Raw genomic sequence first — 72,089 nt, forward strand, 5'->3', positions numbered from 1 at the left:
CAGTCTTCCAGTTCCTGTATCAAGCAACTGCCCTTCTGCACACTGAAAGCAGGGGGTTCCTTGCTTGGCATGGCCGCCATTCACAGAAGGTGGAGATTGTGACATCAATACACTGCCTCTGCAGCTCATCCAATCAGAGAATGCCTTTAATTCTTTGATACAAGGTGGAGAGGTGTTTCAGTGATGCCACGGTCTCTGGCTTGCCCAGTCAGAGGGCAGCTTGTATTTATATAAAAAAAATACAAGGCATTCTGCGAATGGTGGCACAGGTCCCAGAAGATCACAACAATCACTGTAGTAGATTCAGCACAGTGATTCTTCGCTTCCACAGTGGTCCCACAGATATGGAATATGTATACTTACATAGGTTCAAGCTGGACCAATGTAATTATGCAATAAAACCATAAATGAAGTTCAGCTTTAATACAACAAGCCCTAGCATTCCCTGGTTGATGATGTCATTTGGGGTGGGATCACCAGTGATGTCACTGAGTGACTCCCCCCCCCCACTTAGTTTATTTAGCGGTGGGTAGGCAGCAGAGCTGTGAGTCAGAGGGGGCCAAGCATCGGGTGAAGACCAGGTTTTTTTTATCCTGTGGGTCAGCAGCTGGCATTTATCAAGATTGATGCTGGATTGACTGTAGGGGACTTTTTTTTGGGTGGGAGAGCTTTCTTAATAAAGGACTTGCCAAAGACTGCCTCTGTTTTTATTTACTTTGCCCATTTGTTTGGTGAATGAGTAGGGGCACTATGTACCTCTACTCATTCATATAGGGGGCCAGATCTGGTGGCCCCTTTTAAAGGGGGCTTGCAGATTCTGCTAAGTCACCCCCACAACCACCCAGACAGGGTTGTGAGGAAGAGGCTATTGTCATCATCAATATGGGGACAAGGTGCTTGGGGGGTGGGAGTCCCCCCTAAAGTACCCCCCCATGTTGAGGGCATGTGGTTTGTCCCCCCATTTCCTGAACTGCCAGCATGCATGCTTGGCTAAGGATCTGCTATGGATTTTGGGGGGACCCCAATGCCATTTTCCTTTAAATTTTGGCATGGGGTCCCCCTCAAAATCCATACCATTCCCAAAGGGCCTGGCATGGATTGAGTGGGGGACCCCCATGCAGTTTTTTTTATTATTTATTTATTGTAAAGTGGTAAATACTGCTTAGTGAATTGAGCCCAATGTTATATGGTCATGTAACCTAGGGTTATATAACACAATTTTATATGGTCATGGGACCTAAGACAATGTTATATGCTCACGGGACCTAAGGTTATAACACAATTTTCACTTATTTAAACAGAATCTGTTTTCCTCCATTCTTCTCACAGATACAAACAGCTACAAAATAATAATAAAAGAGTGAAATATATTAGAATTTGTAATGAATATCTGACCATGTCCATGTAGATGAAAGAAGGGAAGATTAGTATGGTAACTGGATGGCTGGCCCACCCTGATGCTGAATTAGCGCATTCCTGGGCGGTGGGTGTTGAGCGAAAGCTCTGCTGCCAAATCACTTTATATTAGTCTCTTTTCACTAGTCACCCATTAAACTTCGGATTGCAGCCAAACTAAGCGCTAATTCGGCTACACAGAAGAGGACACAGAACACAAGGTCCTGAATACTCGTAACTCATCCCATCACTGCACACGGCTCCAGCAATAAACGGCTTATTAAATCGTTACACGCAATAATGCTGAGTTACATTCTAAATAATTGTCTCTGTGATTAAAGAAAAATGAGCAAGTAAAGTGAGCAGTTAAAGTGCAAATACAGAGAACTTTACAGAAAAACTATTGTAGGGACAATTTAAAAAGAGTTGAAATCAACATGTTCAGCTATTATTAAAGCTGTCAGAAAATACCTCTTATTTTCTGCATATTTTGCTCAGAGGTGAAAATAATGAAAGCGTATCTAAACCCCAAAACAAAAATGTATTATATGTAATGTAATACACTATATTGCACTACTTTCACCATTTTTGGTCCAGAAACTCTTAGTAAAAGTCTACACCACGCTACATTATTTTCCCCTTGCAGTGGATTGTAGGATGCTAGGGAATGAGGAAGATAGGGATAGAGTTCTAAATTGGAGCTTACTTACAGCATTGTGTGCTGACTAAGCCCCTATCCAGCCTGAACATCATCACTGTGTATTGCAAGCCATGTTACTGCTACAATAAAGTTGATTTTAAAAAATGTATTTCAACCTGTATATTGAAGAAACAGAAAGATCATGTGTTGGGTCTGAAAGCACGCATGGCCAGTGAGCATAACCCAGTTAACCATCTACTAATTTTGGTGGACTCAAGAGAGATCCACTAGTGAAGGTGAAAGAAAAGGAGGGATCTGGGACCAGTACAGGGGCAGTCATGGAGAGGAAAGGAATGGAGGAATTTGGGTTCATTAAAAGGACAGTTGTTGAGAAAAGAGAGACAGTAGAAGGAATCTAGTGAAGGTGAAATCTAGGGAGGATTTGGGTGCAATAGAGGAACAGTTATGGAGGAGAGAGGGATGGAGGCATTTGGGTTCAGTAGAAGAACTACTGAAGAGGTGAGAGGAATGGAGGGATTTAGGTCCAATAGTGGAACAGTTGTGGAAGAGTAAGGGACAGAGGGAATTATGTCTAATAGGGGGACAGTTTTAGATGAGAGGAGAATTAAGGGATATAGGTCCGATAGAGTTACAATTGTGGAAGTGAGAAAGATGGTGGGATTTGGATTCAATAGAGGGACAGTTTGTGAGGTGGGGACAGAGGGATTTGAGCTCAATAGAGTGACAGTTGTGGAAGAAAGAATAATGGGGGATGTGGACACAGTAGAGCAACAGTTGAAAAGGTGATTGGGGTGGAGGGATTTGAGTCCATTCAAGGGACAGTTTTGGAGTACAGAAGGATGGTGGGATTAAAGTCCATTTGAGAGACAGTTGTGGTGTTAAGACTAATGAAGTGATTTGGGTCCAATAGAGTGACAATTTTGTAGGTGAGAGGGACAAAAGGTTTGGGGTCTAATAGAAGGACAGTATGGAGGAGAGCAGGATGAAGAGATTTGAGTCTAATAGAATGACGGACGTGCAGGAGAAAGTAAAGGAGGGATTTGGGTCCATTAGAGTGAATGTTGTTGAGATCAGAGGGTTAGAGGGATTTGGGTCCAATAGAGGGATTATTGTGGAGGTGAGAGAGACTGAGGAATTTGGGTTCAATAAAGTGACATTTGTGAAGGAGAGAAGGATGGAGGGATTTTGATCCAATAGAGTGACATTTGTGGAGGTAAGAAGGACAGAGATGTTTGAATCCAAAATATAAACATTGGGCACATTTGGATGTTCTTCAATGATGTCTGGTGAGTTTAATGTATTAATGTGAAAGGTACAAAAGCAACACACAATTGTCTCTATCGTAACTTTAGTCCCTTTATCACATCTGGCATTGAGCCACAGAACTGGGAGAGGTGGGAAAATCTGAAGCATTCATGATGGAGACCTGCCTATGACAAATCTCTCTTTCATTGCTTTGTCTGTTGTAACAGTACTACAGAAGAAGTGAAAGGCTGGAAATCCTGTAAAGTGAGTCCCTGGTGGACACATTACACCATGTATATTGCTGTAAATAAGATGTTGCTAGGGTGGAGCTCACGTGAAATAGCTCTCCACATTATATGCAAAATTTACAGCGTTCTGCTATATTATGAATCAAAGTATTCCCATGCCAAAAGCACCATGAAGCACTGTAAACAGAAGTAACTTATGTTAAGATAGTAAACACACTGTTACTATAGTTCCCTTACCCTTTAAAGAGAATTCTCATTATCTGCAGAAATGTGCAAGAAGATAGAACTACAAATGTCAGACCATGAACTAAAACAGCAACACTGTACAGCTTGAGTTTTTTTTTTTAGTAGGACCAGTGAAATATGATCACTTATGACTTATCACTTACAAATATGTTAGGTTTTCCTAATGGGTAACACCTATTGGAGGTCTGAAAACTGTTGTGCTCTCTCTTCCACAACTATCCCTCTTTTGTACCTACATTCCTCCTTCCCTCTCTGCTCCGCAACTGTACTTCTATTGGACCCAAATCCCTCAGTCCCTCTCTCCCCCACAGCTGTCCCTCTATTGGACCCAAATTCCTCCATCCCTCTCACCTCAAAAACTGTCCCTCAGTTGGACCTAAATCCCTCTGTCTCTCTCTCTTCCACAACTGTCCCTCTTTTGGACCCAAATCCCTCCTTCCATCTCTTCTGTACAACTGTCCCTCTATTAGACCCTCTGTCCCTCTCACCTTTGAAACTCTACAAGTCCAAAATCCCTCAGTCTCCCTCTCCTCCTCAACTGTCCCTGTATTAGACTCAAATCCCTCCAACCTTCTAACCTCCAAAACTGGCCCTCAATTGGACCCAATCATGCCATCCCTCTCACCTCTAAAACTATCCTTTAATTGGACCTAAAACCCTTTTTCCCTTTCTTCTCCACAACTGGACCTCTATTATACCCAACTCCCTCAGTCCCTCTAAGCTCCCCATTTCCCCCTCAGTTGGACCTAAATCCCTCCATTCCTCTCTCCTCCACAGCTGTCCCTTACTGGAACCAATCCCTGAATCTCTCTCACATCCAAACTGGCCTTTTATTGGACCCAAATCCCTCTGTTGCACTCTCCTCCACAGCTGTCCCTCTATTGGACCCAAATCCCTCTGTCCTTCTCACCTGCACAAAGAGAACCCCTTTACTTTGTAGATGTGTAAGTGGACAGGTTTGGGAGGACTCATGTGGTGTCTATGGTCCATCCTCCAGTACTGTATTGTTGATGGTAGTGGATCTGCGGATCTGCTTCTAGAAGAGTGCAGACATACAATACAGTATATCACAATAGACTAGCGCATGTTATGCATATGGCTGTGTTCCCAGGCCATGGTGGCCTATAGTCAGCATTAAGCTGCTATCAGTGATAGAATTGGGTTAGTGCATTATATTTTGGTGCACTCAGGAGCCACCACCCCCCTACCTGCAAACCACACAGATTGCTCTACTTAAACTTCTGATCAGAACTCTAACACCCCCCTACATCGCACAATTCAGTGCAGGTGCTTCCGTGGCCAAATGAGTGAAACATCTTTATAAATTGTAAGCTCTCACAAACAGGGTCACCTAACCCTCTTGTAATGAATAGTATTGTAACTGTACTGCCTCCCTTTTCTTTGTAAAGTGCTGTGAAAACTGTTGATGCTTTAGAAATCCTATATAATAATAATAATTATAATAATAAGAAGAAGAAATTGTCAAGCTACGCATAGTTTTTACCTCTGTCCAAATATGGGGTAAATAGGAAGCATTTTCTGGACTGTGTTATAAAAAGGTGAAGATGTGATTTTACTTTAGGTTTATAAGTAGTTGTGGACAGAATAGGGTAAAGTGTGCCTGACACCCAAGTAAATTTAGCCAAGGGACAGGAGAACCATCTTATGGCATCATGTACAGGTGCTTAGAACCAGGACCAGGATTACGTCCCTGTCCTCTCCACCTTCTAAAAACAAGTCAGCAAAGACAGCGCCAATCCTGACAGGTTTCCTTGGACTTTGGAAAGAGTTAGCCTTCAGTAGAATTGCTTTGGAAAATGTTAGTATGGAGAATAAGGTCTGAGAATCCTCAGTGGCATCAGTGTAAAGTGTAAAGAATCATCGTGTACCCGGAGCCTTCTGACCACCCTGAAGTCAGCAAGAAGGTTTGGCATGGGGTCATTTCATGCTGCATTATATGGCCCTGAGGGGACCGAGAGCATATTTAATGTGCTTTGGATAAAGGTTAAACAAGGACAGGCGCATTCTGCCTCCCTTCCATGCTGCAGGCACCCAGGGAGCAGAACTGACACCTTCACAGGGAAGGTCCCAAGCTTTCAAAACATTTCCAGAGCCGTATTTATTTACATAGGCTCTGCTTAACTGCCGCACTCCCAGCACAGCCAGCGGGATATGGGGCTCAGGGCTGGAGGAGACTGTATACGGTGGAAGGGTTAACGCTCAGCCTTTCAGAACACGAGCTGTAGCCCAGCAAAACTCACAGCAAGAAAGCACATGTGCTGGAACGGACTGAGGCCTCGCAGTCCCTGGTGGGCTCATAATGTGTGAGGTCACACGACCAGTGAGGGTGTTGGCCCGTTCTGCTGCTGAGCTGCCAGAACCAGCACAGATTGGAGGTGCTGATATCACCGTTGGTTAGTTAACCGTTCATTGCTTGCTGTGACACAGAAAGGGCTGTCCTGGATGCAGCAGAACTAAGGACAGGTGTGATGCCAGAGTTCAGTTATTCTTGAGGATGGAGCAAAATAGATTTTTTTTTCTATCACTGAAATTTAAGTACAAATCATGACATTACAGCATAATTTGCCATTTTGGCAAAATGCTGTGGAGTCAGTAGGGAAGACGAAGAAAATTAGGTAGTTTTAAAGGGTTCAGTGGGCTTCAAGTGACTTCAGAGCAGGGGCGGACCATTGGGAAACTCGGGCACTGCCCGAGGGCCCGGGGTTAGTAGGGGGCCCCATGAGATGCCAATGATACCTTTTTCATAGGCTTTTTTGAGTTTGGGCAAGGACACAGAGGCCCCATGATCCCCTATTGCCCGGGGGCCCCATGAGTTGTCCGTCTGCCCCTGCTCCAGAGGGTTACAGAACTTACTTTAAAAAAAAAAAAACTTTTGTCTTTAAGTTTTTTCAGTTCATCTAAAAAGAAATACAAAGCCATTAATTCCCATGTCAGTGTCAGAGCTGACATTAGGATCACAAGGCTTTGGAGACAAAGTCATGTCACTCAGCCACAGGCTAAAGCCTAGTATACACCGAACTTTTGATTTTCTGTGAAAGTGCATATTATGACATAGTCGGAATGGTATTGACTTGTAAGAAAATTGTCAGCCAACAAAGGCAAACATAGCTACATACTAGCCTAATACAAGAGGAAGTATAGGGTTGTTCTATGCTTCTGATCATGTGCATTGTTTCTATTTGATTTCCGTACGTACATTAAACGAAAAGCAGACGTTTAAGATAATCGGCTGATCGTTCCTTGTATGGCAATTTTCAGATGATTTTCTTACTATGTGTACAAACCATTAGTTTATAAACACAGGTTCATATCTAAACAATGCCAAGTTGTAGTTTTTTTAACTAATTTCCCCTAACAGTGCTAGGTGACAATATTAGAGGCCATTTTGGAGAAAGGGATGTCTGTAAAACCTGCCAGTTGTCCCACAGATTGGGCATCAAATCCTGGGATGTAAAAGGGGCGTCTGGCACACATTCCAGCCAACCAAATGTCCATCCAGAAACAAAGGATTGAGCCGGAATGGCATAGTACTTGCAAGCAATTAGGTAAAAATGTTCTTTACTTTGTTGCACTTTGAAATAAAAATATCCAACAGCATCCAGACCACAGTGACTGACACTGCTCCCTCTACAGGGCCCCCTACTGGGGTAACATTCTAATACCAGCCAGAAAACCAGAACTCTTTGGATGCAGAGCTTCATCTCAATGAATCTCTTGGAAGTATGCGCAGACTGACCTGTGTACCATCTTTATACTGCCGGCGACTGACCCCAGTGCACAAATATAGTGCCTTTATTATTCTGTTATTTGCCTCATTTGTACCTGTAAAATCACAAATATGGAACCACCTCAGTGGCATATCATCCATAGGTGCAGGGTGTTCACTGCACACAAGCCCAGAGTGGGAAGGGGCCCACTGTGCTGTGAACACCCTGCACCCATGGATGTGATGTATCAAGAGCAAAGTCGGGGATGATCGGTGCAGTGGTAGGGACAGTTACAAGCAGCAACCTCCTTGTATGGCTTTCAATGAAGCGGCTGGAGGTTGATTCTCCTCCTCGCCCTCCTGTGGCTTTCAGCTGCTTCATTAAAAGCCATACAAGGAGATAGCTGATCCTCCCCTGCCATCCATTAGGTTTCTCTTTGTGGGCCCCCCTGTCTACTCCTCAGAGCCCAGCCCCTCCCCTCCATCCTCCACACCAATAGGAGAGAGAGAGGCTGGGCTGGATCTGCTCTGTCTCCTCCTGTCCCCGCCCACACTCCAGTCCGTGCCGTGCTGAAGGATGTGTGTGGGCTGGAAATTGTATACAGAGCAGCCAACAGCTCTCTAATGCTTCTGACTGAGCCAGTAAGCCAGGTACCAGCCATGTAAGTCCAACCTTCCTCCCCTCCTTCCTTCTCTTCCTTCCTTCCCTCCCTCCTTCTTTCCTCCCCTCCATTCCTCCCCTTCCTTCCTTCCTCCATTCCCTTCCTTCCTTCCTCCCCTCACTTCAACCCCTCCCTTCCTTCCCTCCTTCCTCCCCTCCCTTCCCTTCCTTCCTCCCCTCCTTCCTTCCTTCCTTTCTTTCCTTCCTCCCCTCCCTTCCTCAATTTCCTTCCTTCCTCCCTCCATTCCCTTCCTTTTTCGACTTCCTTCCTTCCTCCCCTCTTTCCTTCCTTCCTCCCCACCCTTCCTTCCTTCCTCTCTCCATTCCCTTCCTTTTTCCCCTCTTTTCTTCCTTCCTCCTCACTCTTCCTTCCTTCCCTCCTTTCTTCCTCTTCTCTCTTCCTTCATTCCTTCCTCCCTCCCTTTCTTCCTTCCTCCACCCATTCCCTCCCTCCCTTTTCTTCCTACCTTCCTTGCTTCTCTTCCTTCCTTCCCCCATCCCCTTTCTTCCTTCCTTCCTCCATCCCCTTCCGTCCTTCCTCCCCTTCCTCCATCCATTCCTTTCCATCCTTCCTTTCTTCCTTCCTCCATCTATCAATTCCTTTCCTTCCTCCATTCACTCCCTCCCTTTCCATTTTTCTCCTTCCCTTTTCTTCCTTTCTTTCCTTCCTTTCCTTATTTCGTCCTTTCTTCCTTCCTCATTCCATTCCTTCCTCCCTTTCTTTCTTTCTTTCTTTCTTTCTTTCTTTCTTTCTTTCTTTCTTTCTTCCTCTTTTTCTTTTTTTCTTCCTTCCTCCATCCATTCCCCTCCCTCCCTCCCTCCCTCCCTCCCTCCCTCCCTCCCTCCTTCCTTCCTTCCTTCCTTCCTTCCTTCCTTCCTTCCTTCCTTCCTTCCTTCCTTCCTTCCTTCCTTCCTCCATTCCCTCCCTTTTCTTCCTTCCTTTTATAGCCAAAGTTTAGTTTTTGTGGCATCAGCCTATGGTAGTAGTTGGTCCCATGTGGGGACATCTGATGTAAGGGGAACTGTGATAGGGATGCGTGATATAAGGGGGTACAGATTCTGTTTATTCATCCCAATCTAATGACAGCCCACTCCTCTCCTTATACATACTACCTACTGTCATACACTCCACAATGTACATTCCCTATTTAACATTACCACATTCTGTACTATGTAAGTCATCTCAGTCACCATTTAACCACACCCCTTTTAAAACCACGCCCATTTAATGCTCCATTTAAACCACATCCACTTTTTGCCACGGCATGCTTCACGCGCTGCATTTGTCTTTATCACTACCTAGGGACCACTTTTGATCTTGCACACAGACCCCCTGATTTCATGATACACCCCTGAACCTCCTTATAGTTAAAATAAAAATTGTTCCAGCAAAAAGTTAACATGCTATCATCCACTGTTACTGGTCTCCCACCTGTACATGCTATTTCATGTACAATACTATACAGAGGAATTTCTCTTCATCCTTCATTTAAAGCGGAAATATCTAATGAGCATGATGTTTTCTCTCACACACAAGCAAGGAATCAGTATTGCTGCTTTGTGACTGACATTTACGGTTTTAGAAGAACTCATTCTAAGGCCTGATGATAGCAGGATTCAACATTTCTCTGTTTTGCATTGTATATATGCAGTGCCATATTGCAAGATGAGTTCACCTCTGTCTGCGTTTTCAATGTACAGTCTATAAAAAAGAAGTTCCAATTTAAACTTCCACAAGTAATAAAGACCATCTTTCTTGTACAAGGACTGACTTTCTGCCTTTACTAGTCAATAGGAATGTAAAGGCAACGTGAACCAGCTTGATGCAGCTTAGAAAGAGATCAAGTGCAGGTCAAAAGCACATGTGAAACATTTCAAACTGATTTCCAAAGCAAGCTGAATGCATTTAAAAGAATAGTATATTTAGCCATCTACAAATGCCCTGATATTGACCAGACTGAGTCTGTGATAGGGACAAACCTAGCCACTTTGCACAATACATTTCAAAGCCATGCCTACTTTCTTCCTACCTGCTTAGCTATATGGAGCTATGAAAAAAAAAAAATATATATATATATATATACACATACACACACACTTTTTGGGGGGGGGGGATCAAATTGGTAAACAGGCTTCTGTGAGACAGTTCAATATACCTAAAATCCGCTTTATTCAGTGCCAAACAGAAAAAAGTTGCAGGCTTGTCAAATTCACTTTTCAAATTCAAATTTAGGTACCAGTAAGCCTTCCTATCAGCACAACATCGGCTTACAGGAATAACTGTTCTAGCCACAGCATATACAGTAAAGACAGTTCCACTTACAGGCCAGCTCACCCAGCAGGTCCACGTCCTGATGGGGAAGTATCTGAGCTCTTGACGTTAACCCTCTCTTAATCCTGCCCCAGGCTGACTCTCTACATATCCCATACCTTTCCCCATTCCAGGCAAAGGGTCTGGACACCACGCACAAAATGGCAATAGACCTGAGAAAGGGCATCCGCATTCTGATGTACTGTTTCTGGTTTATGTACCACTACAAATTTGAGATCCTGAAGCTCAAGTACACAACAGGCTGCTCATCTCCCCAAACCACCTGGGACAAGACTGCACCCAGACCCAACTTTGAAGCATCAGTTTGTACCAGATTCTGCAAATCTGGGGCTACTAATACTGGTTCCTTGCACAAAGCTTGCTTCAAATGGCAGAACATGGCCATGAAATCCCATTCCATGAAACTCTCTATGCACTGTTGTTGTGCTAATCTGAAGGCCACACCATGTTTTGCTATTGCCTCAGCAGACAATTGGTGACTTCTGCGCACTGTGCGCTTCAGCATGCGCTGACCCCGCTCTGTCATTTTACGTGGCCTACCACTTTGTGGCTGAGTTGCTGTTGTTCCCAGTTGCTTCCACTTTGTTATAATACCACTAGCAGATGATTGTGGAATATTTAGTCCTCATGCACACTAGATGTTTTTACAGTGGCTGTTTTAGACGTTTTTTTCTACTGTACATCTAGTAAACCTCCAGCATGTTATCCTATGTTTCCATGCAATCAACGTTTTTTGGCTGGAAAAAAAACCCAGGACTAGCGGGTTTCTAGAGTAGTCTTTCAGCTGTAAACATGCTCTAACACTGAAAAACATAGCAAAATGTGGTAAAACGCCACAAACCTGCATTTTTGGCCTTTTTTGACCAAAAAATATATATATATTTTTTTTTAAAAACACCACCAAAAAAAAGCAAATGTGTAAAAACGCAGGAAAAACACACTAAAACTCCGCTAAACGCTAATGCAAAAATACTACAAACAAAGCTGAAAAACTCATGTTTTTAACATGACTTTACACAGCTAGCGTTACCAGCGTTATCAAAACACCCCGTGTGCATGGAGTCTTAGTAGCAAGAAAATTTCACGGATGGCAACCTATCACAGGTGGCAACCTATCACAGTACCACCCTTGAATTCATTGAGCTCCTGAGAGTGACCCATTCTTTCACAAATGTTTGTAGAAGCAGTCTGCATGCCTAGGTGCTTGATTTTATACACGTGTGGCCATGGAGGTGATTGGAACACCTGAATCCAATGATTTGGAGGGGTGTCCAAATACTTTTGGCAATATAGTGTATATACAGTCATGGCCAAAAACATTGGCACCCCTGCATTTGTGTCAGATAATGCGCCGGGTGCCCACACAGCAAGCAGCAGATATCGGGGCACCCAAGCATGCGCACTCCCCAGCCTGTGCTTCATGTGTCCATTCACACATGGAACCGTGGCTCGGCCCTGCCCCCTCTCTTTTTGGCTCACTGGCTGTGATTGACAGCAGTGGGAGCCAATGACTGCTGTCTCAGCCAATGAGGAGAGAGAGTCCCGGGTTAGCCGAGACTCCAGTGCACATTTCTGGATTGAGAGGGGGCTTAGGTGAGTATTGGGGGGCTGGGGAGGATGCTGCACAGAGAAGGTTTTTTACCTTCATGCATAGAATGCATGACGGTAAACACACTTGAGCCTTTACAACCACTTTAATGATCCTGTGTCCACTGTGCGTAACATTGTCAAGAAGTTTGCAGCCCATGGCACTGTAGCTAATCTCCCTGGATGTGGATGAAAGAAATAAACTTGATCAGAGATTGCAACAAAGGATTGTTCGAATGGTGGATAAAGAATTTTTATCAAATTCCAGACAAATTCAAGCTGACGTTCAGGTACAACTTCTTTGGATATACCCAGTTTTTTTATTTGGACTGGGTTGTATTTATTTTGTCTAATCTTGTAATACGCTTTTTGAAAAGGATTTACATAATTTACTTAATATATTTGTGTGATCACTTTTTTATACACATTTGTTTGTGTCAGATCATGAATTTCACTGTTTGTAGATTATTTATTTATAATTTTTGCTATTGAGTATATTTATTCACACTATGCAATATTGACTTCATTTATTTATTTTACAGCTGCTTTTTCTGTTTATTTATACCTTCAACTAGTATCATAGTCGCACAGCGGCTGCTTAGTTTGATTATTATTTATAACCTAGCGCGGATATAATTTAATATGGGTATCCCAGCCAGGTATCAGGTATTTCTCACACCAATTTGCACCCAGAGACAATGATCAGTCTGTTGGCTTGGTTTTGTTATTTTATTAGAGGAAATCAACTTGGATGGGGAAATAGGGATTATGGGATGCCCAGTTTGGCTTGAAACAATGGAAGGGGGATGCTTCCCACCTATGTACAAAAGCAGAGCCTGGACTGTTCTTTTCCTGAAAGCCGTCAGTCTTTGTGGATCAGCAGCAGCTGCCCTTTATGGGTAAGGAACTAGCAGCCCCTCAAAAATCTCTTTGCTCCTTGTAGCTACATGCAGAGACGTCTCTTCTCCCCTATGGAGCTGCCCCCAGCCTGCAAGCACTACCAGCGCTCCTGGCTTCTTGGAAGATCTCCAGGAACAAGGATTAAGAATTGAACCCAGTGCTGTTCTTAGAAAGCTTGCTACGTGTGGCAGTCCTTCCCAGAGTGTGCTGCTGTACTCAATCCATCCTCTTTGCTCCCTGCTGCTCCAGGCCTTGATCTCTTTCACACCTGAATGCATCCTCCTGAGCCAGTCCAACCCCAGCCTGGAGGCCTGCCCCCCCCAGACCTTGAGTACCCCTTCTAGGCATCGACAGTCTCCTCAGCACTCCATGTTCCACCCGAATCTTCTGTCAGCCTGACTCTCCCATATTTACAGACCAATCCACCGCTCTATCAAGGCCTCCAAACCTGGGGTTGGCTGGACCCCCCATGAATATGCAGATTAGACCTCCACCCCTTCCTGCTTACTGACTTCTGGAAGGTTCTATGATCCTCCAGAGTCAGGAAGAGGCAATAGAGCCACAACTTGTTGAGTCATCCAGCTGACCTGCAATAACCCAACCTTAATCACATGACTCACACAAATACCATGAGTTACACACAATGATTTTGCTTATATTACACTACACTATTCTAGTAGCACAATAGAGGGTGCTACATATATACTGTATATATATTCTACATATATATACTATCTTTGACATGACAACACAACTCAAAACTCCATGTGGTGTCAGCCCTGACTATTTCATTTTCTCCATAACCCTTCCTCATTTCCATAACCTCTCCTCGATAACCCCACCTTATCTCCATAACCCTTCTTTATCTCCATAAACCCTCCTCATTGTTTTAACACTTCTTTATCTCCATAACCCGATCTCATCTCCATAATCCTTCCTCACCTCCATAACCCTTTCCCTCCTATGCAATCGTTCCTCACCTCCACAACCCTTCCTCATCTCCATAACTCCTCCTCATCTTCATAACCCTTTTCAATCTCCATAACCTTCCTCATCAGCATAACCCTTTCCCGTCCCCATAATCCTTCCTCATCTCCATAACCCCTTCTCATCCTTAGTACCCTTACTCATCCCCAAAATATGTCCTCATCACCATAACCCCTCCTGCTCTCCACCATACCTTCTTCTTATCTCCTCTCCCCTCCTCAATTCCATAACTCCTCATCATTGCCATAATCCATCCTTGTGCACAGGAAGTTGTCACCTCACAAGGTTTCTGATCAAATCAACATGTATTTTGTTTGTACTTTTTGAGCAAATAAAAAATCTTTCCAAAAGTATATTCAGCAGAAGCAGTAGAAGCAAAGAAAGGAATTTCAATGTTAGGTTTTACATACCCTTTAAGTTTTTCTGCAGGTCACAAAGAAAGCAAAGTGTGCTGAACATGGTAGTATATGATCCTTGAAGAACTGAAGCCCCCCTTTTTAAACATATAACTTTGTAAAAAAAATCAGACTGAAATGTGAGGAGTTTGTAGAGTTTGTAGACATCCCAATGCAGATGTGCAGCTCAGACTGTCCTCAGCACAGATGTGGACACCCTCCAGGGTCTTAATCCCCTACACAATGGTAAATAAAAGGGAATTGGACAAGTCCATTTTCCTGACGTCTTACAGCGGGAATGACAGAAGTGAAGTAGATCAGTGAATCAAATGAATGCTGTTGTCATCATTTATCGCAGATCTTTAATTGGATACAAATGATGGGGGAGATTCCTGAGGGTCCTAAGCACAGAACACATGCCATGGAAGGACCATTTATTGTGTTTCAGTATCGGATTACTGTGATACTTCTTACTAGGAGATTTCTGGCACAATCTCCATGCAATCTGGAAAAACACATCAAATATTACATGTACACTCCCAGTCTAATGTCAAATCCTTCCTTTATACTGACTCAGGAGTAGAGATGAGTAACACTGTGAGTTTTTATTTTCCTGAAAATTTAGCAAAAATCTGGAGGTTTTGATGAACTTTTGTTATTTTGGCAAAGTGCATTGAAGTCAATGGAGAAGATGAAGGTGGTTTGTGGTGCTTTTTCAGGAGTACAATGGGTTTTAAATTGTACCTGGAGGTTACAAAGGCCCTTTTCACCAATCCCGAACGTGTTCTTGAGCAAAACAACACTCCCTCACTACCCACATTATTTTAAGGGTTTTTTTTACACTAAGAAGAAAACAGACTGTGAAAAGTAATAGCATCTAAAATGACAGTATATAAATAATGATAACATATGTCCAAATCAGAAAAAACACAAATAAATAGAAATATATTAAACTATCTTAAATGTGTCCCCAAAAATACACCCTCTAAATAAAGAAAATAAAAATAATAGACCATTTTTAAAACAAATTTCACCAAGCAGATTTGTAAATGAAATTGAATGTTTATGATGTAGCAATTTTTTTTCTGACAGCAAAAATGGTAATGTTTCGGCAAATCAATATAGACAAAATCACATTGCTCATCCCTACTCAGGAGACAGAAGGACCTGCTGTTTGTTTTTTTTTCATGGAATCCAGCCTCCCCACCTGGCTACCTCACTATCTAAAGGCTGGTCTTCTCATTTTCTGGATGGCCCACAAATTTCTATGGTGGAAACTTGAAGCTTTGTTAGGAAAAGTAAGATAAATGCTCTCTGTAGCTGCTGCCCTGTGGTGCTGAACTGGTTAACCGCTGCATCAGCAAGAGGAGGGAGCTGCTGAGCAGGAAGAGCTCAATAGACTGAGTCAGGCAGCACTGCACTGTGGGAACTGTAGTCCAGAGAAGAGAGACTCTACTATAATCAAGAGATTCTGAACTGCATTTCCCAGAGGGAGATTACCAGGAAGAAGGGAAAGAGCTGCATTTTCTCAGGCTGTACAGGACACAGCTTTCTCTTGCCATGAGGAAGACCGGAGAGTGTACATCTCTGTTCAGTTTGCACCACCACCTCTGCATAATGGTGGCCTGAGCAGTATCCAGAGTGCTAAGTTTGGGAATGTCGACAGCCAGAGTCACCTGGGTACATAGCAGAGAGTGGACTGATCACTGTGTGTGACTGTATGGTGAGCTGCGATATTGTTGAGACTGGTGAACTTCCACTGTGGGGATTTACAGCTGCTAGAGAGAATGAACTATTTAGGAACTGACCATACAGCCATATAGTAGCATTATGGGCTTGACTGGGACTATTCTCATTAGCACCAATGGTACATCTGGGCCCCAACACTGGCCAGCTGAAGAGTTAGGACTAAAGACTGCCTATTTCTACCTGCTACACAGAGACTTATACCTTTTGCTTAGGCTAAGAGGTACATCTCAGGGGATACTGCACCATATCCTAGCCATTCTCCTAGAGCACTAGTCATAGTATTATTATTTACATTGCAGTTTATGCTTGTTTGCACTGTTTATTGCTGACTTTGCTGATTTATGTGTTGATTTCAGTCAAGTGGTACAGAACTCTATTCTAACTTTCTTTGGCATAGTGATTATACTGCCTAGCAGACTGTGTCTGGATTTACCTTCTGTACACTCATTTATGCTCAAACCACCATTCATTCTAACCCGTACCAGTACATTGAATTCATGTACCATAAACTATTGTGTCTATTTCCTGGTACTAACTCACAGCCAAGTTAACTGTATTTATACTTGCATTCGTATAAGTGCTTGCAGGGACTTTAATTCCACCAGGTGTGTCAGAGGGGCTGAGATTGTTCTTGGAGTCGAGGCACAGAAAAGAGAGCACAAATTATCAAGTGGCTCCTATGGGTGGTTCCAGCTTGATCCCCACTGCAACCCCTTCCCAAGCCCTGAAGCCCCACTCACCCTCTGGGGCCACTGCAGCCAAACATAAAATATCTGTGCATCTGAGGTTCTATAGAAAAGCATCTTTTGACAAGATATTTCAATATCACCTAAAAGAAGAGTGAGAATATTATTGAATCTGGTTGCAAAGAATTGCATAAACCCAATGTAAAATTAGCAGAGGGGAGGATTTTTCCTTCACTTCCTGTCCCAGTGACACCCTAACCCTAAACTAATGTCTATGTAGCTTTTGTTTATTTGGCTCAAGCAAGTTTCATGGCTTAGTCATAATTTTGGCAGAAGTTTGCTTTCCATTACATATGTATCTGTTTGGCTCAATCTTGGTTTTACTTATTAGTCATAGTACTGATAGTGTGTTTTTGTGTCACAAAGACATAGCCCCCACTCACACCTAGTTATTTTATGGGTGTTTCCAGAAGAGCTTCAACAGTAGAAAAACAAATGTCCATGTTATTATTTTGTAGCCACAATATGGTATCTATGCTGTCCTGCTAACGGTCAGCCAACAGCTAGCTAACCAAACTGACAGAAGCAGCGTTGTGTTTCATTCCAAAACTGAATTTACTTCTGTGAATAGTTCTATAAAATCGCAATACAATCACATAAACTGAAGTTACAATATGCTTGAACACGTCTCTTTACAAATGCTTACAATGATCACATTTCTTACAAACACTACCTACAAATCACACTGAATACATTAAAATGTGATCTAGCTATGTATGTGACTTTAAAAACACAATGAATGACCGTACAGGCATTTGTGTAACAAAGGGAGAAAGAAGGTCTTCACTAGCGTTCTTCTGGAAGTTAACTGGAAGTGAAGTGGTAGATGGGAAATCTTTATATTTAATAAACATGGGACACTTCCTGTTCTTTATTGGTAAGAATACAAAGGTCAATTGCAGTGAATGCCCAATAGATGGTTCCCTATTCAACACAATGATGTGATACAGAACATTATCGCCCAACAAGCAGCACAAATACAGGACTTTCTTTGGGGCATGATCACATGGTTTTGACCCTGATTGATTTCAATAGAAGCACCTAAAATTACCTAAAATATGTGCTCTGTTGCCATGGTTTTGCACCTGTTGGTAGTGTCCAGCCTGTTAAGCCAGTTCCCAGAGCTACAGGGGTCTCTCACTCAGCAGCTTTGCATCAAAGGTGTGCCAAAGCACCACAACATCCCACTGGTTTCCAGTACAATCACTCATAGGTTCTCTTTGCTGGACATAGGCCTAGATGGGGGTACTTCGCTCAGAGGCCTAATTTACTACTGTACAGTGGTCCAAGTGCAATTAACATATGGTCAAGCCAACAGCTGGGGCCAGTGGGAAACAGGCATTTAAACATTTTAGCTGGTCCCTTGGGGAACCTACCTGGTCTCCGCTTCACTGACCCATAGAATTGATCACCACCACTCCCATCTCCAGACCAGCTGCTCACAAGATTCTACAGGTATAGACCTGGCCTGAGCATCAGTGGGTCATTGTTGTCCTTTACTGCTGTGCCTGACTACCATCAGCTTTTAAAGTGATACTAAAGCTAAAAACATTTTCTACTTGAATGTATTCCTTGTGTGAAGGGGAAGAACAGATCCAACAGTATGCACAGCTCCATCTCTTCTCCCCTCTCTACCTCTTCACACAGCACTTCAGCAGCACTACTGTCAATCAAATGCAGTGCGGAGGAAGTGGGTTCAGGGCTAAGTCCTGCTGTGTTAGTCTATGGAGCGTGGCTCTATAGACACACAGCTCAGAAGCGTGCAGACACTGTGTGCCTCTATAGCAAGCAGCTTGCTATGGGGACACACAATGAAAAGGAGGAGCCAAGATCGCTAGCTGGGGACCCGAGAAGAGGATTGGGACCGCTCTGTGCAATAGCACTGCACAGAGCAGGTGAGTATAACGTGTTTGCTATTTTAATTAAACATATTTATTGACTTTAGTAATACTTTAAGTAATTGCGCCTAATCTTTCTGCAATTATTCACCCTCAGTATTACATGGAGGCTTTTCTTTCAACTCTTTTACTATGCAGAATTCTTCATAACATAATAAAACATAGTACATAACGTCAGAGCAACATTCAGGGCACATATTAAAGTCCTGTAGCAAATCTATGGTAGTGTTAGTCCCAAATAAATGGATGGGGTTCATAACTATAAAAGAAGAACTCACATTTCACTCTTGTCAAAAGGTGGTGACAGAGAGGGGAACTGCTGGGTGTGTATGTACACCAATCCAGGAAAAAAAGTCCACAGCACTCAGGGCATATCACTCTTCTTTATTTAGTCATCAATGCCAAAGACGAAAAACATTAAAAGCACATCCAGCCAACAAGCATTTCTAATTTAAAGTGCATGCTTTCTCAAGATACTTGGATCCAAACTTTTTTGTTTTTTCCCTCATCATGTGTGCTCCTCCAAAGAGGTCCAACCCTTCTTGGTTCTCAAACCCCGCTCTCTCCTCTACATCCCAAGACTCCCTTCTGATTACTTCTCCCCCATTTCTGTATGCCATCCTCTAGCTCTACACCAATGCGTAAAAAGAAACGGCAGCATCCCCCACTCATCCATCTCCCTGTCCTAATCACTAGCTTTCTATTATGATAAGTACTTATAAAGCACCATCAATTTACGCAGCACTTTACATATATATTGTACATTCACATCAGTCCCTAACCTTCAAGGACTGTACAATCTAAGGTCCCTAACTCACATTATTTTGTATCAATACTAGGGCCAATTTAGACAGGATTCAATTAACCTGCCAGCATGTCTTTTAGAGCTTGGAAGGAAACTGGAGTATCTGGAGGAAACCCACACAGGCACAGGGAGAACATGCAAATTCCAGGCAGGTGGTGCTGTGGTTGGGATTTACAGTGAGGAACAGAAGTATTTGAACACCCTGCGATTTTGCAAGTTCTCCCACTTAGAAATCATGGAGGGGTCTGAAATTAACATTGTAGGTGCATTCCCACTCTGAGAGACAGAATTAAAAAAGAAATTCAGGAAATCCCATTGTATGATTTTTAAATAATTTATTTGTCTTGCACTGCTGAATATAAGTATTAGAGCAGAGACTGAGAGCAAGGCCTTCTCATCCTACATCAGTGCCTGACCTCACAAATGCACTTCTGGAAGAATGGTCAAACATTCCCATAGACACACTCCTAAACCTTGTGGACAGCCTTCCCAGAAGAGTTGAAGCTGTTATAGCTGCATAGGGTGGGATACTCAATATTGAACCCTACGAACTAAGACTGGGGGGCCATTAAAGTTCATGTGCGTGCAAAGGCAGGCCGACCAATACTTTTTGCAATATAGTGTGTGTGTGTGTGTGTGTGTGTGTGTGTGTATATATATATATATATATATATATATATATCAGACCCTGACACACCATCTGTCACTGAGACAGAAGGAAATCTTCTTGATGGAGCCATAGGCAGAAATAAAAACCTGACAGAGATTTTTAACCAAAAAGAACAGAAACATTTTGGCTAGAGTTTGCCTTTAAAGTTACGGTCATGTCATCAGTCATATTACGTATGCTTGTTAAATTTTCCTGCTGAGTGGATTAATCCAGTGTGGGAAAATTCGGGTTTTCAGATATCTGTCTACAGACTGCAGCTCTTCTCCCAGATTGTCAGCAATGCAGAAATAAATGGATTTCACTCTAAATCCCTGTCTGTCTTTCCCCATAATCCAGAAAATCGTGTCCGAGGACCGGAGCAAACACTGTGTTATTTAACAGCTGCAATCATATTCTGAATTCTTCTTATCATTCATACTCCTAGACCATGGCAAAAGGTATTTTGATTTCATAATATATTTACATAATCATTTAATCGTGCCTAGTAGATGGCATTGGAGTGTCATGTGTCTGAGTGCAACTTAAAGCTGAACTCTAGCCTCTCCTTCAGTCCTGCATGGTTACACAACTGAAATTGATTACTTTGATTACACTGCATGCTGTGAGCTCCTCACAATGTGCATTAGAAGCTGCAACAATTCAGATAAAGCCCGCCTCATTTCTGGGCTAGAGGATGTCTGAGAGTCATCTAGTGCTTTTTTCCCCAGCTGGACTGTCCCTGGCCCACTTTTTTCTTTCATAGGATTTATTTTGCTGAAGAACACCCATCTCTCCAGACTGATATCTGCCCATGAAGGCATTTTATATTTTTATAACCCCAAGAGGCAGCCCACTGAGTAAAGGCAATTATTTTATTAAACAGTACCAGGGACTGTAGTTACCAGCAATGTTGTGTGTCTTGTGTGCTGGTGGCTGCCGCTTTCAGTAGAAATCCTCCGTCCTCCATTATCTCCGCAGAGCTGCAGTGGGTAATATCAGCAACCCCCATGCTCCATTTATAACCCCCCCCCCACTATAGGTTCTCACAATGCAAAGCATTTCATGATTGGATGATTGAGATTGGATGACAGAAAGGTCCGCATCCTTCAATTACAGAATGCTTTGCATCTGGGGAGCCTATAGTACAGGTATTATGATAAGAGCAGGGGGCAGAAAAGGCAGCCATAGATGGCACTTTTGACTTGTGCTTGTCAAAAGAATTTTCTGATTGGATGAGGTGAAGGAGTGGGTGGTGAAGCCACAATCTCCATCTCTTCCTCCTCAAAGAACACTTTGCATTTATTGAGAAAATAGAAAGTGTTTTCTGAATGGTGCCCATGCCAAATGGACAATCTCCTGTGTTCAGCTAGCACATGAAAGAACTGTTTTTGTAGCAAAAAAGACTTTACTAGGGCACACATGAAGTAGATGGTAACCACAAAATGTAAGAAAAAGAGTATAAAATTCCAAATTTATTTTACAAAATGTAAAAAGGACGTAGCAGTGACCACATCCATCTGTTATAAAAAAAATATACATATTATATATGTGATACAATCAGTTCCTGTTTTTGTATGACTGGTCCACATATGATTCTAGATGTGTTTCAAAAACACTATTTCATCTTCACCTGTGTACTGTGTGACCAGAAGCAAGTCGTTGAGGGCTGGATCTGCTTAGAGACTGAGCCTAGTGGGGATCCAAGGTGAGAGACTGAGCCACCAGGACCTGACCTCAGAGGACAGCAGACCGCTAAGTAATCTGGACTGGATTCCTGTGTACCAGTAGGGGTGAGCTAAACTATCTGTACTTATCTCAACACACACACAGTTTATAAATAGAGACTGCTCCCTTGTTTATCAGCCCACTAGCCACCTGTTGCACACTTGTAAAGGGACAGCTAAACATGCACCACCCAGAGAAGGGCCCCAATGAAAGCAGGCCAACACTGACAATTAGGTTCAAGGTATTTTACGATCACCTCCAGGAGTACCCCTTTGGCAGGAATGCATACATCCTTCTGCTACTGGAGCTGTATGTCTAGTGTGGACACGAGGACCTTTATTTTCAAGGATTTGTGTATGCCAATACTTTTAACCCTGTTTTTGCAACAGTTATAGTTTGGTTTAACATTGTTACAGTTACATTGACTGCCAGCTTATAAGTCAGTGCTCATTTTTCTAGTATAGTATTTTTAAACCTGTTTGATTATCTGTTTTTTGATTTATGTATTGTTTAACTGCATTGCTTTAATGCATCCATTTAATCTACCACCAGTTGCTTGGCCTAATTCCTGTGCAGTGTTATACAGTAGTAGCATACTAATACCTAAGTTACACAGGTGTGAGCAACCTATATCCTACAACCAGGTGTGTCAGTGAGGACCAGGCATTTTAAGTGTTGTGGTAGAACAGAGAACCCATCCTATCAAGTGACTCCTGTGGGGGTAAGTGCTACACTGGAATTCAGGTTTAAGGGTGGACACATCCAAGTTCCTACAAAAAGTCCACAGAATGTGCACAGCGCAGGGAGAAAAATCATTAAAAAAAAACTATGTAATCCCGTTTTACTTACAGCACTTACATAACTGAGTATTCTTTTATAAGAGGTTAGTCCAACTTAAAAGTAAACCCATATAAGGGAAAATAAAGATGAGAATGTTGCGAAACAGGCTATAAGGTGTCTGATCTGTGTTCCAACACTGCTATAGCTGCCAGGAATATGGAATTCTCAGATAGTTCAACATAAAGGATTACATGTCAGTGAAAATTATATACATGAAAAGAGAGCGTGAGATAAAGGGAGAGAAAATTTCATTTTTCATTTCCTCTTGTATTTTTTTTCTCCTTTGAATGAGGTTCCTCGTCGTCTCTCCAAAATAAAAATGAACGAGAGGCCAAGTCATCCAACAACAACGTTTAGTCTAACATAGAAGAATACAAATGTTCTTGGATGACAAACTTGTTAGCTGGATACAGAAGACGCACTGCACACACATTTATGGGTTACAAGTAATTACTGTCCTTCTTGCCAATTAATTAAACTGCAACAGATTGCCTGGTGTGGAGCCGCTGAGTTTGATCCATTCGGCTAAGTTCCATCTTTTCTAATGTTCTTCTGGGAGCAGAGCTACCTAGAGTGTCCCCACTGATTCACTTTTATGATAACACCTGAAAAGGAAGAGGATATTTTGTCAAATGTAAGGTATTATAATGATAGTCCCACACAGCACTGGCCTTGGGTAAAAATCTCCACTAATTTTGGGGGCAACCTACCACTCGTGCTGTTAAGGGTCCATTAATACTAGAGCATGTGGCTAGAAGTATAGTATGATGAAGTTCAAGCGTTTCAGGTAAAAAGGTGCTGGTAATCCTACAGCATATACAGACATTGTAGATCAACCTTTTTCAAACTTTTTACCCTAAAGCAGTAATTTTCAAGTGTTCCTCTGGGGTAAAATCAGTCCACTGGGGAGAATGCCTCTTATACTGGTGGCTAGATGAAAGCCCCTCTGCCACCCTTACAGACAGCTTTATGGTTATTGGTGAACTTCCACTGGCTCTGACAAGTAGTTTTGGCCATGGAACTAGGAAGGCACCATCAGGTGGAAGGTCAATCAACCACATCTGGGGGAATCCTAGGGCTCCACAGGACCCTGCTTAAGAATGGCTATTGTAGACAATTGTGCTTTGCCCACCTTGTGTTAACAGTGTGAGCGCTTTTCTATTCAAGCATGACTGTGCCTCTGGGTGCAAAGCCAGATCCATAAAGACATGTTTTGACCAGTTTGGTGTGGAGAAACTTGAGTGACCTACTGACCACCCAGATCCCAACCCTACTGAAAACCTTTGGGTTGAATTGGAATGCCAATTATGAGCCAACATCATTACCTAACCTCACAAATAGGAACCATTTCCACCACTGCACTGACTGCAGGTTATATAATTGTAGCCAGGCGCTGAACAACAGAAACATGGAGAAGGAGACATTGTCCTCTTTACAGTAACAGTGAAGTGGTGAGTGGGAGACCAGATATGATTATTGCACCATATCCCTTAAAATTGCAAATATTCAATAGAAAAGATGGGACTTTCAGGGTGCAAGAACATGAATACCAAACATATTAAAAAGTTATATCATTTTTATTTCTTATTTTTGTAAAAAACACAAGAAAGAAAGAAATACAGAAACATAAAACAAATTCAGTTCTAAGAGTAAAGCTGAGATTAAAACTTGGTTATGTAATTGCCCAAAATTGCATGAACATGAATACCAAACATATTAAAAAGTTATATAATTTTTATTTCGTATTTTTCATATAAAACACAAGAAAGAAAAAAATACAGAAACATAAAAACAATTTCAGTTCTAAGAGTAACACTGAGATTCAAACTTGGTTATGTAATTGTAGTTACTCCCTACATGTTTCGCCCTCACGGGCTTCTTCAGGGGAGATTTTTTTGAAGAAATTTCTACCGCTGAGGCAGTCTAAAGGTATATCAAAGGAAAATTGTACAATTACCAAACAACTTAAATATCTCCAATACAAAGTATTTAATTATATATATATATATATATATATATATATATATACAGTGGGGATCGAAAGTTTGGGCACCCCAGCTAAAAATTTGTATTAATGTGCATAAAGAAGCCAAAGAAAGATGGAAAAATCTCCAAAAGGCATCAAATTACAGATTAGACATTCTTATAATATGTCAACAAAAGTTAGATTTTATTTCCATCATTTACACTTTCAAAATAACAGAAAACAAAAAAATGGCGTCTGCAAAAGTTTGGGCACCCTGCAGAGTTAATATCTTGTACTGTCCCCTTTGGCAAGTATCACAGCTTGTAAACGCTTTTTGTAGCCAGCCAAGAGTCTTTCAATTCTTGTTTGAGGTATCTTTGCCCATTCTTCCTTACAAAAGTCTTCCAGTTCTTTGAGATTTCTGGGCTGTCTGTCACGCACTGCTCTTTTAAGGTCTATCCATAGATTTTCAATTATGTTGAGGTCAGGAGATTGTGAAGGCCATGGCAAAACCTTCAGTTTACGCCTCTTGATGTAATCCCCCGTGGATTTCGAGGTGTGTTTAGGATCATTATCCATTTGTAGAAGCCATCCTCTCTTTAACTTCAGCTTTTTCACAGATGGCATCAAGTCACCATCCAAACTTTGCTGAAATTTTATTGAATCCATTTTTCCTTCTACTCGTGAGATGTTCCCTGTGCCACTGGCTGCAACACAACCCCAAAGCATGATTGATCCAACCCCATGCTGAACAGTTGGACAGAGGTTCTTTTCATTAAATTCTGTGCCCCTTCTTCTCCAAACGTACCTTTGCTCATTCCGGCCAAAAAGTTCAATTTTAACCTCATCGGTCCACAGAACTTGTTTCCAAAATGCATCAGGCTTGTCTATATGTTCATTTGCAAAGTTCAAACGATGATTTTTGTGGTGAGGACGTAGAAGAGGTTTTCTTCTGATGACTCTACCATGAAGACCATATTTGTACAAGTATCTCTTTATAGTGGAATAGTGTACCACAACTCCAGTGTCTGCCAGATCTTTCTGGAGGGATCGTGCAGTCAAACGTGGGTTTTGAAATGTTTTTCTCACAATCCTGCGAGCTGTTCTGTCTGATATTTTTCTTGGTCTTCCAGATCTTGCTTTAACTTCCACTGTTCCTGATGACTGCCATTTCTTAATTACATTCCGAACAGAGGATATTGACATCTGAAAATGCTTTGCTATCTTCTTATAGCCTTCTCCAGCTTTGTGAGCGTCAACTATTTTCAGTTTCAGTTTTCTAGACAACTGCTTAGAAGAATCCATGGTGCTGATTGTTGGGGCAAGGTCAGATGAGTCTGGGCATTTAAAACATTTGAGATTGACATAACCTGGTCTTCCCAGACGATGATTGAGAACAATCCATGACACTGGCAGGTCTCAGCTTTGCAAAGGGGGCAGTGCATGCTATAAATTTTGCAGGGTGCCCAAACTTTTGCAGACGCCATTTTTTTGTTTTCTGTTATTTTGAAAGTGTAAATGATGGAAATAAAATCTAACTTTTGTTGACATATTATAAGACTGTCTAATCTGTAATTTGATGCCTTTTGGAGATTTTTCCATCTTTCCTTGGCTTCTTTATGCACATTAATACAAATTTTTAGCTGGGGTGCCCAAACCTTCGATCCCCACTGTATATATATGGGACTCAATGGCTCACCTGATGTGAAAGCTCATGGAGCTAGGAAAAAATGACCTAAAAAAGATCTTAATTGGCAACACGTCCAAAGCAGTTGTAGAGGATACAATGGGCATCAAATATCATCTAGGCATAATAGGATTGACAAAAAAAGAAATTAATTAAATTTAACGGAAGATATGAAGAAGAGATCATAATTCATTAGGTTAAGGTTAACTTTGGGCAATTTTGCTTTAGAAGGATATATAGGTATAACCTAACATCAGAAAATAATTTAAAAAAAGAAAACAAAGTGTTAATTAACATCTTTTGATTTCTTTTTTTAAATTAAATTAGTTTCTGTTATTTGTCTATCCTATTATGTCTAGATGGATGTTTGAAGTCCATTGTTTTCTCTCCTATGGTTGTGGACGTATAGGTCAATTAGATCTTTGTTAGGTTATACCTATATATCCTTGTAAAGCATTTAACAGGTAAAATTGCCCAAAGTTAATCTTAACCTAATGAATTATGATCTCTTCTTATATCTTCTTTAATTAATTTCTTTTTTGTTTATCCTATTATGCCAAGATGATATTTGATGCCCATTGTATCCTCTACAACTGTTTTGGACATGTAGGCCAATTAAGATCTTTGTTAGGTCATTTTTACCTAGCTCCATGAGCTTTCACATCCAGGGTGAGCCATTGAGTCCCATATATATATATACAGTTGTGTTCAAAATAATAGCAGTCAGACATCACTAACCTGATCAATCACTGTTTTTGGTAGAAATTATATTTCTACATGGCAAATAATTTACTAGCAGGTGTAGTAGAGGAATAGAAATCCAACAGACCCAACAGTCATGACGTGCATGCTGCTGATTCTGTGTAAATGAATCACTAATTGAAAGGGGCATGTTCAAAATAATAGCAGCGTGGAGTTCTATTAGTGAGGTCATTCATTCTTTGAAAAACAGATGGCAATTATTGCCCTTATTTAAGGAAGGAAGGCAGCAAATGTTGTACATGCTGGTTACAGTGCATTTCTCTCTGAAATTCTGAGGAAAATGGGTCGTTCCAGACATTGTTCAGAAGAACAGCGTACCTTGATTAAAAAGTTGATTGGAGAGGGGAAAACATATAAAGAAGTGCAGAAAATGATAGGCTGCTCAGATAAAATGATCGCAAATGCTTTAAAATGGCAACCAAAACCTGAAAGACGTGGAAGAAAGTGAAAGACTACCATTCGAATGGATAGAAGAATAGCCAAAATGGCAAGGACTCAGCCAACAATCAGCTCCAGGAAGATCAAAGAAGGTCTAAAGTTACCTGTGAGTACTGTTACAATTAGAAGACGCCTATGTGAAGCCAAGCTATCTGTAAGAAGCCCCTGCAAAGTCCCACTGTTGAAAAAAAGACGTGCTGAAGAGGTTACAATTTGCCAAAGAGCACATTGACTGGCCTAAAGAGAAATGGCGCAACATTTTGTGGACTGATGAAAGTAAGATTGTTCCTTTTGGGTCTAGTGGCCGGAGACAGCTTGTCAGACGACCCCCAAACACTGAATTCAAGCGACAGTACTCTGTGAAGACAGTGAAGCATGGTGGTGCAAGCATCATGATATGGGGATGTTTCTCATACTAAGGTGTTGGGCCTATTTATCGCATACCAGGGATCATGGATCAGTTTGAATACATCAAAATACTTGAAGAGGTCATGCTGCCTTATGCTGAAGAGGAAATGCTCTTGAAATGGGTGTTCCAAAAAGACAACGACCCCAAACACACCAGTAAACGTGCAACATCTTGGTTCCAGACCAACAAGATTGACGTTATGGAGTGGCCAGCCCAATCCCCGGATCTTAATCCAATAGAAAACTTGTGGGGTGACATACAAAATGCAGTTTCTGAGGCAAAACCAAGAAATAGAGAAGAACTGTGGAATGTAGTCCAATCATCCTGGGCTGGAATACCTGTTCACAGGTGCCAGAAGTTGGTTGACTCCATGCAACACAGATGTACAGCAGTTCTCAGAAACAGTGGTTACACAACTAAATATTCATTAAGTGATTCAAAGGAAAGCAAAATCTTCAAACATTTTTCAGTTTATATAGTGAATGTTTGAGTTTGTAAAGAAGAATACAAACACTGCTATTTTTTTGAACAGTCTAATATTCACTTTTCTTCGATTTTTTTAGAGGAAAAACACAAATTTTATATATTTTTCTTCATGTTTTGATTTGGAATAGAATGTGTAGTGTTCCCAATGCATTTGTGTGTATGGCAATAAAAGCTATTAGAAGGATTTTGAGCTTTATTCACTTTTTTCAACACACTGCTATTATTTTGAACACAACTGTATATATATATATATATATATATATTCGATTAAATACTCTGTATTGGATATATTAAAGTTACTTGGTAATTGTACAATTTTCCTTTGATATACCTTTAGACTGCCTCGGTTGTAGAAATTTCTTCAAAAAAATCTCCCCTGAAGAATCCCGTGAGGGCGAAACATGTAGGGAGTAACTACAATTACATAACCAAGTTTGAATCTTAGTTTTACTCTTAGAACTGAAATTGTTTTTATGTTTCTGTATTTTTTTCTTTCTTCTTGTGTTTTTTACAAAAATACAAAATAAAAATTATATAACTTTTTAATATGTTTGGTATTCATGTTCATGCACCCTGAAAGTCCCATCTTTTCTATTGGATATTGTCCTCTTTAGTCAGTTTTGCCTTCACTTTCAACTGCTATGCTGTACGTTGTCAGCAGGGGGAGGAATATAGCCAAGAAAGCTATTTCTATGCAGAACACTGAGGATCATAGGAATTGAAGTTTGGGACATCAACCATATAATTGGGTTGTAAGAACACAGAATAGTACTTATGGACCCTTACACTACATTTCTCAAAGGACAGAGGAAGAGGGAAAGTGGTGGAATAGTTTTTACCAGACTGCATTGGAAAAAGTTTCTTCCTCTTGGGAGTCCATGTTAGCACATCAGCCTGTGTGTACACATCTCTGCGGGAGACCAGACTGGTGGGGACTGGAGCTCAAAGCCAGAGAGTGGTAAAACATTGAAAGTGCTGCATGGACCGTGGCAATCACATCAATCTCACCCTTGACACAGGAAGACCAGAATGTTCTCTCACTCTCCATTCCTTCACTTCTGATCAACTGAGCCATCTGCGCAGAGCTAAGGGTCCTCTTTCCTACATCAGGAGTCTACAGCCACACTGGAGGGACTGGCTCACTGCTCACTATTCACACACTGATGTCTAAGACAAAATTATTGGAAGCAGCATACTTTGTACATAGTACCAACATGGCATGCTGGTGCACCAAGACTGTTGTTAAGTGTACTGACTCTGCTTATGGGCCCCAACAATAGCCGGCAGAAGAACACAGTAAAGGACTGTCCCCTTTAAAGCCATTCTTTAAGCTCCTATCTACTACTCATATAAAAGGGTACCTCTGTCCAGTTAGCCTAGGCCAAGCATAGTCATGCTTAATGTACTTTGGCAGTATAGTCACTTGAATGCAGTAAATTTAGCAACATTACTCTCCTTTGCTGCACTAACTGTGATCTTGATACTGTGTATGCTGATCCTAGTGCATAGATCCTATACCTATTGCTGTCTACTGATCATACCGTATGCTATTGCGAATCCACTTTCTTGCCATTATCGTTACCAATCATATTATGACAGTATATTGAGACTTGCCTTTACTAATTCGTTCCCTGTCTGTTTCCTGACACAGCATCATTATTGTATACCCAATATTGCCTCCAGTGATTTCTGTTGTATAGCAAGCTTTGATCACTTAATCTAGTGTGCCAGATAAGCTGAAATCAATGGGGAGGTTGAAGAACCCATCCTATCCAGCAGCTCCGTGGGGGGGGGAGTGCTAGATAAGGTATGTAGAGGTTTGAAGTAGTATCACTACTTTTCTATAGATAAAAAGGGTCAACTGTATAAATCATTAGTTGCAGAGACAGGGGCGGACTGACAACTCATGGGGCCCCCGGGCAACAGGGGATAATGGGGCCCCTGTGTCCTTGCCCAAACTCAAAAAAGCCTATGAAAAAGATACCAGGGGCATCTCATGGGGCCCCCTACTGACCCCGGGACCTCAGGCAGTGCCCGAGTTTCCAAATGGTCAGTCCGCCCCTGTGCAGAGAATTTCTGAAAATGCAGAGAAGTCTGCTTGAATACTTGGAATTACGGGGGCTCCCTTGTTAGTTTTTTTGCCACCTATTTCCCATTGGGGGAATTTCCCTTCACTTCCTGTTCCATAGGCAAAACAGGAAATGAGCGGAAATCCCTCCATAGTGAGAAAATGCCTGATTGTCACCAGAACTAGTGTCCCCATTGTAAGATTTCACCTTTATTCCAGTTCTAGTACCAATCAAAATTTGTGATTTTCTTTCACTTTTACTTTTGGTGATAACACCAGGACAAATAGAGAGGTTGAATCTCCCTACTGGGAACATAGACAACAATAAGAACCTGACAGGTGTTCTAATCACTCTCTACTCTATCTAAAACTGTAGGGCAAATCCTGGTCTCGCTGTTTTGACCCACGTTCTATTCCTATTGTATGCAAAAAATCTCTATAGAGTGCTACTATGTGTGTCACCTATTAACAATAAAAATAGATACAAAAAGTCTAACATATCCTTAAAGTGTCAAAAAATCCACAAAAGTGTGTTGTGCAACAAAACCTTCAGGCTGTTTAGCCTTTTAACCATGCACCAGTGATCTTCCACCAACAATCCAGAGAACTCACCAACTATATCTGACCACCCACTACAGGTAAGTTACACAGCACTTGTTTTGCAGGGATTGCCACCGTTCACTTCCCACCAGGACCAGCGACTTCTCCTCTCCTCTTACCTGTGTCTTAAGTTGCATCAAACGATATAACATGGGAAAGACAAAGGAAGACCGCCATAGTGTAAAACCTTAAAAGCTTTATTCCAACGTGAAAACTCCTTCACATTCCCCACTCACATTATAAAGTGCTATGCCTTGCACTAAGGTAAACTCGCTTGTTTGCAACATCAGTAATGCCAAGGTACCTGCTCCATAAACTCCTATTGTGAGTGGTCCCTTCCTGCTTCCTCTCAGGTGTACAATGGCGTCACTTCTGGGTGTACTGTGTGGAATGATATCATCCCACACAGTACACCCAGAAGTGATGCCATTGTACACATGTGGGAGAAGGCAGGAAGGGACTGCTTGCAATAGGAATGTATGGATCAGGTACCCCGGCATTACTGATGTTGCAAACAAGAGAGTCTACCTTACCTACCTAAACTTACATAATTCTACTAGCAACCTAACTAGGAGGGCACTACAAAACAAAAAAAAGTTTTGCCATTAGCTATACTTTATGCCAAGGGCAAGAGGAATCATTGGGCCAATGAAATTCTCTTTACCCCTATAAAGCCAATTATTTATATTTATGATCTAATCTGTTTGATCTCTTGAACATGTCAGGCTGTGTATGGCCACCCTAATGGAAGGCTGAGCAATCCTAACCATTGATGGCCACATTCATTCCAGGGTTCTTGTAGAAGGCACTACAACAGATTTAATGTACTCAACCATAAACCACAAAGCAGAACTCCAGGCAAACAGAAAAATATACAGTTGAAGTGTATACTGTACAAGAAAACTATTTTATCTTTAAAAAGAATTGTAAATGTGTCCAGTCCTATGACCAAGCACCCTGCCAGACAGCAGAGCCAGGTGGGTGAAATCACTTTTCCCCACTGCTAAATAGCAATGCAACTTGGTCATTGACTCAACACCAGCCTGTTGATTGGATACTGAAGGACCAAAACCACAGTGATGGTGTCATTACTTTCTTACTCTGTTCACTTCACTGGCAGCAAAACACCCAGTGTTAGACTGACAACACAATGTAATGTAATGTGTAAACCCCTGAAACGCATGGACTGTTCATTGCTGTTGTATTATTAACAAACTCTACTATAAAAAATTTGGAATCTTAGATCTTTAGTCTTGGCACACTCATCACACCTTTTACATGTGCATCTTAAACTTTAGATCCCCTAAAAAATGGGCACCCTGTATTTGTTGACAGCGACTTCATCAGAGTTACTGTTCTCAATATGAAATCAGCTGACTTTCTTCAACCGTGACCAAATGATAAGAAGAATCCAGTGCCCTTGATATTCATGTTCTGGACTTAATCAGTTAAACTTGATAGGAATTTCAACCCTTCTTTCTCCATCCAAAATGGTAACTTTTCATTTAAAAAAAAAAAAGTTTGTAACATTAAGTAATTTTTCTTCTCTCCATTATTACAAATGCAGAGGAAAGACACAAAGATACTACATATTTTATGTATTCCAGGAGTGATGGCCCCTCATATTGATGTATGAGTCACGAAGGGGTTAATGGATCCCCTTATCCATGCTCCAGAGGAAACGCCCCGGGGCGTCAATTTCCCAGGCACGCATCATCTACTGTAACAAATGCAAACCAACATAGATTGTGAGCCATCTCCTATCTGCAGCTCGTCCAGGTTCATGTCTGAGGAATCCCTTTCCTTTGCCAAGTGAAAAATCGATTTTAGCTTGTCATGCCAACGAGAGGTTCAACATGTTCACTGCTGTTCCTGGTGACCCTGGGGTGTGAATACTGCCTGGAACCAGAGAAAGCAGGCTGAAACCATGGAGTAACTGCTCCGATCACAAGTGTGAGCTCTGCAGCCAAGATCAGACATTGTTATCTCCTTCTACCAGCAGTATATAATGTTATCAATACAGCACATAGCTGAAAACATACATTGTCAAAGCTCTGCTTACCTACAGTATACACACTACACACTAAAAGCTGACTATACAGTCTAACCTAAAGTCATATTAAACCCAAAAAGAAGCTTTAGTTAAATTACAGCTTGACAATTGTTCAATGTGAAAGCTGCATTCGTTTACCTTTTCGGGATTTCTTTCCTCTATTTCCATCTGGTGATCTGGCCAGTACGTCTGTTGTTTTTCAATAGAACAAGCTCTATTGCAAACATATCAGTTTACAGGGATGAGACAAATCATTAACCAAAAGAAGTGAGGAACCCCCTTTCATTCTCTCCTTCCTACAGATACCAGATGACATATACCCCCAGATGTACTCTATTGTTGCTTTGAACAGTTTGCATGTAGGCAGGTGCCTATGCTTTATTATGTCAACATGTAGGGCATCAATATATTTTTTGAAATGGCTTCCCCTGCATGTGTGTCACTTCCCGGGTGTATATACAGGGGAACTGACCTCTGGTGAGGAGTCCAGTGTGGGAGCTGCAGAGTGAGGACCAATGTATCATGTGATCTGCTTTTTTAATTATATACCCCTCCAATGGGATCCATTTCTTAGGGCATCCATTTGTATGCGCTTAGTTGTATGGACTTCTGTAACCTAAAGGTATGGGCAGCACCACTAGGGACAGCCAATCTATGCACAACTAAATGTATGCACCGCCATTTGAAAGTTGTGTACAGCCATTTATGTGAGAATTATGTCAAATTATATAACTGCTCAGTAAATGGAGTCTTCATCCCAAGGAAAAGTTGTTTTTGGTATTTACTTGGGAAGAGGAGATCAATAATTTAATCATGTGTAGTCATGGCATATCACAAAGAACTGGGAATGAAACTACTAACCCCCTGGGCTATGGAGAGGAGTAAGTTGTTTAGTTACCAGGGTAACCTAGTCAACCCTTTACAAAGATGTGGGTGTATACTATAGAGTACCAGAAGCAAAGCAGCCAACTTGTAGTGGAAGCAGTGATGGTGGCCGGTGATGAGGGTCCTGTGAGGGGACACTTCGCACTTCACATTCCCCACTAAGGCTAGGTTCACCTCTGTGCAGGTGGTGCCACTGTGGACAAAAAAAACATACCACCCGCATAGAGGAATGCGGACCCGCAGGCGCACTGGAAATCACAGCCGTACTGGGAACTGAGATTCCCATGCAGGCTGAGTTTTTCAAAGAAGTGCAGGGACTTCTTTGCAGCATGGCCCGGCGCACGGGAGTTAATTCAAATTAATAAGATCTCGTGCCCGCACAAAATGCGGCCCGTAGGAACAGATGTGAACCTAGCCTAAGTAGCAGGGTCTCCATATTGGAGTCCACTGTGGTGCAGGACCCACATAGAGAACAAGCCTGGATTCATGGTGGGAAGGCCTTGTGAGGTGAAATGGCTGTGGCAAAATGTAATTAAAAGTAGAAGGGTGACGTTGTGTGCAGGGGCGGACTGACCATTTGGAAACTTGGGCACTGCCTTGAGGGCCGGGGTCAGTAGGAGGCCCCATGAGATGCCCCTGGTACCTTTTTCATAGGCTTTTTTGAGTTTGGGCAAGGACACAGGGGCCCCATGATCCCCTATTGCCCGGGGGCCCCCATGAGTTGTCAGTCCACCCCTGGTTGTTTGATGAGCTGGTGGAATCAAGTTGCTCAGCAATTCTTTCTTAAAATGCTTCAAAGTCATATGTTGGGACAGGTAGGGACAGACCCTACACCCCAGATTTCTCTACACCCCAGAAATAAAAACCTGACAGGGGTTATTATAACCTGTTCAATGCTCCATTAAACTAAAAGAAAAGTTTTGGTTATAGATACACTAATCAGGGAGTCAGACTCTTTCCAAAGGAACCCATTTACCTGGACACCATCTAACACCATATGAAACACAATTTTTCACTTTGGGTGGGATTTTTGTTTTGAAAGATACAGCGAATAATTGCGTTTGATCAGCCAGAAATTTTCCCACCTCTAACTACAGAGAAAAAATTCCTGACCTGAAGAATGATCTGATTGATGGAGGACTCCCAGCTGAACCCAATAACACAACCCCCCATTGCGACATATGATAATGCATTCCTGAGAGGCATGTTTGCTGACAGAAGCAAAAATGATTCTGTCATTTACAAGCTGTCCAGACTGAGGTGTGAAAAATGTTAAATGCTGCTAAAATGCTGCAAACCATAAAAATGCGACAAACATCCAAGTACGGCCTCAATACCAAAACAAGAAGGCAGGCGAATACTGTTTGTGGAATCGGGAATGAAACGGGTTCACATAAATTCAGTGTTGGTATTTTGTATATTTAGTAATCCAGTTTGGCTGTTTTCACAGGGATCTGTTTTTCTTCCATTTTTTTTGCATTAAAAAAAGTGGGGAAAAAATGCATGACCATCAAAGCGATTCTAAAGGGTAATTTTTTTTGTAAAATAACTAACATGTCTATACTGACCTGCTGTGTGTAGTGGTTTTGCACAGAACAGCCTGGATCCTCCTCTTCTCGGGTCCCCCGCAGGGTCTCCTGGCCCCTCCCTCCTGTCGGTGCCCCCACAGCAAGCCGCTTGCTATGGAGGCACACGCTGCTCCGTGTGTCCATTCACACATGGAGCCACAACTCTCTCCTCATTGGCTGACTGGCTGTGATTGACCTAAAGTCCAAGAAAAGAAAAAGCAAGAAAAGTATTGGAAAAAAAAGAAAGAGAGGAGTGAAGTGGAAGCGGACAAGGAGTGGGCTGGAGCCGGGCCAGGGATGATTCCACGCCCACGTGGCAATCCCCCCAATGACAGCTGGACACTTGGTATAATGACTACAACGGGTTGTTTTGATTACCCCCCCAAGTAATTGGAAATCCAGGGGTTTAATTTTCTTTTTAAATTTCTTAACTTTGTCACGCAGAACAGCAGCTAGTTTTTCATTGACCAAATACCATGAAACTTTTAGTTTGACCTGCACAATAGTTGGGACCCCCAATTTCCAGTTTATAGCCAAGGTTTGCTTAGCTGCCATAAGAATAAAAAATATCAGATTGAATTGGTTGGCATCGGGTTTAGGATTAAAACAGAAGTGAGGGAATTAAAATAAATACTCACCTAGATGGCTGCAGCATCCATGTTGGGAGTTCTGTTTGCTAAAACCGTCAGTTGATGCACCCTCATCCAGAATCTTTTGATCCGCGGGCAGTCCCACCACACATGTATCAAAGTTCCAGCTAAACTTCTGGTTCCGGCACCACATTTGAGGGACACAGGATCAGCGGCTCCAGTCCCTTCGGCATAAAATACCGGACCCCCGCACCTGGGACACCTGCTCCGGGCACCATGATTGCCCCCCCTCCCTAAACCCCGGCGAAACGCTGCATTCCTGCTCCGCTCCACGTCCCGATACAAGCAGCTCTCTCTCCTCTGCAACCAAGATGGCCGACGGAATGGAGACAGGCATAGCTGATTCACAGCCACAGACAGTCTCTGCATCTCAGGAACTACAAATTCCAGCAGATCTATATGAAAGAATTGCTCAGTCTGTGGCATCTTTACTTTCACCTACTATTACCTCAGCTGTGGACCGAGCAGTATCAACGGGAATAGAACAACTTAGAAAAGAATTAGGTGAGCATGCAAAACGTTTATGAGAAAATGAACAGCGGTTCTCTGATTTGGAGGATGAAGTTCATTCTGTACAGGTGGGTGCGCACCAAGTTGCACATACGCAGCAAACCATCTTAGAAAAGTTAGATGGCTTAGAAAACCGCTCACACAGAAACAATCTGCGCATCATAGGACTCCATGAATCATTTAGCTCTGGATCCCTCATGGATCTCTGCTGTACACGTGTCCCCGCAGCCCTGGGCCTTGCCCCGCCATGCACTGTGGAGAGAGCACACCGCCTAGGAGCACCGTCAAATGATAGACGCACTCCACGGTCTGTAATTGTCAAATTTGTCAACTACACGGTCAGGGTGGCTATTTTCAACTCATTTCGAAACTCCCGCTCATTACAAATCGAAGGCCATAAATTGTTAATATTCGCAGATTATTCTCAAGAGGTATCCCACAAACATAAAGCCTTTCAACCTGTCTGCTCCTCCTTACACCAAAAGGCATTAAATTCACTCTGGCTTATCCCGCCACGCTATGCCTCACCACCCAATCAGGAGAACCTAAAGCCTTCATGCACCCAGAGGAAGCTTCTCACTTTTTGCGCACTCACCCAGAGATCAACACAGTCCACGCAAAGATCCACCAAAAAGGCAACATGTAAACCAACCTTCAGGGAAGCTCCGACCTCCATAACTATGCTCCCCCTCATCTACCTACCATTCAATCACTCCTCAAAGGGTCATCAAGCTTTAACCTCCATAATGTCTCTATATGATGTAGCAGAACTTCTTGAGTTTTGAATACATATCCTTACCTCAAGCAGATTGTATTCATAGTTTAATCTGTTTATAGTGTTATCACAAGTTAAATGGTCCTCCTGACATGTCACAGCCTCTCTCGGTCCTCTATATTTCTAGTTTAAGAAAGCTTGCACAAAAAGAGGCCGTGAGTCTATTCCACTAGGCAGAAACCAGACGGTGGAGACGATCAACAATACTGAAATGATCACATCCCCAGTGCGGGTTTCATTGCTAGAATCCCCGGTTACGCTGTTCGTAGTAAGGAGAACCATGTGGAAAAATGTGCAGTCCAACAAAACGCAATGGTTTTTCCTCTATGCGTGTTTTCAATTAGGCCCATGTTGGGCCCTAATTGAGCCTTTCCTACTCCTTCCTTCCTCTCCTATTCTTTCCTCTCTCTGAAGAACCCAGGCTGCCACATGAGCACCAGCAGCTCCTGGCGAAACCTATAACTTGGATCTGAGTAAGGTTGGAATCAGTACAAGTAGATACAAGTCATGTTTATGTAAAAATCTTAGACATAATGATAAGATGGTACGTATAATATCCTGGAATGTCAAAGTCCTAAGATCCCCCCACAAACGCATGGTGATATTACGCCACCTGAGGCAGCTAAAGGCAAACATAGCATTACTTCAAGAAACCAATTTAACCCAAGCTGATTGTTCCCCTATGAAAAAATTATGGGTTGGGCAGGTACATGGCTCCCCACGGTCAAAGGCAAAGCAGGAGTTCTCATACTCTTTCATAAACGACTATCCCCAGAGATCATCTCCACTGATGCAGATGACAAAGGACATTTGATTACCACACATATTAGATTGGGCTCCAGAGATTTAATCCTTTCTAACATATACACCCCTAATTCACCTACTAAACAGTTCTTTCAAACTACGCCCTCACGGATATCTAAATATTTACACCTTCCTCTCATCATGGGAGGAGACTTTAACTCTTATATGAATTGACAGGAAGACATATCGAAAGGCAGCGGCTCTTTGCCGATGTCTCTCTTACGCTCGCCCCCCGCGGCCATGCTACTTGCTAACTTTAGATATCTGGCGTCTAACTTGTATATGTTGTGCAACTGTTTGATGCTTCTTCTGGATCACTTATGCCATTCCAATACATTATGACAAACCTAAACCTGCCTTCCCATCACTTTATATACGTTTTACAAGTCCTGAACTATGTGAAAAACCTTGTTCCCAATAAATCTGTCAGATTTCACAACTCGTTAATCGATGCACTTTTGCAACGCCGAAAGTTCAAGATCTCGAACATATACACCCCACTTAACCTACACTTTTCTAAACCCTTAGAACTCTCGTCAACAGCATCTTGGGTCAAGGACTTTCAAAACTCGGTTACAGTAGACCAAATACTGACGGGCTTCAATTCCACTTGAACCTTCATATCAAACGAGTTCTGGCGTGAACAACAACTCAAGATAATGCATCGTGCCTATATGCCATGTACCTTTTCAAAATCCCCACGTGTCGTACCAAGCTGTCCGCTTTGCAACTTCAATATACCTTCTCTCAAGCATAGGCTATGGCTATGCCCTCCTATATCCAGGTCCTGGGACCAAGTGAACCGCTTCGCAAAATGCATCACTGGTTTACAGCTCTCAAAAGATCCTCTCCATCTTTTTTTCGGCAATCTAGAACACACCACCTTCAACCTCCTCAACCCGCATTCTATGCTCATCAGAAAAAATAAACCGCGTCTAACAACCTGCTTTCTTGCAGCAAGGAGAGCCGTCCTGAAGAAATGGATCTCAGCCACACCACCGACCATATCTGATGTTAAACAAGATCTCAACTGCCTCATCCACAAGGAGAAATTGGATCTACGACTAACCTGTCCTCGTAAAATGGACTCCTTTACCCGCAAATGGCACCAATATATTTCCAGAACTTTATATCAGAACAACAAGAGATCCTGGCATGTTAATAATTACTGAGTAAACTTAGCTGATCTTGCAACTATCCACACTAACCACAAATCGTAAATGTATGACATGACTACTTTACTATAGTGCTAGTAATATGATGTTTCATGGTTCCTCCTATTCAGATATATAATTTTTGGCTTCCTTATGATACAGCACACCCAGGTTATCCAAGATCACCTATACAGCCACTCCTTTGGCTATTCACTAACCTCATTTTCAAGTTTTCAAAAGAAAACACACTGGTTCCCTCAGGTTCTGTCAGTTCTCTTATCTCCCCCTTTTCTCCATCTTTACCTTCTATTTCCTTCTTCTCCTCTATTCCAGCTTCTAGTAAATGTTTTCTTTTTTTTTTTCTTACATACCACTATACCTCTAAATAGACGATACAGTTCAGACATTTCTACAGTAACGAGCTGTTATCACTTATGCCTAGTATGCCCACCATCAGGCCAGGTATAGTTGCCTTATGCTTACCAAAGTAACTATACTATGAGTTTCCTATCTTTCTTATGGTCTATGTTCTTAATGTTATGAACCAAATTCATATTTTGTACTACTACTCAATGCACAAGTCACCTGTACTATATTTTCTTTCTCTTGGTTTTTTTGTAATGATAAAAACCCAATAAATATTTATTTAAAAAAAAAAGTGCCAGTTAAGCCAAAGCCCCGAAGACAATGAAGAGAGGAGCCTTGATAAAATGTAGCTACACTGGATGGTGCCATATGGCACAGAAGTAACAACTTGTAATTAGGCTTTAAAAAAGGAGGAATTGATCGACCTGTGCACAAAAGTATCCCATACTGGATACTATTGGTAGGCTTCCAGAGGGATATCCAGGTCCATTTCCCATTGGGTGTTGTAAGGCCAGAGGTCAAACATGTCACCAGACAGCAACGACTTGTGAAGCAGGGACAAGATACCTTTCCTCAGAGGGTCACTTTGACATACATACAGTGGGGATCGAAAGTTTGGGCACCCCAGCTAAAAATTTCTATTAATGTGCATAAAGAAGCCAAGGAAAGATGGAAAAATCTCCAAAAGGCATCAAATTACAGATTAAACATTCTTATAATATGTCAACAAAAGTTAGATTTTATTTCCATCATTTACACTTTCAAAATAACAGAAAACAAAAAAATGGCGTCTGCAAAAGTTTGGGCACCCTGCAGAGTTAATATCTTGTACTGCCCCCTTTGGCAAGTATCACAGCTTGTAAACGCTTTTTGTAGCCAGCCAAGAGTCTTTCAATTCTTGTTTGAGGTATCTTTGCCCATTCTTCCTTACAAAAGTCTTCCAGTTCTTTGAGATTTCTGGGCTGTCTGTCACGCACTGCTCTTTTAAGGTCTATCCGTAGATTTTCAATTATGTTGAGGTCAGGAGATTGTGAAGGCCATGGCAAAACCTTCAGTTTACACCTCTTGATGTAATCCCCCGTGGATTTTGAGGTGTGTTTAGGATCATTATCCATTTGTAAAAACCATACTCTCTTTAACTTCAGCTTTTTCACAGATGGCATCAAGTTACCATCCAAAATTTGCTGAAATTTTATTGAATCCATTTTTCCTTCTACTCGTGAGATGTTCCCTGTGCCACTGGCTGCAACACAACCCCAAAGCATGATTGATCCAACCCCATGCTTAACAGTTGGGCAGAGGTTATTTTCATTAAATTCTGTGCCCCTTCTTCTCCAAACGTACCTTTGCTCATTCCGGCCAAAAAGTTAAATTTTAACCTCATCGGTCCACAGAACTTGTTTCCAAAATGACTCAGGCTTGTCTATATGTTAATTTGCAAAGTTCAAACGATGATTTTTGTGGTGAGGACGTAGAAGAGGTTTTCTTCTGATGACTCTTCCATGAAGACCATATTTGTACAAGTATCTCTTTATAGTGGAATAGTGTACCACAACTCCAGTGTCTGCCAGATCTTTCTGGAGGGATCGTGCAGTCAAATGTGGGTTTTGAATTGTTTTTCTCACAATCCTGCGAGCTGTTCTGTCTGATATTTTTCTTGGTCTTCCAGATCTTGCTTTAACTTCCACTGTTCCTGATGACTGCCATTTCTTAATTACATTCTGAACAGAGGATATTGACATCTGAAAACGCTTTGCTATCTTCTTATAGCCTTCTCCAGCTTTGTGAGCATCAACTATTTTCAGTTTCAGTTTTCTAGACAACTGCTTAGAAGAACCCATGGTGCTGATTGTTGGGGCAAGGTCAGATGAGTCTGGGCATTTAAAACCTTTGAGATTGACATCACCTGGTCTTCCCAGATGATGACTGAGAACAATCCATGACACTGGCAGGTCTCAGCTTGGCAAAGGGGGCAATGCATGCTATAAATTCTGCAGGGTGCCCAAACTTTTGCAGACACCATTTTTTTGTTTTCTGTTATTTTGAAAGTGTAAATGATGGAAATAAAATCTAACTTTTGTTGACATATTATAAGAATGTCTAATCTGTAATTTGATGCCTTTTGGAGATTTTTCCATCTTTTCTTGCCTTCTTTATGCACATTAATACAAATTTTTAGCTGGGGTGCCCAAACTTTCGATCCCCACTGTACTTGATAGAGGGGAGAGTCTGTATGTTTCAGGTGCATGACGTTTCTTATGTACTCACGGAAGAGTTGGAGGAGGATCTTGTGGGAAGCATGTGTCTTGGAAATTCGCTTTAACGAATTTCTCCTTACCGTGAGTACTCGCAGTTGGATGCGCAGAAATCCCCCATAAAGCTGTGCGAATCTCGCTTACCACGACTGCAGCTTAGCCCCAAGATTCCTGCACCTCCAACTGGGTTAGCTTCTGTTGAGATGTGGGGAATTGGAGCTCTGTTACCCAGGAATGATCACACGACACTCTCAGGTTGCTGTTGGAATTCACATAGCGGAAGTTTTCATTCTCAGTCTCTGGTTTTATTACAAACACACACATGCCCCCCACATGAATAAGGTCAATCCCCTCCCACAGCACAATGCAATGGGGAGTGCCTATACACAGGATGTACATTCCGATTGGAGCATAGCCTTTCCTTTTATCTATCACTGGTCCTCCCCCATGAGCCCTCTGAGGTCAGCAGACTTCCTCCCCTCCCCCCATGAACTCTCTATGGAGAGCATATTTCCTGTCCTAGTAGCTCCTAGTGATATGTAAATTCTCTGTACAAGCACTCCCTAGAAACATCAGTCTGTATCTGGATGGGCCCGATACGATCTTTATTAAAACACATCCATCCAGATACAGTTCAGGTTGGTAATGGCTTGTAAGATATACATAAGCCTACACACGGAGTTCACACCGCTTGGCGCCTTGCGTTATGAAGTCCATGTGGTACTATGCTGCTGATATGTGGATACAGGCCCGCGGCCTACCGCCGGCGGCATTCGCATCAAATGCCGTGGTGGTATACACGCCGGTCTATAAGTGCAGATCTGCCATCTCATCCATTACCGAGCTGAGTACTGTAATACATACATTGTAAATGCGCATGGCCCAATTGCAGCCTTCAGAGCTTTAATTAAGCCACACGAGAGACATATGAATAACACTAAAATATGACACATTTAAAGTTCAACCAACAATACAAAATTTCCATGACACATGCAGACCTTGTAAAGTATTATCTCTTTGTGGGGTCAAGAGGTCATAAATTCGATGGAACCAGAGTCATATGTTTAACAAAAATGAAATCTCCCCATTGTGGGAGGGGCAGAGACACAACTACTGCAGGGAAATCTCCCCCTACTGCAGGGAAATCTCCCCATTGTGGGAGGGACAGAGACACAAACTACTGCAGGGAAATCTCCCCATTGTGGGAGGGGCAGAGACACAACCTACTGCAGGGAAATCTCCCCATTGTGGGAGGGGCAGAGACACAAACTACTGCAGGGAAATCTCCCCATTGTGGGAGGGGCAGAGACACAATCTACTGCAGGGAAATCTCCCCATTGTGGGAGGGGAAGAGACACAACCTACTGCAGGGTGATCTCCCCATTGTGGGAGGGGAAGAGACACAAACTACTACAGGGAGATCTCCCCATTGTGGGAGGAGCAGAGACACAACCTACTGCAGGCAAATCTCCCCATTGTGGGAGGGGCAGAGGCACAAACTACTGCAGGGTGATCTCCCCATTGTGGGAGGGGCAGAGACACAACCTACTGCAGGGTGATTTCCCCATTGTGGGAGGGGAAGAGACACAAACTACTACAGGGAGATCTCCTCATTGTGGGAGGGGCAGAGACACAACCTACTGCAGGCAGATCTCCCCATTGTGGGAGGGACAGAGACACAAACTACTGCAGGGAGATCTCCCCATTGTGGGAGGGGCAGAGACACAACCTACTGCAGGGTGATCTCCCCATTGTGGGAGGGGAATAGACACAAACTACTACAGGGAGATCTCCCCATTGTGGGAGGGGCAGAGACACAACCTACTGCAGGCAAATCTCCCCATTGTGGGAGAGGCAGAGACACAAACTACTGCAGGGAAATCTCCCCATTGTGGGAGGGGCAGAGACACAATCTACTGCAGGGAAATCTCCCCATTGTGGGAGGGGCAGAGACACAAACTACTGCAGGGAAATCTCCCCATTGTGGGAGGGGCAGAGACACAATCTACTGAAGGAAAATACACAAGCAGATTCATTGTATTAGTTGAAGCACATATTTTGACAATCAAATATATTTGATTGAGTCATACATATTTTTAAAATGTATTTGTTTATTGTTTTTAACTATTTTTACTACTTGTATTTGTTGTCTTTGGACTGTAACACATTGTGTGGATCTGCGTGAGTCTACTGTCACCAGTCCTCCCACACAGTCTTAGCTCCTGATGCGAAAAGATGAAAAAAGATCTCATGAACGTTTAATAAACATTGCAGAGAAGTCAGGTGTGAAATGCGGTCATCGTTCTGAAGGTGATGGATGAAGATCTGTACATTGTGATATACAGAAGATGACAGCATGGACATGTAGGAGGCCCCTGTAATATGTCATGTACATTTCTTTTCCTAGAAATGTCATGCCTCACTACAGTCCGCCTGTTCTGCGGTAATATAATGGCGATAAAAGTTAACAAATGGATAGTTTTAAAATTTTTAAACACTAAAAACAACCAGAAAATTCTGTGTACTCCTGGCTTGCAAATAGAAAACAGGTCACATTTAAAGCAGGTCCATCCTCTCAAAGAACTGACATCTCCCATTCCATCAGAAGACCTGGGAGTCTTTTCTGATTCAAATCAGCAAACTATGACATGTTCAGAAGATATCACTCAGAGCTTAAAATTTAGATTCCTGCACATTTATTTATTTATTCCAGGTACTTATATAGAGCTGTCAATTTACACAGCGCTTTACATATATATATTGTACATTCCCATCAGTCCCTAACCCTCAAGGGGTGTACAATCTAAGGTCCCTAACTCACATTCATACATACACATATTAGGGCCAATTTAGACAGGATCTAAATTAACCTACCAGCACGTCTTTGGAGTGTGAGTAGGAAACCGGAGTACCTGAAGGAAATTCACGCAGGCACAGGGAGAACATGCAAACTCCAGGCAGGAGGTGCCATGGTTGGGATTCGAACCAACAACCCTAGTACTGCCAGGCAGAAGTGCTAACCATTTAGCCACTGTGCTGCCCGTACATGTACTGTACATGTCCTGCAGGTCACAGTCATGGTGGCACCGTACATTGGAGAATTCACTAAAGAGTTGTAGTGCTACTTTATGTATAAAAACAGAAAAAAATACAGAGCTGAAGAACTATATCAAATACATATACCAAATATCCATAAAAGTTCAGTGAGCTCTAAATGGTGCCAATATTGCTCAAAAGACCAAAAAAGATGTGAAAACATAAATAGTCCAGTGGTGTTTTGTCCGAAATTTACCTCCACCATGTGTCTTCTTCAAAAACACTCCAAGGTTTCACGGAAGTGCTTCTTCCACCACACTTAACGTGGGAATAGAAAATCGACCGATTGGTCATCTGACGACTGAGAAGCGTTCGTTCGTTGGTCGAAATCGTGGCCCACATTAATTCTGGTTTCATTATCTCATTAGGCCAATCCAGGGGCGGACTGACCATTTGGAAACTCTGGCCCTGCCCGAGGGCCTGGGGTCAGTAGGGGGACCCATGAGATGCCCCTGGTACCTTTTTCATAGGCTTTTTTGAGTTTGGGCAAGGACACAGGGGCCCCATGATCCCGTATTGCCCAGGAGCCCCATGAGTTGTCAGTCTGCCCCTGGGCCAATCTACTTTTAACATTTGGATTTTTTGTTCATGTTTACGAAGATTCCTTGGACATAAACATCCGGGTCATCTTCTGTTTCCGTTCATGCGTGATAGCGCTTGATAGATTTTTTTGTACGACCGTCATACCACCGCATAGAAAAACGGTAGTTTGTATGTAAAACCACAACATTTTTCACTGTTGTTCAACCGGATTTTTTCGTTCACAATATCGTTATTGGTTAAAACATCCTGCTCATCAACTAAGAGGAAATCGTTCGATCAGAGGTTCCACTAAATTTTTCGTACAATTTTCTTATCGTGTGTATGGGGCATTAGGGGATGTGCTTATTGAAAATGCATGCCTATCCTGCAACAGATTAGGCAAGCAAAGCTTGTGAGACCCCAATCAAGCTGGTGTTCAACGCTCACTTCACAAATCTCTCAAATAGACATGGATACAAAACAAAAAAGAACTCCGATAGTCTAGTAACATCCAAAGAACTTTATTAATAGCATATCAGATATACTCACAAATATCAATTAATCAGCAGGTATATCAAACAAGCTCAGTGGGTTGATAATGCAGCAGAGGGTTTGTAGCGATACATCAGCCATCAGCCACCCAGTCCCTTCACTGCTCATACAACTTTCACAGCTAAAAGGACACAAACCAGTACTCTTGCCAGCATCAGGCTCCGCCCCTGCGCATTTCGCCATCTGCGACTTTCTCAAAGGGGATATCTGATGCTGGAAGAGCCTCTCTGATATACCCGAGCCCCGGTCCCTGCTGTGATGGATCATAAAGCTGGCATTCAAACTAACAGCAAGCATAATATTCAGTGCCCTAACCCATAATGATAAAGATACTTTTGTACTCACTTGTATCAATTACAATTATCACATTTTAGGTACATATTGTCAGACTAGCAATTAACTCCTTATTTGCCAGTTACTGTGCCGTAAACTGGTTCCCTTATATCAAGTGCATCGACTGATTGATAAAATAAATCAAATACATAAAATGATACAATTTCATCAATTAAAAACAATATAAATCAATTTATCCTAATAATAATTATACGAAAATACAGTTGTGCTCAAAAGTTTGCATACCCTGGCAGAAATCATAAGATTTTCGCATTGATATTGAAAATATGACTGATCATGCCAAAAAACTGTATTTTATTTAAGGATCGTGATCATATGAAACTGTTTATTATCACATAGTTGTTTGGCTCCTTTTTAACCCCTCGCCTACAGGGCACTTATACCCCCTTCCTGCCCAGGCCAATTTCCAGCTGGCGCACTGTGAATGACAATTGCACGGTCATGCAACACTGTACCCATATGAAATTTGTGTCATTTTTTGGAGACAGATAGAGCTTTATTTTGGTGGTATTTAATCACCTCTGCGGTTTTTATTTTTTCTTAAACAAACCAAAAACCACTGAAAATTTTGAAAAAAAAATTTTTTCTTAGTTTTTGTTTTAAAATTTTGTAAATAAGTGTTTTTTCTCCTTCACTGATGTACGCTAATGAGGCTGCACTGATGGACACTGATAGGTGTTACTGATGGGCATTGATGAGGAGGCACTGCTAGATGGCACCGATGGGCATTGACAGGCATCACTGAAAGGCAGCACAAATATATGGCACTGATAGGCAGCACTGATAGGTGGCACTGATAGGTGGCACTGACTGGCACTGATAGGCGGCACTGACTGGCACTGTTAGGTGGCACTGACTGGCACTGTTAGGCAGCACTGATGGGCAATGATAGGCAGCACTGATGCACACTGATAGGCGGCACTGACTGGCACTGATAGGTGGCACTGACTAACACTGATAGGTGGTACTGACTGGCACTGACTGGCACTGATGGGTGACACTGAAAGGCAGCTCAGATGGGCACTGATATGTGGCATTGATGTGCACTGGTAGGCACTGATATGTGGTATTGATGTGGCACTGATGGGCACTGGCAGGTGGCATGGGTGAGCACTGAGAGCTGGCACTGATTGATACTGACAGGTGGCACTGCTGGGGCTACACAAATCATCAGGGCACACTGATCATCAGTGCCCTGATGATCAGTGCACATGTCCCTTCTGAGGGATGCCGATTACCGGCTCTGCTCTCCTCTCGAGCTGTCAGCGTGACAGCTCGTGAGGAGATAAATGCCGATAACCGACATTTCCCTATTTACATGAGGTCAGCTGTGATTGGACACAGCTGATCACATGACCGAGCTGACATCTTCGGCTCTTTGCGTTGATCGGTGATCCGCTGTGTTCGCACCATCGATCGCCGCGCTGCATTCTCCCGGAGCCACGCATGCGCGGTTAGAATGGGACGACGTCATATGACGTCCTCCCAGAACGAGAGAACCACCTTACGCCCGTCATTGTACGTCATTGTACTATGGGCGGGAGGCGGTTAAACATAATGATAACAGATATCACCCACATGGCCCAGAACAAAAGTTTTCATACCCTGAAATGTTTGCCTAGGTGCAGACACATAAGGTGACACATACAGGTAAAATGACAATTAAAGGTTCATTTCCCATATATGTGGCTTTTTAAAGTGCAGTTAGTGTCAGTGTATAAATAGTCAATGAGTCTGTTAGCTCTCACGTGGATACACTGAGCAGGCTAGATACTGAGCCATGGGGAGCAGAAAAGAACTGTCAAAAGACCTGGTAATAGAACTTTATAAAGATAGAAAAAGATATTAAAAGATATCCAAAGCCTTGAATATGCCAGTCAGTACTGTATAATCACTAATTAAGAAGTGAAAATTCAGGGATCTCTTGATACCAAGCCAGGATCAAGTAGACTAAGAAAGATTGCAGCCACAATTGCCAGAAGACTACAATGAAAAACCCATAGGTTTCAATAGCAATGCCCAAATTTCATGATTTCTGCCAGGGTATGCAAACTTTTGAGCACAGCTGTAGGTCTACATAATCAGCCTATTTGTTATACAATGAGATAATAAAATAGAATATTATTAAATAAAATAAATAAAATTTAATAATGATAATATGATATGTAAATAAGAAACTATGCCAAAAACCTCATACATCCTATTATTTCAAATATAATGTGGAAAAAAGCCAAAAGGTTTATGTATAGATAATGCTTAGAGCAGTGTTTCCCAACCTTTTTTTTAGTCAAGGTACCCATTAAAATTAAGCATCTCGAGGCACCCTATTCTAAAAAGTAAAACAACTAAACTAATAGTTTTATATAATACAGCAACATCCACACATGTAGGACACCCAACGTCATTTATTCTTCCAAAGCAAATACACCTTTGCACACGGATACTGACTAGTACACTATATTGCCAAAATTGTTGGGACATCCCTCCAAATCATTGGATTCAGATGTTCCAATCACCTCCATGGTCACAGGTGTATAAAATCAAGCACCTAGGCATGCAGACTGCTTCTACACACATTTGTGAAAGAATGGGTCGCTCTCAAGAGCTCAGTGAATTCAAGCGTGGTACCGTGATAGGTTGCCACCTGTGCAATAAGTCCATCCATGAAATTTCCTGGCTACTAAATATTCCACGGTCAACTGTTAGTGGTATTATAACAAAGTGGAAGCAACTGGGAACAACAGCAACTCAGCCACGAAGTGGTAGGCCACGTAAAATGACAGAGTGGGGTCAGTGTGCAACTGTCTGCAGAGTCAATAGCTAAAGACCTCCAAACTTCATGTGGCCTTCAGATTAGCACAACAACAGTGCATAGAGAGCTTCATGGAATGGGTTTCCATGGCCACATCCAAGTCTTACATCACCAAGTGCACTGCAAAGCGCCAGATGCAGTGGTGTAAAGCACGCCACCACTGGACTCTAGAGCAGGGGGGACGTGTTCTCTGGAGTGACGAATCACGCTTCTCTATCTGGCAATCCAATAGACGTGTCTGGGTTTGGTGCTTGCCAGGAGAACGGTACTTGCCTTACTGCATTGTGCCAAGTGTAAAGTTTGGTGGAGGGGGGATTATGGTGTGGGGTTGTTTTTTAGGGGTTGGACCTGGGACCCTTAAGGAATCAGCATACCGAGACATTTTGGACAATTTCATGTACCCAACTTTGTGTGAACAGTTTGGGGATGGTTCCTTCCTGTTCCAACATGACTGCGCACCAGTGCTCAAAGCAAGGCCCATAAAGACATGGATGAGTGAGTTTGGGGTGGAGGAACTTGACTGGCCTGCACAGAGTTCTGACCTCAACCCGATAGAACACCTTTGGGATGAATTAGAGTGGAGACTGCGATCCAGGCCTTCTCGTCCGACATCAGTGCCTGACCTCACAAATGTGCTTCTGGAAGAATGGTCAAAGATTCCCATAGACACACTCCTAAACCTTGTGGATGGCCTTCCCAGAAGAGTTGAAGCTGTTATAGCTACAAAGGGTGGGACAACTCAATATTGAACCCTACGGACTAAGACTGGGATGCCATTAAAGTTCATGTGCATGTAAAGGCAGGCGTCCCAATACTGTTGGAAATATAGTGTATTGCAATGATTCTCTCCCTCATTAGCTAATGTGACCCCAGTGCTGATGGAGAGGGGTGGGGGAGGGGCAAACAAGAATGCTGTGCAGAATGGGTTGTTAGGATTCTGGTGGTTAGAAGGTTGTGATGGTGCACAATGAAAACCTGTGACTTTGTGTAATAAAAAGGCTGACTGGATCCTCCTACAGGATTAGATATACTTTTGGGGCAATTTTCAGGCCTTTTGCCAAGGCACGAATGGAGAAACCCGAAGGCACCCTGGCTGAAAAAGAAAGGCTTAGAGCAACTTGTAATTTAACATTTTTGTATTTGTTCTTATAAAAAAGTTAACATTCTATATGAAAAGTAATGAGAAAATTAAAATCAGGTTGACATTTTACTTTTTTTCTCTTTTGTACTGTTAGTTGATGACAATAAAATGTTCAACCAAAATAGCCTAAAACAATAGCCTAAACATATTGGACCAAAAACAGCCTAAATTCATTTGACAAAAAAAAATTTAACACAATAGCCTTGGAAAATTCCACCAGAAGAGAAAACACTTTAGAGCATTGAAATTTGCCCCATTCTCACAACAGTTGGTTGATTTACACTGAATTAATGTACATAAAGTTTAGCTGTGCAGATTGTTCATAGATTGACCCCTTTGATTTTGCCTTACTCATTGATATCAACAAATTTCACAAAAACTAAATTTTACTAAAAATCTCCCAATTTTTGCAGTAATTTTAGAGAAACAAAAGACTCTCCGCAGAATTCTCCAATAATATTTTAGACTGGGATGGGAAACTATCTTTTTATTTTTTAGATCTCTGCCACCTTTGATTTTTCAATTTCTTTTGACCTTGAGCTTTGAGTTTTTAAGGCTTCTGCATCAGGGCAGTATAAATTATGTAGGTCCAGATGGGTGACTACCTTCCAGTTTCTTATGCCTCTGCCAACACAGCACTGTTCGGGCCTCTGCCACAGGCCACTTTAGAAAATCAGACAGACATCGAAGAGAACACAACCTTTCTTCTCTCCCCTCTCTTCTTACCCCAGGATATGGCTTGGGAGGTAAGAACTGGACCTCATACTCATCCTCTCCAAGCACAGACTGGAGGGGAAGGACCTTTTTAAAGGTTACGCCAAATATTTATCTCCAGTCCACATTAATGGAATAAACCTACCAGTGAGTGGACTGACTCAAATAAATATTTATAACTCAGTACATTGTATCTTCTCCCTCTATCTACTGGAGAACACTCAACAGCAGTAGGCAGAAGCAATAAATGTCTTGGGATTAAGAGAAACCCAACAAACACAGATAACGTGAACCAAGCTCAGACTGGCTACAGTCTAGTTGCAAACACTATATTTGGCAAGGAAACACTAGCTTAGGGCAGGTCCCTGTATACTCTTGCACACTCAACAGCAACTGCTCAGAATTTTGAGAATGACAAAATTCACGTTCTACAAGTGACAGCACTGTGTACATCCATTTGGGTGCCTAAAACACCTTGACCTAAATGTTCCATATTATAATAGAGTTATCAGCTGAAGGGTTCCTTAAACCTTTGGTAACCAAATTCAAAATGTCTTCCACACTGCTGCAGGGCAAGACTGTAGTCTCTTGTCACATGATCCAATGGGCATGAGTAGGAGTGAGGCTGCAGTGTACTGGGGAAGTGCTGGACCCAAGGAATACATTTGCTGTATTGCAAAGGCTCAGATTCAGAAGATGAAAATTCACAGCTACAAGAACTCAGTGGGTAGGATAGACATGTGCCGAGGAGAAATGTCAGGAGGGAAACTGAGATGGTGAGCAGTGTTCCCCGAGACAGTTTAAAGCTGAACTCCAGCCAAAAATAACAAGATATAATGGATAGCTCATTAAAAGATCAAATAACAAAACCAGCCTTTTCCCTATTATGTAGCTGCACTCTGGAGAGTTCCCCAAAAATACTTTTTTTCTGCCACCAGGTGTCCTCAGTCTGATGACCTCGACCATTCAACCAATCATTTAACCTACCCTTTGAGCCCAGTTCATCCTGGACCCGCCCCCAGCCTATGACTACTCACAGTGATGTGTGCCTCTTTCTGTCACTCTGATTTCTCCTCCTGTCAACACTCTGACTGAAACCAGATCAAATTCAGGTTCTCACACTGCTTCTATTTAAAAAAAAACATTCAATGCTGTATTAATGAATACAGAGCTGCAATAATCGGAGTCTTTTATACCTGCCCAGACTTCTGTTTGAGATGGTTTTAAATGTAAAGTTTGGGTTATGTGTACCATTATGGGTATGTCCCTGGGATAAGGAGAAAGAGCAGGCATAATACAGACAAACCGTACTGAGAACACTATGGCACTCCACAGGACACCAGAGGTCTAGGCCATTAAGTCTGGTCTATTGTCACCAGTACAATATACATTACTGAGGTTCTTCATCTAAAACCTTCTGAGCGTCTTTATCCCGGAAAAGCACAATTAAACTCCCCCCCAAGAGAGAAGGCAGATTGAAAAACGTTACAAAAGAACGTGTTAAACCGCGAGATGAAGATGATGCATTAAGACTTTTCCTAGCTCTGGGAAAGGTTCACATTGGGGAAAAAAAATGTTATTGTGACTAGGGGTTCCTCTCCCCCCCCCCCCCCCACCAATTAATCTGACTTATACCAGCTGGAAAAACACAGGCAGTAAAGAGGCGCAGGGTGGGGCGGTGGGGTATCTGTTCCCCGGGAGAGAGGGACTTCTATGAAGTACAGATCAGCTGATGTTATGTGTTTGTTATGAGACAGATGAGAAGTTGAGGTCACGGATCACCATGAGGATGAGAACTGCAAATGGTTTTAGAAATGAAAAGTGAGTGTTTGACAAGAAGCATTACGCATTACCCTCACAGATTCTTCGTCAGCCTGTAATGTGGAGCTGAGTTTTCTGTGATTCTGACAAGTGATCCCTTTGAAGAGAGGCTCTAAGACGTCACCTGGGAGAGAGAGGAGCTGGCAGTGGTGGGACAAGGTCATCCAGTGCCCAGGATGAAGACCACAAACTGCACCCCCCTGACCATCTTCTGCAGCCAAGACCTATGATATTAACACTAGAGCTCCACTTCTGCTTGTCTAACAGATGCAAAGTGCAACAAAAAAGAAAATGTCAGCCGGCCCCCACTAAATACATTATTGGTGCAGGTAATGGACCTCATCAGAGGAGACATCATCTACTTGTGTGCCTCCTGTCACATTGGTCAGCCCCTAGGCAGCAAGGAGGATCAGTAAAGGGTGAAATGGGTGCGGATGGGCCCTCAGCTCAGTTGAATGTACTTTATGAGTTATTGCCTTGCGGTGCCACCTCTCCAACATGTAAAGTCACTACACCCTCCTGCCACTTTTCATCCCTAATTCCAACCCTTGTAGCTGGGGCAGAGGAGAATGCAGGTGAACACTCATGCAGTACTGGGACAGGTTCCTCCAGTACTCAGGGCAAGGATATGCAACTGTGCCCCCACCAGGGGCGGGCTGACAACTCATGGGGCCCCCGGGCAATAGGGGATCATGGGGCCCCTGTGTCTTTGCCCAAACTCAAAAAAGCTTATGAAAAAGGTACCAGGGGCATCTCATGGGGCCCCCTACTGACCCCAGGCCCTCGGGCAGTGCCCGAGTTTCCAAATGGTCAGTCCACCCCTGGCCCCCACTTCCCCCACTGCTAATGCATGACATAGAATGGATGGACCAGCCTACACCCATTCTCTGCCCCCTTTGCTCCAACTGTCCATGGTTGGCATAGAGTGTGCACTGCACACGCATGGCCAATCACTTGCTTCCTAGGAGTTAGAAGGTAGTGGTGCATGCATGGTGTGTTTTTTGTGTCAGCCATGGGTGGATGGAGTGGAGAGTGGGCATGTTGGAGCATGGTGTGACAACATCTGGAGCGTACAGTGAGCGGACACCCCCTCTCTACCACTATGCCCTGGGCTACAATCCCTCTTACCCGTCCCTTATCCCACCCCTGCACTCATGTTCCAAAGTGAATTAATTTCCCCATGTTGGGCAGCAAAGACAAAAACGAAAAACATGCATGCTTCCTAAATTTAAAACATAACAAACCAAATTAGTTTTTTTGGCTTGGATATACTGTAGTACAGAAGAAATAAAATTTCCATCAGGTTTTCATTTCTGATAGAACTGTCACAAGCATTTCTGCTCAGCATAAAGATTATCTTTTTTATATTTCAGGAAAGTCACAGGAAAGTGCAACATTTCAGAGTCATGCAAGGCTTCTTCATCAGGGCAATGTGACTTGTATATGCAATGTGTATCAGCTCGTGTCCGTGTAATCTCCACAATGGGCATATGAGACATGGTGACAATACATAGGAACAATTGGGAGACAGTGACTGAGAATTATCACCCTATATGAGGATTTTTCTGAACAAGGACCTTAGAGAGGAACGTCACTCTCTCAATCAGCATTAAAGTGTTACTAAACCCACAACAGTAAAATCAGTCTGTATATACAGTAAAGCATGCTTGTTATACTTACTGTGGAACCTAAGGGGTTAATCCTCTGCATTGTGTAAAAAGGCCATTTGATCCTGTTTTTTCTGCTCCTCCTCTTGGTCAAATCTCCTGATAAAACAGACTGAACACATAGCCATTCTGCACATGCTCAGTTTAGTGTGTATTGCTAAAGAGTTTTTTTTTCTTTGGAGAGTGCATGTGATCAGCACAGGGCCAATCAGCACTGTCCGGACAGAGGTCAGTGGTTTTACATCCTCCTAAAGCAGAAAGAAAACTCCTCCTACAAGCTTTGACCAGTGCTCTGCTGAACACTGATAGAAGTCACAAGGCTGCTCTAACTGCTGATGAGAAAAGGCATTTAGCGGTTTATATTTACTAAAAATAATTGCATTTCCATGTTCTGTGTACTGTGGGAGACCAGATATAGTGAATGCAGGGCCCGGGGTTTAGTAACACTTTAACTATTTTTAATCCTTATGCTCCTACTATTCGTAAATAGAGAGGAAGGTATATTATATTTACTTCTTTAAAATGCTTTTTTTTAACATTTCTTCAGTTGATTCCTGGTTTCTGGTCTAGGCCAACATGGACATACATCCCAAGAGTCTTCATGTGCATTTTTTTCTTTCATCTGGAGGAGGACAGGAGGGGCTTTCTCAGTTAAACACACCCTGGCTGTCCTGGCTTCCTGCCTGAGCTAAGGGCAGATGGATTCCAGGAAGTAAATGCTACATGAATCATCTGCCCTTACTCAACATGACCGCTGCTAGAAATGCCAGAGGGGTGTTTTTCCAAGAGATTCTCAATAAAATAAAGCATGGAGACATGGATGGATGGGGAAGTTTGATCTGAATAGTAAACATGAATTAAATAGCGTTTTCAGTTTGTAATGCTCAGATACAGTTTAGTTCCACTTGAAAGGTGAGATCACCAAGTATGGTTTTAATGAAAGCAGCAGATTTGAAAAACTAGAAAAAGAAAAAGCTTTTAGAGTTCCATACCATGTTAACATCTTTATAAGATTTTAGTATTTGGTTGATATTTATTTTAAAGGACAACTCTATCTTTAAGCTGGCCATACACTGAACCAATTACAGCCGATTCCTGATAAACTGGCCAAAATTCGCTTAGTGAATGGCCCTGACGCTCATTCTGTCAATCAATTGACTTGCTGGTAAAATTTTCAAACATCAGCTGCACCCAATCAGATACTGCTGCTATTTGGGTATTCTGACAGCCACCGTCAGCTGTAAGAATAAAGTAGTCCAGCAGGGGGATTCATCCATCCATTCATCCATGTTTAGCGAGGATGGAGGAATCCTCAGTGCCCATCAGTGCTGCCTATCAGTGCAGCCTCATCAACGCACAAGGTCATTGGTTTGAATCCTAACCACGGCACCACCTGCCTGGAGTTTGCATGTTCTCCCTGTGCCTGCGTGGATTTCCTCCGGGTACTCCGGTTTCCTCCTACACTCCAAAGACATACTGGAATGTTAATTGGCTACTGTCTAAATTGGCCCTAGTATGTGAATGTATGAATGCAAATTAGGGACCTTAGATTGTACACCCCTTGAGGGTCAGGGACTGATGCAAATGTACAATATATCTGTAAAGCGCTGCATAAATTGATGATGCTATATAAGTACCTGAACTAAAAATAAATACAAAAAAAAAGTGCAGCAAGCCAACTCAATGAGGACATTTTATGGCATTTCAGTATTTTGCCAGGCAAGCTGTTCTCAGGGGATTGGGGGGATTAGTTAAAGTGGTTGTAAACCTCTGACGTGAAATATGAACAAAATATATCCCTCTATAGTGTGTACTTGTCTCAATCCAGGGCACTAAGTGTTATTTCTGTCTGCTGCCCCATTCCTCTGTCATCGCATGAGTCAATTCTGACAAGTTTCCTAACATCAAGAAAAAAAGGTGACAAGGGAGGGAGCTCTAGCACACAACCTGTGATTGGGATCCTCAGCTGTGTTCCTGTGAGCTGTGTGAAGGGGGTGTGTCCCTTCCTTCCAGTCATCTCTCAGTGCTCTTCTTACTGAACTCAGCTTCAGCTTCTCACCCCCTGATTTCTTAGCATACACAAGCTATGTAAATTCTGCACTTTGAACAGCTGTAGAGGATTCAGGGAAGTTGATAAACAGGTACAACTTATGTTAGCAGGATTTTTTTCATCTCTGTGTTTCACACAAGGCCAGTCACTTCACTGAGTATATGTAAGGACTTAAAACCATTTTAACCTCCCTAGCGGTCTGATTATGTCCATATTTCTGTGCTCAAAGCGGTACATTTTTTTGCATGGAAATATGTAGTTTTTTTATTGTAGGTCTGTAATTTTTAGGAATAACTCACTGAAATCTGTCCGAACAAGAGTCTAGTAAACATCCCGGATATGATAAAATTTGAAACACGAAATCATAAATTATAATTTATTAAATAATCATAAAAAATAATAATATAATAATAATAAATTTAATTCAATAATATAATCAAACCAAAAACACTGAAATTTGAAATAGAGCGCCAAGTTCGCACATCGCTGAGCAAAGTCGCAAAATCGTTTTCAGTGTCTGATGACGAATTTCCCCACGAATCATTATCACTCAATTCTGCAAGTGGTTCTGATTTACTATCGCTGTTCTCTAGCTGATCTAAAACCGATTTTAACCTAAAGGGACGCTTTTTGGACGCCATGGACATTTCTCAGTTTCCAGGCAATAAGAACAGTAAAAATGCAGGCAGGGCACAGGACAAAGCACTCGGGACAAAATGTATGTGAAATGGTTTGATACAGTAATGTTTTACTATGTGATTTTAGTGTATTTAGTGAATGTCACTTTTACAACTTTCAAATTTCCCGCCAGTTCTGTCCCCGTACGTCCCGACGCCACAGGGAACGGAACCCAGAAGAAAGATGCCGGCATCGGCCAGAGGACATTGCCGGGGACACTGCAGGAGTAGCGCAGGACAAGGTAAGAGAAGAAGAGATCCTGGAGCAACGCTGCAGGGTGTTCCCGAGTGTAGCTCGGCGTTACCGCTTGTGGTGCTGAAACTTTACCCCGAGCTACACTCGGGAATACCCCCAGGGAGGTTAAAGGACATCTATACTAAATCTACAGTTGCCCTTTATTCCTAAAGTAAACTAAAATATTATGAGCAAAAACCGAACAGCAAATTCATAAAAAAATTCAAACAGAGCTGCAAAATATGAACTGATAGGAAAAGGTGAGTTTTGTGTTCTTTTGTTGACTTCTAAAGCTGACCATACACTATACAATCTTACTGTACAATCTCCTTTGAATCTATCGTTAACTAGGTGATGCAAGGCCCGGCCTAATGTGATACAAAATGAATGCATTGCTTAGGTTTATCTTCATATTGCCTCTCGGGGGATCAGGAAGGAAGTTTTTCCCCTGCAGGAGCAAATTGGATCATGCTTTGCTGGTTTTTTTGCCTTCCTCTGGACCAACTGTGGGTGTAGGATTATAACTTTTTTTTTTTTAATGGTTGAACTGGATGGACTTTTGTCTTTTTTCAGCCAGACTAACTATATAATTATATAACTATATATTGCAAAGTTGATTTGCTGATGGAAAATCACTGGCGATATGTTACCGTCACCCAGTAATGGATGGGGTGTCTCTCACACACAACTATTTAGCTGTAATCTCGTAGAACGCAAACGCTTTCTTCTGTTACCTAAACTCATGTATTGTGTTACATAAAATCCTATTATTATGCTACATAAACACTTGCTTATGCCGTCAGGAGTGGTTTCTACAAACTGCAATTTAAGTTTCACTGTTTACATTGATAGAGATGAGAAAACGTCAATCTCTCCAATCTCACGAGTCTGGCAGGTCCAAACAAACAATACAACAACTGTCCATGCAGTCACCATCATCGGGAACGAGCCAGATGACGAAGGACCTGCAGTCATTCCCAGCCAGAAGAGGCGGCAGGAGAACCCTTGTACAATTGTAACATAGAATTAAGTTGTCTGTCAAATAAAAATGCAGCATTGTTCTCTGCTTCCTTATAAGCCTGGAGATAATTGATTCGCTCCTGGCAAGATGAAAATTGATGTTTGTGAAATGTGCGGTGAAGTAATAAGTAATTATGAGAGGAAGGCTCAGAAACGTTCAAACATAAAGGATAACTGCATTGTAGTAATAATTGGCAAGCTTTTCATTCCTATGTCTATCTGTATTGTATCATATTTTCTTGTTTATGTTTCATGTACAGATCTGCAGCCACTAGAGGGTGCAGCTATGGGGGTATACTAACTATACCTGTAAAGCTTTTGCCCAGTGATACTCCCCCAACTTTCTACTTGAGCTCCAAGTATGAAGCTACGTGTAGCGATGTGCTGGTTGCTTTAGATTTTAAACAGCAGTTGCAAAGCATTTTTTTTCTTTCCCTCGTTGTGAGTGACAGACAGGAAAAGCAGGACTGTGCTGTGATTGGTGGTTGCTACAGCTGAGAAGAATCCACCCGTAGTAACACTGTTGCAGCTGGACTTATGATTGGCTGTGGAGGAAAGGAGAGAGAAAAAAGGAAGAAGAAGCACATGTGGGGAGGCAGACATTTTCAGGGGACTGCATGGAGCAAGGGCTGCTGGTGTAAAGTCACAGAGTCTCACTCTCTGTGCTGCTAGAGCCCATGGGATGGGCTGGGAGTGTGTAGCAAAGGAATTGTTGCAGGAGGACAGTGTGCAAATCAAGGATTGTCCTGCCTGACACTCAGGATTACAGCCACTCAAGTGCACGTGTCTCTCAATGTCTGGAGCTGCTGAAAGAGAGAGGATTTCTAATGCTGTCTAATGCTATCTAGAGGACAATCCAGAAACAGTAAGAACTCTGTGATGAAAGGGAATTTGATATTGCTGCATTTGCTGTTCATCTCTGGAGAATGGTCATGAAAAAGCCTGCTCTCTAATTCTCAGAGTGACACAGATCTTGGAAAGCCCAAGCTGCTCAGAATTAGCTATTCCTGATGCTGATTGATGAGAGAATTCTGTCTCTGTATATTACTGGTTTGTCTCATCAAGACTTGTGCTGTGGCTGAAAAGTGTGTTTAGTTCCAAGTCCCCACAGAAGTTTGCTGCTTTGAATATACTGAGCAAGTGTCAGTATATCAGGATTTCACCTGTATGGTAAAGATTTGTTGAAGTGTTTTTTTCTATTGCAATGTTCACTGGAAGATTCTGCTTAAAGGAGACTGTGCTATCCTGCTACTCCTGGATTACAAATACTCTCCCATGCAGAGAGTGAGCGCTCTTCCATTGATTAAAGGGCCCCAACGTTGAGAGACTTTAAGTTTCATCCCACTGGCCACTGGTTAGGTAGGAGATTTCTGCTCTAGCAAATGTCAATAAGCTGCTAAATCTCATTAACAGTTATTGTTTCATGTGTCAATGTCACTCTCATATGTCACCCAAGTCAGTGTGATACTAGTCAGTTTTTGGAGTCTTTGGCGAGTGAATTGTGACTTCTTACTAACTGTGTTATGCAAAGTGGTATCTGTGTTTTATGTACATTACCTGTGTAAATCAGCTAGTTCTTTTTCAGGGTTTGTCTTCTTCAATAAAACCTATAAAAAATATTCTCAGAGTGTCAGAGTGTTCTGGGTATAATCGGAGGTGTCACCAGATTCAGGTGGGAGCTGAACCTATATATATAGCCAAGCATCACCCAAGGGTGTGCTACATACGCATGAGATTTTTAATCATTTTCTAAAGTGTGGAACTTCTTCCTTTGTTGCAGCTGTATTGTCCTTCTGCAGTGTGGACAGGGTTAAATTGAATATTCATTAATGCAGAAATGCAGCAGCCATTTTTAAGACCACTTTGCATGGCTTGTCTATAGGGTGTCTCCAATGCAGGGGCAGCCGTAATCACTGTGTCTGGGTCGATCCTGGAAGGATGGTTATTGGCTGCAAAAACAAAGCAAGGGGAGGAGGGTCTGCAGACTGCTGAGAGGAAGAGAGAGAGGACAGTCTTAAAACAGATTGAGTGAAAAAAAGAGGTAAGACTGCTGGCTGAACAGAGTCACACACACACATGCCACAATTGGGTATGACCTCAGATAGACTGCTTATTACACAGGACCTTGCCTTGGGAAAACCCCCACCACTTGTAAGGAAGGAAAAGAGCGACTGTCTCAGCAGGATTGAAAGAGAGACATCACAGCAACTCACATCCTTGTTTGAGGACTTGAACTGAATTAGAACTTGTCTGGCGACCCAGAAGAGGGCGTCCTGGGTCTGGTAAGAAACTAACATCATACAACTTTGCAGGCCAAAGGTTTTCTTTTTTCTTCCATCAACCACTGTATGGCATGAATAGGGCACATAGAAAATAGTTTATTGTGCCCTGTTCATGCCATACATATGCACTGCTGTGCAAAAAAATGCAGCTCAATGGACATGGTGTGAACAAGCCCTCACATTCTTCTGTTTGCTGCTCATTGTGAGCCACAGCATTCAGCCCTGAGGAAGGAGACACAGAGTCCAAAGTGTGTTGGCTTTATTTAAATTCTCCATAAACATTCTTCATTATCATAGAGACCAGTGTTTCCTCAATTGTTTTCACCCCTTTGGATATGGGCAGAGTGAACTCTTAGTGATCTTGTGTTCTTGATAATCAACACGAGTGGGTCCTATACTTATATATTGTCAAACAAGCAGCCCGTCACCCTAATATTAGTACAAAAGAGTAGGCGACTTCAATACTTCTTTTTTCTCCTGGAAAGTAAAGTAGTAATGAACATTTATGAAAGGTGTTTGCTGGATGTGAAGAGAACACAGTTTAGGCACAAATACTACAGCAGGATCACAGAAAACAAAGAATTTTAGGCATCCAATATTGCAGAAAAACATTAATAAACATATCTGTCCTTCTATCATCTATAGTCAGAGATTTATTGACCATGTACCAGCTTTATTCATAGGACTTATTAGTGCTTGATGTCTAAGTGCTACTGCCATGGAATTACAGATAATCAGCCATCACTTTGTTAACTGCTAGAATTGATATTATTGTTAATATTTTATATAGATAGATAGGTAGATACACACTATATTGCCCAAAGTATTGGAACACCCCTCCAAATCATTGGATTCAGGTGTTCCAATCACCTCCATGGCCACAGGAGCAAGCACCTAGGCATGCAGACTGCTTTTGTGAAAGAATGGGTCGCTCTCAGGAGCTCAGTAAATCCAAGCATGGTACCGTGATAGGTGGCCACCTGTGCAAGTGGAGACATGTTCTCTGGAGTGAATAATCATGCTTCTCTGTCTGGCAAGCTGATGGATGTGTCTGGGTTTGGCGGTTGCCAGAACGGGCACTTGCCTGACTGCATTGTGCCAAGTGTAAAGTTTTGTGGAGGGGGGATCATGGTATGGGGTTGTTTTTCAGGGGTTGGGCTTCGCTCCTTAGTTCCAGTGAAGGGAACTCTTAAGGCGTCAGCATACATATTGGACAATTTCATGCTCCCAACTTTGTGGGAAGAGTTTGGGGATGGTCCCTTCCTGTTCCAACATGGCTGCGCACCAGTGCACAAAGCAAGATCCATAAAGACATATATGAGAGAGTTTGGGATGGAGGAACTTGACTGGCTTGACCTCAACCCAATAGAACACCTTTGAGATGAACTAGAGCAGAGACTGCAAGCCAGGATTTCTCGTCCAACATCAGTGCCTGACCTCACAAATGTGCTTCTGGAAGAATGGTCAAACATTCCCATAGACACACTCCTAAACCTTGTGGATAGCCTTCCCAGAAGAGTTGAAGCTGTTATAGCTGCAAAGGGTGGGCCAACTCAATATTGAACCCTACGGACTAAGACTGGGATGCCATTAAAGTTCATGTGCGTATAAAGGTTGGCTTCCCAATACATTTGTCATCCCACACTTAATGCTGGGTGTGTTTCAGTGAGCCACTTGTTACTCTTCTCTCTTACACAACAGACTCTGGCACAAGTCAGTAGGAGTTGGACACAATAGGGAACTGGCCAAAATTTTCAGTAAGTGGATGGGGTAACCCAACCACTCAGACAGAGAGCTGATGGGATTGTTTGGTGGGTAAAAAGCAAAAGTCAGGCCAAGTTCTGTCTCTGTTCAGAGTTGCAAATCCTGGCCACATTTCAGTGTTACCTATAACCAACAGGTGAGAGTCAGTCCTTGTCATCACTGTGCACAGGTCATAATAGTTTACTCTCCAAAAGTCATGTTGTAGGAAATATTGGAACAAAAGATTGCAACTGGAATAGTTGACAAACATTTATTTCACCATTAGTAGTCTCTGCCTTAATCTATGGGAATACATCAATGGGACATACACTCACTGGCCACTTTATTAAGTACACCTTGCTAGCACCCCTTTTGCCTTCAGAATTGCCTTCATTCTTTGTGGCATAGATTCAACAAGATGTTGGAAGCATTTCTCAGAGATTTTGGTGCACATTGACAAGAGTTACTGTTGCCTTTCTCTCATCTCGAACCAGTCTGTCCACTCTCCTCTGACCTCTGAGATCAACAAGGCATTTTGGTCCACACAACTGTCATTCACTGGATATTTTCTCTTTTTCAGACCATTCTCTGTAAACCCTAGAGAAGAGAAGAAGTGCCTCTAAGCGCAGTATAAGTAACTTTAATGGGTAACAAATGTAGAACAACTCACATATACGTAGCATGTATAAAGTAGGCTTGTGTAAAGCAGGCTCAAGAAGATGGGAGAACGGCTTGTCCTTGCTTTGACAGCCGCATCTTCGCTCAGAGGATCGTGGATGTAGGAGAGGAGCCGGCCGGTGTGTGGAGTCTCCTAAAGACGGCATCTGGAACGCACGGTGAGGCACGACCCTAGAGATGGTTGTGTGTGAAAATCCCAGTAGATCAGCAGTTAATTTAAATACTCACACTAGCCCATCTGGCAGCAACAATCATGCCACATTCAAAGTAACTTAAATCTCCTTTCTTCCCCATTCTGATGCTTCGTTTGAACTTCACCAAGTTGTCTTCAACACGTCTAGATGTCTAAATGCATTGAGTTGCTGTCATGTGATTGGCTGATTAGCAATTTGTGTTACCAAGCAATTAAACAGGTGTACCTAATAAGGAGTGTATATAGCAACACCTAATCATAGAGCACACTTAGCTGGTGGAAACCCCATATATACCCATGATAGGACTATAGCTGGCCTTCATAAGTCTGGATCTCCAATATGTCATTCTTCCTTTAGGAAAGCATGTGGTAACCATCAGGTAAACTGTTCTTGATGTATTAATTGCTGTGTACTGTATGAGACAGTGTTACAAATCTCATAGATGCAGCAGAAATAAAACATTTTTTGTTAAAAACAAAGATTGTGTTGTACACCAGTACATGTAAAGCCACATTACCATGTCAAAGGACCTCTGCAAGGTGTGTCCTCTAACTCAGAACTATCTGAGCTCACAGCCCTTTGCTCCTTCAAGGTACAGTAACACACCAGAAGTCTAACATTTCTCATGTCTTCTAAAGTCTTCCAGTGTGTTTTCACCAACTGAAGTCCTCGTGTGTGTCTGCCCCAAATGCAGTCCACCAGTGTGTGTCCGCACCAACTGAGGTCCTCGTGTGTGTCTGCTCCAAATTAAGTCTGCCAGTGTGTCTGCACCATCTGAAGTCCTCATGTGTGTGTCTGCTCCAAATGAAGTCTGCTGGTGTGTATCTGCACCAGCTGAAGTCCTCATGTGTGTGTCTGCTCCAAATGAAGTCTGCCAGTGTGTGTCTGCTCCAAATTAAGTCTGCTGGTGTGTATCTGCACCAGCTGAAGTCCTCATGTGTGTGCCTGCTCCAAATGAAGTCCGCTGGTATGTGTCTGCTCCAGATGCAGTCTGCCAGTGTGTGTCTGCTCCCAATGAAGTCTTCCAGTGTGTGTCTACTACAAATGAAGTTTTCCAGTGTTTGTCTGCACCAACTGAAGTCCTCATGCATGTCTAAGGCCTCCAGTGCATTTCTGCACCAAATGAAGGCCTCCAGTGCGTGTCTGCAACAAATGAAACCCTCAAGTGTGTGTCTGCACCAAATGAAGTCTTGCAGCGTGCACAATATCTACACCAAATTAAGTCCTCTACTGTATATCAACACCAAATTTGGTCCTCCAGTGTGTATCTGCAGCCATTGAAGTCCTCCATTGTGTATCTGCACCCAATGAAATCCTCCGGTGTGTATCTGCACCCAGTGAAGTGCTCCAGTGTGTATCTGCACCCAGTGAAGTCATCCCGTGTATATCTGCACCCAGTGAAGTCCTCCACTGTATATCTGCACCCAATGAAGCCCTCTAGTGTGTGTCTGTACCCAACAAAGTCCTCCAGTGTGTATCTGCACCCAGTGAAGTCCTCCAGTGTATATCTGCACCCAATGAAACCCTCAAGTGTGTGTCTGCACCAAATGAAGTCTTGCAGCATGCACAATATCTACACCAAATGAAGTCATCTACTGTATATCAACACCAAATTTGGTCCTCCAGTGTGTATCTGCAGCCATTGAAGTCCTCCATTGTGTATCTGCACCCAATGAAGTCCTTCGGTGTGTATCTGCACCCAGTGAAGTCCTCCAGTGTGTAACTGCATCTGATGAAGTCCTCCAGTGTATATCTGTACCCAATGAAGTCCTCTAGTGTGTGTCTGGACCCAATGAAGTCCTCCATTGTGTGTCTGCACCCAACAAAGTCCTCCAGTGTGTATCTGCACCCAATGAAGTCCTCCAGTGTGTGCCTGTAACAAAGTGATGTCCTCCAGTGTGTATCTGCACCCAATTAAGTCCTCCAGTGTGTATCTGCACCCAATGAAGTCCTCCAGTGTGTGTCTGCACTCAATGAAGTCCTCCAGTGTGTGTCTGCACCCAATGAAGTCCTCCAGTGTGTATCTGCACCCACTGAAGTCCTCCAGTGTCTATCTGCACCCAATGAAGTCCTCCACTGTGCCTGCCATTCACCCTGGCTAGTCAGTTCCTAACCTAGCATCCTCAAGATCCTAAGCTTCTAAACCTCCCTCAAACTAATAGAAAATATGATTTCACTTCTGCTTTTGTCAGTGTTGAGCAAATTTCCCCTCACATACATGAGAGTCCACACAAGGTGATACTTTTAGACAGGTAATAACATTTGTTGCTGTTTTATGAAAACTGGAGCTGTTAGCCATGATGACCATAAATCTTTCAAAAGCATAAGCTCCGGTTTTTATAAATCACCTTTATGGCATCACACGGACCACACAGTTGTTCATTCCAGGGTGGGCCAGCCATCGCTGTGATGTCACACTGTCTGCTCAAGGTTAGACACTACACTAAGTACAGAAAGCTGTATTAGAGGTGCACATATGGCAAACATAATCCTGGTACAATGTGAGAGAGGTTCCATACAACTAATATTCAGCATTTACCTTACTGCTGTTGTCAGGCCACATTAGAAAGTGACGCGCTCCAGAGCTCTGTGTGTTAGGGAAGAGACCTCTAAAAATAAGAACACATGAATGTCTGAGTGACTTCATTAGCAATTCCCCCTCTGGGGCAACAAGAGACTTTCAACTTGAAGAGTCACCTCCCTGAGAGCCACATCATGTGATAATACCAGCACAGCCCCCAATCATCCCCTATGGACTCCAATTCCTCTGTCCCCCATCTTCTCCAGTTGTATCCCTTTATTATACTTAAGGCTATAGGTGTCTATTCAGCACCAGGTCTATGCCGGAGTCAGATGGCGTGATCTCCTGCCCAACAATATTGGTATAGTTCCAACAGAGAGGGTAGGGAGGGTGAACCAACAGTGCAGGACACAGAGGGGTAGATTTACTAAAATTGGAGAGTGCAAGATCTGGTGCAGCTCTGATTAGAAGCCAATCAGCTTCCATTTTTTTTTTGTCAAAGCGTAATTGAACAAGTTGAAGTTAGAAGCTGATTGGCTACCATGCACAACTGCACCAGATTTTGCACTCTCCAGTTTTAGTAAATCAACCCCAATATTAGTTCAGGTAAATGTCCACTTAGGCACCAATTATTATTTACTTAATTCCTACTGGCACCAAAGCATCAATGTTTTTTTCCCCACTGACACCATTTAGTTTTATTCACTGACATCAGTTCTTTTACCCACTGACAGCAACACCCCAAGGCATTCTTAAACGTTGGCATTGTTTTTCTTTTTACTGACCAGCAATATAAGGAGCCCTATGATACATACTCCTGACCCCTGAACTCTCAAAATTATAATATATGTATTGCATGGTCTTGACTCCTATACTCTATACATGATATTGTACATCACATAATCCTGACCCCTGCATTCTTTACACTTTACAATATTGTACTTTGCATAGTCCCACTACACAGTCCTGACCCCTGCTCTCTCTATAGTATATTGTACATTGCACACTCATGACCAGGGGTGGACTGACAACTCATGGGGCCCCCGGGCTATAGGGGATCATGGGGCCCCTGTGTCCCAAACTCAAAAAGGCCTATGAAAAAGGTACCAGGGGCATCTCATGGGGCCCCCTACTGAACCCGGGCCCTCGGGCAGTGCCCGAGTTTCCAAATGGTCAGTCCGCCCCTGCTCATGACCCCTGCATTCTATATGCTGCACTGTATATCACATAGTCCTGACCCTTGCCCTCTATACACCATGTTGTACATCACATAATTCTGATCTCTGCATTCTATACACTATATTGTACATTGCATAGTCCTGATCCCTGCATTCTATAAACTATCGTGTACATTCCATAGTTCTGATCCCTCAACTGTATACACTGTAATTTACATTACATTATCCTGACCTCCTTAACTCTATACACTACATTGTAGATCACATACTCCTGATCCCTGACTTCTGACTACTGTGTTGTATATTATATACTCCTGATCCCTGACCTCTGTCTACTGTGTTGTATATTACATACTCCTGATCCCTGACCTCTGTCTACTGTGTTGTATATCACATACTTCTGATCCCTGACCTCTGTCTACTGTGTTGTATATCACATACTCCTGATCCCAGACCTCTGTCTACTGTGTTGTATATCACATACTCCTGATCCCTGACCTCTGTCTACTGTGTTGTATATCACTCTTCTGATCCCTGACCTCTGTCTACTGTGTTGTATATCACATACTTCTGATCCCTGACCTCTGTCTACTGTGTTGTATATCACATACTCCTGATCCCTGACCTCTGTCTACTGTGCTGTATATCACATACTTCTGATCACTGACCTCTGTCTACTGTGTTGTATATCACATACTTCTGATCCCTGACCTCTGTCTACTGTGTTGTATATCACATACTCCTGATCCCTGATCTCTGTTTACTGTGTTGTAGATGACATACTCCTGATCCCTGAACTCTACAGTATATACTGTGTTGTTTATCACATACTCCTGATCCCTGAACTCTATATACTGTATTGTATATCACATACTCCTGATCCCTGAACTCTATATACTGTGTTGTATATTACATACTCCTGATCCCTGACCTCTGTCTGCTGTATTGTATATTACATACTCTTGATCCCTGAACTCTATATACTGTGTTGTATATTACATACTCCTGATCCCTGAACTCTATATACTGTGTTCTATATCACATGCTCCTGATCCCTGACCTCTGTTTACAGTGTTGTATATTACATACTCCTGATCCCTGAACTCTATATACTGTGTTGTATATCACATATTCCTGATCCCTGACCTCTGTTTATTGTGTTGCATATTACATACTCCTGATTCCTGAATTCTATATACTGTATTGTATATCACATACTCCTGATCCCTGAACTCTATATACTGTGTTGTATGTCACATATTCCTGATCCCTGCAGTCTATATACTGTATTGTATATCACATACTCCTGATCCCTGACCTCTGTTTACTGTGTTGTAAATTACATACTCCTGATCCCTGACCTCTGTCTACTGTGTTGTATATCACATACTCCTGATCCCTGACCTCTGTCTACTGTGTTGTATATCACATACTCCTGATCCCTAACCTCTGTCTACTGTGTTGTATATCACATACTTCTGATCCCTGATCTCTGTTTACTGTGTTGTAGATTACATACTCCTGATCCCTGAAGTCTACAGTATATACTGTGTTGTTTATCACATACTCCTGATCCCTGAACTCTATATACTGTATTGTATATCACATACTCCTGATCCCTGAACTCTATATACTGTGTTGTATATTACATACTCCTGATCCCTGACCTCTGTCTGCTGTATTGTATATTACATACTCTTGATCCCTGAACTCTATATACTGTGTTGTATATTACATACTCCTGATCCCTGAACTCTATATACTGTGTTCTATATCACATACTCCTGATCCCTGACCTCTGTTTACAGTGTTGTATATTACATACTCCTGATCCCTGAACTCTATATACTGTGTTGTATATCACATATTCCTGATCCCTGACCTCTGTTTATTGTGTTGCATATTACATACTCCTGATCCCTGAATTCTATATACTGTATTGTATATCACATACTCCTGATCCCTGAACTCTATATACTGTGTTGTATGTCACATATTCCTGATCCCTGCAGTCTATATACTGTATTGTATATCACATACTCCTGATCCCTGACCTCTGTTTACTGTGTTGTAAATTACATACTCCTGATCCCTGACCTCTGTCTACTGTGTTGTATATCACATACTCCTGATCCCTGACCTCTGTCTACTGTGTTGTATATTACATACTCCTGATCCCTGAACTCTATATACTGTGTTGTATATTACATATTCCTGATCCCTGACCTCTGTCTGCTGTGTTGTATATTACATACTCTTGATCCCTGAACTCTATATACTGTGTTGTATATTACATACTCCTGATCCCTGACCTCTGTTTACTGTGTTGTAAATTACATACTCCTGATCCCTGACCTCTGTCTACTGTGTTGTATATCACATACTCCTGATCCCTGACCTCTGTCTACTGTGTTGTATATTACATACTCCTGATCCCTAACCTCTGTCTACTGTGTTGTATATCACATACTTCTGATCCCTGATCTCTGTTTACTGTGTTGTAGATTACATACTCCTGATCCCTGAAGTCTACAGTATATACTGTGTTGTTTATCACATACTCCTGATCCCTGAACTCTATATACTGTGTTGTATATTACATACTCCTGATCCCTGACCTCTGTCTGCTGTATTGTATATTACATACTCTTGATCCCTGAACTCTATATACTGTGTTGTATATTACATACTCCTGATTCCTGAACTCTATATACTGTGTTCTATATCACATACTCCTTATCCCTGACCTCTGTTTACAGTGTTGTATATTACATACTCCTGATCCCTGAACTCTATATACTGTGTTGTATATCACATATTCCTGATCCCTGACCTCTGTTTATTGTGTTGCATATTACATACTCCTGATCCCTGAATTCTATATACTGTATTGTATATCACATACTCCTGATCCCTGAACTCTATATACTGTGTTGTATGTCACATATTCCTGATCCCTGCAGTCTATATACTGTGATGTATATCACATACTCCTGATCACTGACCTCTGTTTACTGTGTTGTAAATTACCTACTCCTGATCCTTGACCTCTGTCTACTGTGTTGTATATCACATACTCCTGATCCCTGACCTCTGTCTACTGTGTTGTATATCACATACTTCTGATCCCTGATCTCTGTTTACTGTGTTGTAGATTACATACTCCTGATCCCTGAAGTCTACAGTATATACTGTGTTGTTTATCACATACTCCTGATCCCTGAACTCTATATACTGTATTGTATATCACATACTCCTGATCCCTGAACTCTATATACTGTATTGTATATCACATACTCCTGATCCCTGAACTCTATATACTGTGTTGTATATTACATATTCCTGATCCCTGACCTCTGTGTTGTATATTACATACTCTTGATCCCTGAACTCTATATACTGTGTTGTATATTACATACTCCTGTTCCCTGACCTCTGTCTGCTGTGTTGTATATTACATACTCTTGATCCCTGAACTCTATATACTGTGTTGTATATTACATACTCCTGATCCCTGAACTCTATATACTGTGTTCTATATCACATACTCCTGATCCCTGACCTCTGTTTACTGTGTTGTATATTACATACTCCTGATCCCTGAACTCTATATACTGTATTGTATATCACATACTCCTGATCCCTGAACTCTATATAATGTGTTGTATATCACATACTCCTGATCCCTGCAGTCTATATACTGTATTGTATATCACATACTCCTGATCCCTGAACTCTATATACTGTGTTCTATATCACATACTCCTGATCCCTGACCTCTGTTTACTGTGTTGTATATTACATACTCCTGATCCCTGAACTCTATATACTGTGTTGTATATCACATACTCCTGATCCCTGACCTCTGTTTACTGTGTTGCATATTACATACTCCTGATCCCTGAATTCTATATACTGTATTGTATATCACATACTCCTGATCCCTGAACTCTATACACTGTGTTGTATGTCACATATTCCTGATCCCTGACCTCTGTTTACTGTGTTGTATATTACATACTCCTGATCCCTGACCTCTGTTTACTGTGTTGTATATTACATACTCCTGATCCCTGACCTCTGTCTACTGTGTTGTATATCACATACTCCTGATCCCTGACCTCTGTCTATTGTGTTGTATATTACATACTCCTGATCCCTCACCTCTGTCTACTGTGTTGTAAATCACATACTCCTGATCCCTGACCTCTGTCTACTGTGTTGTATATCACATACTCCTGACCCCTGATCTCTGTTTACTGTGTTGTAGATGACATACTCCTGATCCCTGACCTCTGTCTATTGTGTTGTATATTACATACTCCTGATCCCTCACCTCTGTCTACTGTGTTGTATATCACATACTCCTGATCCCTGAACTCTATATACTGTGTTGTATATTACATACTCCTGATCCCTGACCTCTGTCTGCTGTGTTGTATATTACATAATCTTGATCCCTGAACTCTATATACTGTGTTGTATATTACATACTCCTGATCCCTGACCTCTGTCTGCTGTGTTGTATATTACATACTCTTGATCCCTGAACTCTATATACTGTGTTGTATATTACATACTCCTGATCCCTGAACTCTAT

At 42.2% G+C, this 72,089-nt stretch overlaps 1 long non-coding RNA gene across 1 annotated transcript; it reads right to left on the reverse strand.

Annotated features, from left to right (window-relative positions):
* Positions 1 to 21,690: 21,690 nt before the first annotated feature.
* Positions 21,691 to 36,678, reverse strand: LOC149438267 (uncharacterized). The gene is made up of 2 exons (XR_016307940.1): positions 36,357 to 36,678; positions 21,691 to 23,401 (listed from the first exon to the last, which is right to left on the reverse strand). It is a non-coding gene; the product is annotated as an uncharacterized LOC149438267 (long non-coding RNA).
* Between the last annotated feature and the right edge of the window lie 35,411 nt (positions 36,679 to 72,089).

This window comes from Staurois parvus, unplaced genomic scaffold, assembly GCF_062004578.1.
Source record: "Staurois parvus isolate SC_StPar_1 unplaced genomic scaffold, SC_StPar_1.0 ptg001200l, whole genome shotgun sequence".
Taxonomy (NCBI): Eukaryota; Metazoa; Chordata; class Amphibia; order Anura; family Ranidae; genus Staurois; species Staurois parvus.